Source organism: Micromys minutus (assembly GCF_963924665.1).
Source record: "Micromys minutus genome assembly, chromosome: 4".
NCBI classification, from domain to species: domain Eukaryota; kingdom Metazoa; phylum Chordata; class Mammalia; order Rodentia; family Muridae; genus Micromys; species Micromys minutus.
The window spans coordinates 32,016,363-32,080,485 of NC_137973.1; the positions used below are offsets into that span (position 1 = coordinate 32,016,363).

Genomic DNA, 64,123 nt, shown 5'->3' on the forward strand with positions numbered 1-64,123 from the left:
GCCTCCCCAAAAAGCCCAGGACTAGATGGGTTTAGTGTAGAATTCTATCAGATCTTCATAGAAGACTCAATACCAATACTCTGCAAACTATTCCACAAAATAGAAACAGAAGGAACACTACCCAATTCCTTCTGTGAAGCCAAAATTACACTTATACCTAAACCACATAAAGACCCAAGAAAGAAAGAGAACTTCAGACCAGTTTCCCTTATGAATATCGATGCAAAAATACTCAATAAAATTTGTACAAGCCAAATCCAAATCCAAGAACATATCAAAATGATCATCCATCATGATCAAGTAGGCTTCATCCCAGGGATGCAGGGATGGTTCAATATGGAAATCCATCAGTGTAATCCACTAGATAAACAAACTCAAAGGGAAAAAAAAACATGTTCATCTCATTACATGCTGAGAAAGCATTTGTCAAAATTCAGCATCGATTCATGATAAAAGTCTTGGAAAGATCAGAAATTCAAGGCCCATACCTAAACATAGTAAAAACAATATACAGCAAACCAGTAGCCAACATCAAACTAAATGGACAGAAACTTGAAGCAATCCCACTAAAATTAGAAACTAGATAAGGCTGCCCACTTTCCATACCTATTTTATATAATACTCAAAGTCCTAGCCAGAACAATTAGACAACAAAAAGAGGTCAAAGAGATAGATTTTGGAGAGGAAGAAGTAAAAAATAACACAATTTGCAGATGGTAGTATACTTAAATAACCCTCAAAATTCCACCAGAGAACTTCTACAGCTGAAAAAGAAGTTCAGCAAAGCAGCTGGATATAAATTAACTCAAATAAATCAGTGGCCTTCTACTATTCAAAGGATAAACAGACTGAGAAAGAAATTATGAAAACGAAATGACACCCTTTACAATAGTCCTAAATAATATAAAATATTTTGGTGTGACTCTAGCCAAGCAAGTGAAAGATCTGTTTGACAAGAACTTTAAATCTCTGAAGAAAGAAATTGAAGATCTCAGAAGATGGAAAGATCTCCCATGCTCATGGATTGGCAAGATTAATATAGTAAAAACGGCCATCTTGCCAAAAGCAATCTACAGATTCAGTGTAATCCCTATCAAAATTCCAATTCAGTTCTTCATAGAGATAGAAAGAGCAATTTGCAAATTCATTTAGAATAACAAAAAACCCAGGATATAGAAAACTTTTCTCAACAATAAAAGAACTTCTGGGAGAATCACCATCCCTGACCTCAAGCTGCATTGCATAGCAATAGTCATAAAATCTGTATGATATTGGTGCAGAGACAGGAAGGTAGATCAGTGGAATAGAACTGAATATCCAGAAATGAACCCACACACCTATGGTCGCTTGATCTTTGACAAAAGAGTTAAAACAATCCAATGAAAAAAAAAGATAATATTTTCAACAAACGGTGCTGGTCCAACTGACGGTCAGCATGTAGAAGAATGCAAAGTGACCCATTCTTATCTCCCTGTACAAACCTCAAGTCCAAGTGGATCAAGGACCTCCACATAAAACCAGATACCCTCAAACTAATAGAAGAGAAGGTGGGGAAGAGCCTTGAATACATGGGCACTGGGGAAAATTTCTTGAACAGAACACCAATGGCATATGCTCTAAGATCAAGAATTGACAAATGGAACCTCGTACAATTGAAAAGCTTCTGTAAGGCAAAGGACACTGTCAAAAGGACAAATTGGTAATGAACAGATTGCAAAAAGATTTTTGCCTATCCTACATTCGACAGAGGGCTAATATCCAATATATACAAAGAACTCAAGAAGTTAGACTCCAGAGAATCAAATAATCATATTAACAAATAGGGGACAGAGCTAAACAAAGAATTTTCAACCGAGGAATATCAAATGTCTGAGAAGCACCTATAGAAATGTTCAACATCCTTAGACATCAAGGAAATGCAAATCAAAACAACCCTGAGGTTTCACCGGACACCAGTCAGAATGGCTAAGATCAAAAAAATCAGGTGACAGCAGATGCTGGTGAGGATAGAAAGAGGAACATTCCTTCATTGTTGGTGGGGTTGTAAGCTGGTACAACCACTCTGAAAATCAATCAGTTCCTCATAAATTTAGACATAGTACTACCTGAGGACCCAGATATACCACTCTTGGGCATATACCCAAAAGATGCTCTGACATACAACAAGGACACATGAGTCTCTATGTTTATAGCAGTCTTATTTATAATAGCCAGAAGCTGGAAAGAACCCAGATGTCGTTCAACAGAGGAATGGATACAGAAAATGTGGTACATTTACACAATGGAATACTACTCAGCTATTAGAAACAATGACTTCATGAAATTCTTAGGCAAATGGATGGATCTAGAAAATCTCATCCTGAGTGAGGAAACCCAATCACAAAAAAAAAAAAAAAAAAAAAAAAAAAAAAAAAAAAAAAAAAAACCTCACCATTATGATTTTAGCCATTCTGACTGGTGTTGGGTGAAACCTCAGGGTTGTTTTGATTTGCATTTCCTTGATGTCTAAGGATGTTGAACATTTCTATAGGTGCTTCTCAGACATTTGATATTCCTCGGTTGAAATGGTATGCACTCACTAATAAGTTGATATTAGCCCAAAAGCTAGGAATACCCAAGATATAATTCATACATTAGAAGAAACTCAAGAAATAGGATGACCAAAGCGCAGACGCTTTAAGTCCTTCTTAGAAGGGGGAACAGAAATATTCGCAGGAGGAAATTTGGAGACAAAGTTTGGAGCAGAGACTGAAGGAAAAGCCATCCAGAGACTGCTCTACCTGGGGATCCAACCCATATACAGTCACCAAACCCAGACAATATTGCTCATGCCAAGAAGTGCATGCTGACAGGAGCCTGATATAGCTGTCTCCTGAGAAGCTTTTCTAGAGCCTGACAGATACAGATGTGGATGCTCGCAGTTAACCATAAAACTGAGAACGGAACTTCATGGAAGAGTTAGAGAAAGAACTGAAGGAGTTGAAGGGTTTGCAACCCCATAAGAACAACAATACCAACCAAACAGAGCTCCCAGAGATTAAACCACTATCTAAAGAGTACACATGTAGGGAACCCATGGCTCCAGCTGCACGTGTAGCAGAGGATGGCCTTGTTGGGCATCAATAGGAGGAGAAACCCATGGTCCTGCCTAGGCTAGATGTCCCAGTGTAGGAGAATGATGTCAGTGGGGAGGGTGGGTGGGTGAACACCCTCATAGAAGCAGGGGGAGGGGAGAGGGGATAGAGGATATGGAGGGGAATCCGAGAAAGGGGATAACATTTGAAATGTAAATAAAATATATCCAATAAAATCAGTAAAATAAATATTAAATTCTTCTATTTATCAGATCCTATACTAAATTAGATACTAAATATTAAATTTAGATATTAAATATTTCATAGGAATGAGATTTTTCGTGGCCCACAATAAACCTTATGCTCTGAGGCCCCCTTTTCCATCTCCCCCTCCCACAGGTACCCTCATCTAGCTAAACTACTGTTCACCAGGTTGTTTGGACCAACTTTGGGGTCAGCCTTCAGTCCTCTCTCACTCTCATAGCCTATGGTCACCACACTCATCGTCAGTGAGCCCTTCTGACCCGGTCTCCACTGTACTCAGAACTGACCCTCCATCGCTAGAGTTTTTCTTCTATGTGTTCACTACCTGGACTCCTGCATCGGCCTTCTAACTAGTCCTGCCTTCCTGCCCTTCTTCCCCAGAGTATTCCAACACATGTGCTGCTTTTAAATGAAGTCTGCTCCTGATTCTCTTTTGTCCCCAAACTCTCAGGTTCTCATCTCAAAGTAAGTGCCAGTCATTGTAATGGTCGTCAAAGAGGGCCTGGGAAGCCTTGTCTTTTTTCTCATTCTTCAACCACCCCCCATAGTAATTTTTGACTTTATTTGTAATTGATGAGTGATGGTTGTCTATGTTTATAAAGGAAAATATAATGTTTGATGTATATCTACAGTATGAAATGCTTAACTCAAGCTAATTGACATAACCGACCACTTGACCACTTTTGTGCGTAGAGAAAACGAAGATTTATACATTTAGGACAGAGCTGCCACTGTTTGGATGCATTCTCCTGTCTAAATGTTTCGTGGAACCCTAGTCCCTAGGGTGAGAGAACCGGGCAGGTGGCCTAATGGCAGGTGTTTGGGTCATTGCCGCTCTATTTCCCGGATCTGTGATGCCATGAAGAGAGGGACTTGCAGGAACAGTCTGTCTCCTGCTCTTCTACCATGTGGTAACTTGGTGTGTCACCATCTTAGAAGCAGAGAGAGAGGCTATGACCCACTTGGGTGTCTTGGTCTTGGATGTCCCGGCTTTTAGAACTAAGTGAGATGAAGCCTCTCTTAAAATTATCCCATTACCAAAGTCCCAAGCAGTCTAGCAACACGTTTTTAACCACGTTCACCACACTGTGCCGATCGTCATGACTTGTCCTCCCTAACTAAAATGTTGTGCCCTTTGACCTTCATCCTCCCCTAACCCTGATGCTCATCTTGACACCCATGTGCTTAGATCTCACTCTTCATTCAGAGTTTAGCTCGCTGTCCTCCCAGGAAGATTCCACACCTCCTCTGCAAATAACGTACCAGCTCCTTCACTGCTCTACTTTGAGGCTTTGTCACAGTCTATCATGGTGTACCATGGGCATCTAAGGTTCTCCAGATGTTTCTATGTTGAAATTTTTGGCCCTCTTTTTTTCAGACAAAATAAAGTAGTCATCAGGATCAATGAGGTAATGCGGCTGAGTCCTGACCCAATATGACTGCATCCCATAGAAAGAGGAAATCGGGGCACTGAACCAAGGGGATTCCATGGGACCACACCGTAAGGCTGCTCTCTGTGAGCTAAGTCATGCCCCTCACCTTAGACTTGCACCAGAGCTAAGGAAATGAATGAATTTCTGGTGCAGTCTATGGTCCTTTCATTACAGCAGCCCTCGAAATGACTGTCCCCACAGCGTTGATTAGAGCTTGCTACGACATGAATTTATTTGCTTATCCCACTGACTAGAATGTAAACTCCACCGAGGCTGACTTGGTCATCTTATTAGCACGCCTTCAGCAGTAGACAGGTATCCGACACATGCTCAGATACTTAAGTGTTGGAATGGCAGGTCCCATTCTCTATCACTGCTTTCCTGAACTCACACTCACCCTCTAAGTCACTAGGGTGGCCTCCTAATGATTCATCCCTTTGCTTGCCATTATCTTCTGAGGTCTGGCCTCTCTAGCCTTGATCCTCACACACCTTCCTGGCCAGGCAAGTAAAGATTATGTGTATGTAAATTATTATGTTTGTTTATTTTGCATGTGTGGGTAGGTGGGGCATGTGTGGGTAGGTGGGGCATGTGTGGGTAGGTGGGGCATGTGTGGGTAGGTGGGGCATGTGTGGGTAGGTGGAGCATGTGTGGGTAGGTGGGGCATGTGTGGGTAGGTGGGGCATGTGTGGGTAGGTGGGGCATGTGTGGGTAGGTGGGCATATAACACAGTCTGCATAGGGCAGGGGGTCCAAAGAACAACTCGCTGAGATGAGTTCTTTCCTTCCACCATGTGGGAATCGAACTCATGTCGATAGGCTTGGCAGCAGGTGCCTTCACGCCCACCCACAGCCATCCCCGCCTGCAAGCCATCCTTCTAGCCCTGAGAACTATATTTTTTAAAAAAGGAAATTCCACTTTTCCAGCCTCTTCTTGGCACACATTCCATCTCCTGACCCTGCATACATATTGCCTTAGCCTGTCCAGTCCTTGCTAATCTGGTTCTGTTGGTCACTTCTATGTAGGACATTGGTCACTCATTATGGGTCTTGTACGTTATTGTAGTCTACAACCAAGTGTGGGGCTTGGTAGGACACAGACTTCAGCAAAGATGTTCTGACCAGCAAGGAAAGTGAGAACTGTCCCCTTGTGTGCACGCTTCCGTTTACCACTAGAGAGAAGCCTAGAGCAAAGGAAAACACCCGGCTTCAAATTCTGTTCCCAAAGATTCTATTTTCCCTTCATTTAAATGGCAATAGTGATGCTTAGTTACTATTTATTTCTTATAGCCATGTCTCAATTGTGAGCCTCTACTGAGCAAATAGAAAGTCCCCAAATGTCCTTTCTCCATTTTTCCCTGCTTCCCACTACAGTTTTACCTGTTTCCTCTCCTGAGTGCCCCGCCCCCACCCCCAGACCAGATGTCAGCAAGCAGTGCCCTGCTGTGACTACAACCAGGCAAACCTGAGGGAACAATCACATCCTGACTCCCTCCCTTAGTGCTGGTGTGACCAAGGGAGGGTCACAGAACTTTTAGGAGCTTGTGCTTTCCTATCTATGAAGCAGGGGCATTGCTGTTTGCCAACCAGGCAGTTTGGCCTAATGGTGGAAGAAGGAAGAACTTCATGGCTCCTCCCCTGTCCCAGGGCCTAACTCCTTTCTTGGAGTCCAAGAATGCTGCTAAAGAAATCTTAGAGACTTGCTCAAGAGTGGAAAAGCATAGGACCTCCCTAGACTTTCTCTTCTCTAGCTCTCCCTGCCTCTGGCCATAGCAGGGCTCAAGCAAGGAGGCTGTAACCTGCAAAGAGCCACCATCTAGAACTTTCTGGGGCCTTGATCAAGGCTTGCCCTATAGGGACTCTAGTCTGCGAGTCAATGAAATGAGATGGCTGATATTAGGTAAATTCATTCTCTGCTTCCGCTATGTGCAGATTCTTCATGCGGTTTCCTCACCTGGAAAGTGAAACGAGAAGTCCTCCAAGGAAGACAGCAAGGGACCAGAACCCAAAGATGGGGAGCAGAGGTCTCATCTTAACCCCACGGTCCTCAAAGCAGCAGGACCAGACATACAGGCCTGGTGTAGTCTTTCTAAGAAACCCAAATTCCAGTCCTTTTAGGTGGTACCTGGCACCTTGCTAAGCTAGAAGCATTTGGGGACATTTCCTGAATACCTCAGAAGCCCCCAAAGAAGGCCTGTGGGAATAAGGGCTTACTATATTTGCTGCATTTCAGGGGTGCGGTGGGGTAGAGGTGCTGTGTCCTGGGGATGCCTGGCAAAAGCTTGAGTCCCATTTCGGTGAGGTCTCTGGGGAGCTGGCTTTGTGCTCAGTTCAGGCCCTGCCCTCTAGTGGCCGAGAGACTCTGCAAGCCTTAGCCGCCTGACTAACCTCTTCAGAGAACTGAAAAGCATTTGCCCAACAAAAAGCTGCTCTTCTCCTTTCTCCCTACCTTTTTCGATGTGGTGCTCACTGAAGAAATGGAAGGGGGCACAGTGGATATTTATGAAGCAAAGGCGACAACCAGTCTGAGAATGAAAGGGTACTAACCTTGGAGTCCCGTCAGGCTGGTGACAGTCCTTCCCTCTGCCTTTGTTGCTGATCTAATGTTGGACAAATCATCCTCGTGCTGGTGAACCGTATAGAATGAGGGTGTGGCTCACGCGTGGAGCATGTGCTTAGTATATACACATATACCTGGAGCCACAAATATAGATCATACAAACAAAACACTTTCTACATCTTCACTTGTAAAAGGGGATCTAGCCTGACTTCTTCCTTTTGGTGTTATCTAAGGGTCACATAGCTTAGGTAGGTGAAGTCCTTTCTAAGATAAAAAGTGTTATGTGACCAGAAACCCTTGCCCACATTGTTCCAGAGAAGTCTATGTGCCCCTCCCTGCTCCCAAGAATCTTCAGGTCACCACTGGTAAAGGCACAGCACCAATGGGTACAATTTCTGAGACTGGGGGTTAAAGCGTTCTAGGATTGCATGAACCACACACCTACCTTGCTTAGAGTTGCCAGCCAGGGACCTGGATTCTAGCTTCTCCTAGGCCCTGGGTAACTCGCAAAGCACTGCAGTTTGTGTTGTGTGTTGTGAGGGTGACCATGCTGTCTGCTGAGGACTGGGTGGGGTGGGAAGGTGTTAAGAAAGTTACAATGTAAGTATCTGGAGCGAGCTAGTTGCTCAAATACAGATTTGGAATCCATACCGTCTTACATTTGGGGTTGAAAGAACCCAGAACGTAACAGTTACTATATGCCCAAGGCAAGTACATAATTTGATATCAGAATATGGACTAATTATATCATCTCAGAAGGATGCTGAGGTTGGGTGGTGTTGGAAGAGTTGTTTTCTATATTTTGGTAGGCAAACAGAGCTTTCCCCCCAATCCCTCCTCCCCAGGCAGGCTTTTCAGGGAGACATCTGAATTTGGGAGAGATGAAAAGCCTCACAGGTAAGGGGAAGAAGTGGGGAAATGGCCCGCACTGAGTCTCAGCAAAGGACAGTGTTCCTCAGAGAATTAATTTGGAAGAAAATGAGGTGTGAAATAGCAGGCTAGGCTTTCAGCTTTGGCATTGCAGCCTCAGAAAGCCAGAGCTGCAGCAGCAGCCAAGGCTCAGCTGGGGGAGCCGCGTCTGGAAAACAGCTGGGGATGCTCAGAGACCACAAATGGTTGAGCCGGAGAGGAACTGATTGAGTGTGTAATTAAGAGAAGGGCTGTATAACACTCGGGTAAGTAGAACTTGATGGGGTCAAGCCAGTGGGGTTTCTGAGAGCTGAGAGAGCAGCCAAGGGCACTGTTAGGAACCGAAGCCAAATGCATCCAGGTGGACACAGCTCCCGTGGGCCGTGGGGGAGAAGGGCAAGGGAGGTGGGGGAGGGGAGAGAAGAAGCAACTGCCCCCTAGGTCAAAGTGTCCCCTCTTAGTACCTCAGTAGCTCAGCTCTAGAAATAAGGTGACATGCATCAGTGGTGAGCCCCATGGGAATGAAAAAGTGAGATAGGCTGTGACCAGGCCAAGGTCACACAACAGGATGGAGATTTCGAGGGTTCTGAACTGTGGCTGCATGACCGGTGTGGCATGCTCTATGTGAACGCCGGTAGTGAGAGCTGCAAGGCATTGCTTGAAGTTTGAGGGAATATTCCTGGATCTTGTAAGGGCATCAGGAAGTCCTTCTAGGTTCGAGCATTCCGTGTTTCTGTGAACAAGATGGGTGTAAAAGAGCACGGTGCTGGAGCAGTTCGGCAGGTTCTGAACTGGATGAGTTACTATAATGAAAACCCGCGGTGTATGAAGCCCCTGTCTCACCTCTTCCCACAGTTATCCTTTCCTAGACTGTGAAAAGCTGTCCCTCAGATCCCATCTTAGAGATTCTTCCTTCAGATCTTCCCCAGGGAGGAGCACACTGACTGGTCTAGTACCTAGTACTCAGTGCTGACCACATACATACAGGTAACATACACACTGTGCAGGTTATATGTAGGAATACATGTGCGCACACGTGAGCACACACACATAACAATCAAAAGGAGGCAAATGAATTTGGAAGAGAGTGGGGAGAGGGAAGGGAAGGAAGAGATGGGTGACTGCAGAATGACCTCAAACATTAAAAGCAAGAGAAAAAGATGTCTTTCTTGCACCTGATAGCACCTGCTTGTGTAAACTATGAGTAGCTTATGTGTCTCTTCACAGGCACAGCATCAGGACTGGTTACACACAGGCTCTGGAGCCAGACTACCTAATCCCACAACTGGATAGAGGTTTTAGTGAGAAGCCCCTTTAGTATGAATCGGACACATGATGTGGTCATCAGAATTCTAAACGCACAGTGGCTGCTCCTCTCCTTGGGACCTGGACAACCCAGAGAAAGTGACTTGCCCCCTCTGTGCTTCCATACCCTTTCTCTATGAACAGGGGTCACCAAGCCACTCACCACATGAAGTTCCATCAAGAATAAATGCCAGAAGCACTTAGAACAATGCAGTCACGTGGGAGACGCTCTGTAAACGTTCCGGTTTATTTTTAAAAAATCATCCCGTCTCATCTTGTGTGGTTTGCTATCATTGCGAGCCGTTGAACACATTGCCAACTGTATATAGATCATGGCCTGGAGCACAGCGGGGCTCAGTATGTAATCGGATTGAACCTAGTGCTTAAGCAGTTAACCCAGTAGTTTGTGTTCTTCGGAGATGCATTTCACATTATTTCATGGGTTTCTACCTCATTGTACATGTTTTCCATGATTTGCATAAATAGAACTTTGTAGAGCTTGGACTAATAATATTTACCAAAGAAAAAATGGGGGGGAGGAGGGATCTTCTGGGGTGATCGAGTGAGTTAACAAATACTATGCATGCCAGTAAGTCTGCGTGGACACCATTTTTGGATCCTGGGCCAATACTGAGTACAGGGCTCTCATCCTGGGTCCTCAAAATCAGTTCCTCACAGTTGACAGAGGTTTTTTTTTTTTTTTTTTTTTTTTTTTTTTGGGAGTATGATGTTCAGTACGACATGGTCCTCAGAATTCTAAACATACAGTGGTCTTCTGGTACCCGGAGAAGGGGGTATAGTGGTCCTACCCCAGCATGCCACATGGCCAGAGAAGTGTGCACACATCTGACAGCCAGGTCGAGAGCAGAACTAGACAAATTCACCAACCAGAGAACCACCATGAAGAGGAAAGAATCAAAGGGACCGAGCTGTCCCAAACATCAAATGTATGACTTATGTGGGCCTGGAAGACACACTCAGACAAGCACCTACAGGTTATAGGATAGAAAGGGTTGAGCTCGGTAGAAGGGAAGGCCTTTGAAAGAATCGGAGCTGTGCATGGATGAATTGGGCCACCTCAGAGGGCGGTGTCCCTGGAGGACTGTGAGCTTACACTGGCATCGAGCCAGGGTCACACCCTGGCCAGTGTCTGCTTACTCAGAGAGTCTGTGGTTCTGAGATTTCACGGCGTCCTTTATTCTCCTGGACAGTCTGAGTCAGAAAGCCTCATTTTGCTTTTCATGTGGTCGGGAACTAGGCTCGGTCCTCTAATCTGATGATTCTGAATATTAAAGAGGGCGCACAGAGGTGCTTGAGAATCTGGTGACCCTGGCCTGACCCCCAGGAACAGTGCCTCGGTTTCCCCTATTGGGGCCCCTCAGGCTTTGGGATGGCAGGAAGCAAACAGTAGCCTGGGGATACAGCTTCTAGTCAGGGCTTCACCCGCCTGTGCTGGAGCGTCTACACTGATACCTCCCTCTTTCTTGGCTTTGAAGTACTATCTCCGAGGCAGCAAGAGGCTTTTGAATCTCTCCTGGGAGAGAAGAGGCATAATTAGGCACCAGCTAGAACCCCAGGGCTGGAGCTGAACACAGAGCCAGGTGGCACTAAGGGTGACACGAGGAGCCAAGGACTTGTTTCTTCCTCACCCTGCCTTTATTTAAAAACCTTAAAAAATAGATGCATTTAAGTGCTTGGGAAGACTAACTTCTGTTCTATACACGGACATATTTCTCTAACCAGACAGCTAGTACGGTTATGTTCTTTGCTTAACAAATACGGTTCTCTGTAGCAGCAGTTTCCCACAGATTACATGAGTGATTGTTCCCTTCTCCAGCAGGCGCCTAAGACTGAAGCACCATGGGAAAGACCTTTACTAGGCATCATGTTCTTGCTCAGTTTACTGAGATAGTGACAGTTGTTTCCTTTTTCCTTTCTACCACTTCCTTATTAAACTCCGGAGATCTTAGGCTGGAGTCTTCTGCTCAGGTCGCTGACCTTCATTTGTCGTCCTTTGTCCTTCGAATGGCTCTGGCTCTTGAGAGCCCTTTCCAGGCCAACGTTGAGCAATCTGACCTGATGTTGCAGGTATTTCGGTTTCTCCTCCGTGCTGGAGTTGTCAGGGCTGCTTTGGCACCCTTGGGTCCCATCACGAAGTAGATAGATGTTCTCCCCAACAGAGAGCAGTGCTGAGAAAGCAAAAGTAGAATAGGGTGTGTGTATGTGTGTGTGTGTGTGTGTGTGTGTGTGTGTGTGGTGTCAGAAACAAGGGGCTGCATCTGTGAGCCTTTGAACTCACTGTTGAAGCCACGCTAGATCTTGTCTTTGCATTGTAAGCTTTTCGGTGACTCAGAAACACTGAGATAAACCCTGAGCACACACACCTGTGTTATCTGCCATCCATTTAACAAAACCATCTTTGCCATCAGCACCTGGAGGGAGGCGAAAACAGACCTGAGATTCCACCCGATCTTGGTTTTGCCAAGTCAGGTGGGGAGGAAAAGTAGAAGGGAGGAGCCACAGCAGTGGTGGGTACTACAACCCGAGCACTTGGGAAGCTAAGGCAGGATTGTAAATCCCGGGCCAGCTCAGGCTCCATCACAAAACCCTACCTCAAAACCCAAAGACCGGGCCAGGGGTATACTCACTTGACAGAGTGGTTGTTTTAGCATGGGGCTCAATTCCCAGTAAAGCCAGTTCATTCCCATCTAGTTTGATGTCTATTGATGTGATAAATGCCATGACCAAAACAAGCTGTGAAAGAAAGGGTTTATTTCATTTTCTAGCTTAATGTCTGTCATGAAGGGAAATCAGAGCAGGAACTCAAAGCAGGAACCTGGAGCTTTTCTGGAGGGCACATAGGGGGGCGGCTTACTGACTTATTCTTCAGAGTCACATTCAGCAACTTTCCTAAACCACCCAGGATCGCCAGTATGGGTGGAGCTACCCACAGCAGGCTGGGCTCTCCCACATCAATCATTCATCAACAAAGTTCCCACAGACTTGCCTACATGCCAATCTGATGGAGGCAGTTTCTCAGGCAGGCTACCCCCTGCCCAAGATGGCCCTACTTTGTGTCAAGTTGATGAAACATGAACCAGCACAGCTCCAAATCCTTTTCTTTCAATATAAATCTCCAACATGAAAGACTCTGTTCTTTGGGCTGAAATGGCCAAATGAGCATGGTTAAGAGGGTGGTAGTTTTGGGGAATCGAGGGAAGAGCACTAAGCTGCTTTTAATGAATTCGGATCTTCATATTTGATGAACAATAGCCTGAGACAGATAGAGAAATCACAAGAGTTGTGCCAGACAGCAACAGGTGAAAAACCAAGAGAGACGTATTTCTAGTCTCAGAGAACAAAAAAGCACAAAGGCAAAGATACAAAGTCCACTATGGACCATGGAATCTAAAACTGGCGATGCCTTTTCCCCACAAACAAAAGGCTGTGAATGCCAGGCATAAAAGCATAGTCATCCTTTGGAGGTGGAACTTAAATGATTTCCTTGTTCCTGTGGGCTAAGAGGCCAACAGATAGGTGGAAGATTCCTGGGAAATTTGCTAAAATTGTTCATGGTAGGTTACCAAGCTTAGATGATAGCAGCCTTCTCTTTTCTCGCATCATGCCTAGACTTGTAAACACTCTGACTTCTTTACTAGACTTTGAGTTTGCTGGGAGTAGTTTAGGACCACATCTGATCAGTTTACTGCTGGATGAATGCTTACTTAGCCTTGTAGGTACTGATTAAAAGAATTCTGGGGCTGGAGAGATAGTTCAATGGTTAAGAGATTGTTTTACTGCTCTTCCAGAGGACCTAAGTTAGGTTCCTAGCATCCATATAGGTCAGCTCACAACTGCCTATAATTCTACAGCCTATAACAATGCCCTTTTCTGGCCTCTGCAGGCACCCATGCACACATGGCACATGTGTAAACACACATATAAATTAGGAAGAAAGAAAGAAATTAAGAAAGAAAGAGAGAGGGAGAGGCATAGTAATGCATATCTATGATTCTAGCACTTGAAAACAATGAACGACACAGGAGGGTTGAGCGCTCCAGACTAGTTTGCCTACATAGCAAGACCTTGCCTGACAGAGAGAGAGAGAGAGAGAGAGAGAGAGAGAGAGAGAGAGAGAGAGAGAGAGAGAGAGAGAGAGAGAGAAGAGAGAGACAGACAGAGACAAAGAGACACAGATAGAGACACAGAAATAGAGACAGAGTCAGAATGATGGGTATATGGACAAGGTGAACTAGATAAGTAAACTTACAATGATTATACAGCTATATTTAACATTTGAATAAAGTGCTGGATTGATGTCAATGTAAAGATTAGCTCTAACAGTTTTGGGAAAAAGTATGAGCATTTCATCACTTATAAAAAATAAATTTTAGAAAGTAAACTATGAGTGGATAGACAAATATCTATCATATGATGGGCTGTCAATTAGCCTTTAAAACAATCCATAATTCTGACACATCTACAGCATGGATGAATATTAAAGACATGGTATGTGGAACAGGCCAGACACAAAATCACAAATATTATACGATTCTACTTATGGGGAATTCCTAAAAACAAAGTAGAAGGACAACTGCCAGAGTCCACGGCACAGGAATGGGCAGTTGTTTCATGTGGAGCTTCAGTTTTTATCTGGAGAATCTCTGGACGCAGACGGTGGTGATGAACACTACCTTAGTTATGGTTTCTACAGCTGCAACGGAACACCATGATCAAAATGCGAGTTGGGGAAGAGAGGTTTATTCAGCTTGAACTTCTACGTCTTTGTTCATCACTGTCAGCTATAGGAATCGCCTCACAAACCACACAAACACTGATCTCAGTCACACAGGGATAGTTTATTGAGTATAGACCTAGGACTGGTCAACCAGGCCAATGGTCCAGATTCGGGAACTGAACCATGGCACTGAGTTAAGATTCTACAGGGTTTTTAAGCCCCAAATCCACAAACATCTGTGCCAAGTTATTCCCCCAATCAGGATTTAGGGATATAGGGATTTCCTTGGGAAAATGTCTTTGTTGCACACTTCCTGCTCCCATTGGCTGAGGCAGTCAGCAGGATGGGCCTTATCTAACATTCATGTTTTAACTTCCCGACCAGGATGTCAGCTACCCACATAGCTGACATTTCTGCTAAGTAGGATGTCAGTCCCCAGAGAAGTCTTGGGAACTTAAACTTCACTTGACCACTACACAAAATGTCTTATTCCAAAATTCCAAAAAGTTTCTTATACAGGTGCAAGTGTCTCTTTTATACTGCGGTCCATCCCAGGAGTAGCCTAGACCATAAAAGCTTATATATAGGTACAGGAAATGCTGTTGGGAAGCTGGCTCAAATCCAGGCTTACTGTCGGTAACTATATAAAACAGTTTTTCTGACTTCTATCATGATTGGTTTCCAAGGGCACAGAACATAACAGAATATGCAATCAGTCTTGGCATGAGAACGTTTCTTAGTAACAACAGAAACAGTTTCTTTATGATGGGAGGCTAGCCAGGTAACTGTTACCTAGGCCTTAACATTTTACCCAACAATCACCAAAGGAAGTCAGGACAGGAACTTAAGCAGGCAGGAAGCTGGAGGTAGGAGTTCATGCAGAAGTCATGAAGGAGTGCTGCTTACTGGTTTCCTCAGCCTGTTTTCTTACAGAAGCCAGGACCACCAGCCTAGGGATGGTACCCATTGCTATGGGCTGGACCATTTCCTACTGATCACTAGTTGAAAAAAATGCCTTATATTTGGATCTCATGGAGGCATTTCCTCACTTGAGGCTCCGTCTCTGATGACGTTAGCTTGTTTCAAGTTGACACAAAGCAACTAGTTCTGATGCAGTGACTCGAATGTACTAAATGCATCACATCTTCATGTATACCTAAAATAGTTAAAGTGGTGGATTGTAGGCTGTGCTTTTTCTTTCTTTTTTTTTCATTACAAAACCAAATATTAGTTTTAAAAATGCCTCAAAAGTATCAGGATCCTTCTGGGTCTTTTCATCACTTGCAAGAAAATCAGAACGGCTTCCCTTCCAACACAGAATTACAGAGTCAGCACATGGAATTTTAGGATAAGATTCTAGGATTGACCATAATGAAAGGTGAAAAGAGATGAGGTAAGTGCTGCCTGGGCAAAGGGTCAGACTGGTGCTGAACACTTCCTGCTGTGTGTACAAACTGTGTGAGCAACTGTGAGGGGCCTGGGAAGATAAAGGCAGGCCCCCCTCATCTCAGCTCTTAACAAGGGAAGTTGATGGGACAGAGGTGAGAGGAACATCAGGGCCCTTTTTACTAGGAGGCTGGCATATGAGATGAACACAGTACTTATTCTGTGTCTATTTCTAAGAGTAAATTAGGATCTATTTTTAGTCAAGACAAAAAAAAAAAAGTCAAAAGAGGCTGTCTTGGTTAAGGGTTTCTATTGCTGTGAAAGACACCATGACCATGGCAAGCAAAAGCATTTAGTTTAGGGGTGGCTTACAGGTTCAGACATTTAGTCCATTATCGTCATGGTGGGAAGTGTGTCTGCACACAAGCAGACCTGGTATTGGAAGAGTCTAGATCCCTGTATCTGGATGGGTAGGCAGCAGGAAGAATGATGCTGGACCTGGCTTGAGCTTTGGAAACTTCAGAGCCCACCCCAAAGCCACACCTCCTCCAACAAGGCCACACCTCCTACTAGTGCCTCCATCCCTATGAGCTTGTGGGGGCTATTTTCATTCATTTCAAAGCACCACAGAAGCCCAATCCATCATGTGGCACAATTTTCTAAACATCCGTTGGGACTAGTGCTATCCACGAGTAGCTTGTGCTACTGAGCTGCTTCAGTGGAGACACACACGGCTTCGGAGTAGCAGTTGAATCCCCGCCATTATCTTTCAGTGGCTCAGTCTCAACGCCTCAGTCTCCTGCTGACTTTTCCTTTCTCCTGGTATCTAATGTTGTCTTGGTGTTCTTCCCTCAAAGCATGTTCACCCTTTTCTCTCCACGCCATTACCAGCAGCCTTGTCTCCAAACACAGAAGTACCACGTTTGCCGCTGTAAGCTCTTTTGGTCTTTGGCTTTGTTTGCCTTTACCCTGTTCACTTTGCATTCGCCTGCCCAACTTGCTTTATGAACTGTGCGCCAATAACTGCCTTGATAAAGAACAAAGAGTGCATCGCAGTTGATTCCCACATCAAGATGCAATCCTACCTCTTGGTCTCTAAGGCTGTTCTTCCTTCCATCTCTTCAGATCCATACTCTATTACTCAACTGGTGTGCTTTACTTAGGCTGTCCCTTTGGGGTCAGCCGGCTTCATCACCTTGACCCGTCCCTTCCCACTTCTTTTCCCTTAGCTGTGTTGTGCCTTTGTGCACCCCTTTCTGTGTCATTTCGGGCTCCGATCCACATATCACAATCCCCGTGAAATACTTCCTAGCTACCCATCGTCATGCTGATCCTTCTGCTCTCTGGCCCATTTAATAAATATATACTGATCTCTTGTCAAATACAGACACCAGATGCTAGGTGCTAGTGTCTCTGACTTCATAAAGTGGCTCACAGAAGTTATTACTAAGAGGGATGTAAGCGAGTTCTGTGATGCTGAATTGTGTGTGTGTGTGTGTGTGTGTGTGTGTGTGTGTGTCTGTGTGTGGTGTCTGTATGTTTGCGTGTTTCTGTGTATCTTTCTGTGTGTGCGTAATTTTACTCCCTGTAATATGGAAAGTAGCCTTCACAGAAAGGCAAGAGAAAGTAGAGGTGGAAACAGTAGCAAATGGACATCGAGATGGCTCAGCTGGCAAAGGCACTTGCTGTATAAGGTTGGTGACTTGAGCTTGATCCCTAGAACCCATAGAAAGGTAGGAGAGAACCAAGTTTACAGAGTTGTCATCTGATTTCTACATGTATGCCCTGACATACGTGCTCCCCAATTCTCCACATCATACACACATGCACATAGACAGTAATAACGTCCTTTAAAATGAAAAGCAACAGAAACTGGCACCATATGATAGTTGGTAATGTGAGCAAAAGTGATGGAGAGAACTGGGTGAGTTTAAGATATATTTTGGAAAAGGCAAAACGGATTAAAAATAACATTTAGGGCTGGAGAGATGGCTCAGTGGTTAAAAGCACTGACTGTTCTTCCAGAGGTCCTGAGTTCAAATCCCAGCAAGCACATGGTGGCTCATGAGCATCTGTAATGGGATCTGATGCCCCCTTCTGGTGTGTCTGAAAACATCTACAGTGTACTTATAGATAGTAAATAAATACATCTTTAAAAAATAACATTTAAAAAGCAAGCTGGTGCTTACCTGTAAGCTTCATCCTTACTGGCTAGCTTTCACAGTGCTAGAAGGTGCCATACACGTTGCTGAAGGAAAAAAGTCAGCCTCATTCTTGCCAAGTTATGAGCCCTATAAACTACAACAACTGACCTGACAAGATATGTCCGTCAGTTCAATATTGGCATGAATTGATGGGAATAAGCAACTACTCTCTGCGTGGGTCTAAGGCACACTCAGATATGGAACCCATATCTGGTACCATTAACGGAGACAAGAACCTGTGGCTAGGTAGGTCATAGGCCCTAGGGGAGAACCCCAACCTATAATTCTGCTAAATGGACATAGTATTAAAATTCCTAATACTACTATGCTTATAGAGCAGAGCATCTCTCAGACCTCATCAGAAAAGCTTCTCCTTATAGTAGATGGCAATGAAAACAGAGATCTTCCCAAACTGGTCAGAGTACAGAGAGTAAGAGACTGTAGAGGGGTCAGCCCTAAATTGGTCATACGTATCACACCCCTCCTTCCAAAGCACAGGGATCTCTGAGGAAGAGGGAATAGAAAGATTATAAGAGCCAGGCAGAGGTTGGTCAGCAGCATCAAGGAAACAGTTTTTTTTTTTCTTCAAGACAAAACAGGGCAGTTTCACACACTAACTTACAGTGATTGTGACAACATGCCTAAGACCCGCATAACCTCCAGCCAGAAAAAATCCCAGCATGCAGGTGGTGGTAGTGATGGCACAAGGTATCACTACCAACTGAGGAGCTACTGGCATTTGGTAGCTTCTGGGAAAGAGAGAGTCACTGTTTAATATGTGGCCACTGGCAGGTCAACAACACGCCAAGGCAGCCCTGTTCCCTAGTGGGCAATACAAACCGGGCTTGAAAGGAAGGGGGAGAAAAAGGAAGGAAGGAGGGAGGGAGGGAAGGAAGGAAGGAAAGAGTAAATGAAGGAAGGAAGGAAGGAAGGAAGGAAAGAAAGAAGGAAGAAAGGAAGGAAGGAAGGAAAGAAGGAAGAGGGAGAAAAAGGAAGGAGGGAAGGAAAGAAGGAGGGAAGGAAAGAAGGAAGAAAGGAAGGAAGGAGGGAAAGAAAGAAGGAAGGAAGGAGGGAAGGAAAGAAGGAAGGAAGGAAGGAAGGAGGGAAGGAAAAAAGGAAGGAAGGAGGGAAGGAAGGAAGGAAGAGGGAGAAAAGGAAGGAAGAAAGGAGGGAAGGAAGGAAGGAGGGAAGGAAAGAAGCAGGGAAGGAAGAAAGAAAGAAAGAAAGGAGGGAAGGAAGGAAGAGGGAAAAAAAGAAAGGAAGGAAAGAAGGAAGGAAGGAGGGAAGGAAGGAAGGAGGAAAGAAAGGAAGGAGGGAAGGAAAGAAGCAGGGAAGGAAGAAAAAAAGAAAGAAAGGAGGGAAGGAAGGAAGGAAGGAAAAAAATTTTAAATTGGGAGGATAAGAAAATAGTTATGGAAGGAGATGGGGGAGGTGAATATATTCCAAATACATTGTGTGATACTTTCAAAGAACTAATAAACCCTGTTTAAAAAACAAAAACAAACCAAAACAAAACAAAAAAAAACCTTGGGACTGAAGAGATGGCTCAGCGGTAAAGAGCACTGACTGCTCTTCCAGAGGTCCTGAGTTCAATTCCCAGCAACCACATGGTGGCTCACACCATCTGTAATAGGATCTGATGCCCTCTTCTGGTGTGTCTGAATACAGTGACAGTGTACTCACATACAATAGATAAATCTTAAAAAAAAAAAAAAAAAAAAAAAAAAAAAAAAGACTCCTGCATGAGACTTGGGGAAGACATGCTGTTTCCTGGAATGGGAAATGGGAAAGTGGCATCATGGGAAAACGGGAGAGTTAAGTTTAAAGTGTCAGGGTGACTTGTGTGGCCAGAGCTTATGCTACACAGAGAGCTTCCCTTTATGCTGTATCTTCTCAGCATACAGAAGGCATCTGCTAATGTGACTGGACGGAGTTGGAAGAGAACCTCGAAGGTTTGCCGATGGAATACCTAAGGAAGGGAAAGAGGGTCTGATCATGTCCTTATGACCATTCTGTCCTGACTGTCTATGTTTGGTAATGCTTTCAACAGCAGTGTGCACACACACATACCATGGTGTGCATGTGGAGGTCAGAGGACAACTGCCAAGCTCATTCTCTTCTTCCATGAAATACTTCATGTGATGTCTCAAAGAATTACAAAGCATAGTTATTTGCATAGTTATGTATATAAATGTGTATGCTTATCTAAAACTCTACAAAATATTTTTAATTATGAGGATGTGTTGGGGGGCACTATGTAGGTGCAGAGGAGTTATGGGTGGTGATGAGTCACCCTGACACGGGCACTGGGAATTGATCTCTGGTCCTCTGTGCTCTCAACTGCTGAGTTGAGTCCAGCCCAAAACCATAAAACCACTGACAACCATTATACACAACTTTGCCCAAACCTAGGAGATCTCCTGTGGCTGGAAAACAAATCAGTGACTCACGATCCCTTGTTTTGCCTGAACGAAAAAGGGGCTGACTTGGATTCCAGCAAGGGCCTGGGCCCAGGCTGAGAAGCACACACCCAACCGTGAGGACACATGGCTCTTCCTCTGTGTAATGAATGTAAGGTGGCCCCTAGGGCACAGTGGGAAAGCACATGCTTAGATCACAGATTGATCTGTGGGAGTCTCCAGGGGGAGTCACTCCCCAGGTAGCGGAGGCGTGTTTATATGGAAAGTGAGAAAAACTGAAGGCCCCTGGAAGTGTGGTGAAGAAGAGAAATAAACAGGGCTCCCCCGGAGATTTTCACAGAAAGAGCTTTCTACTGTGGTAGATAAATAAAATGAAACCTTGAAAACATAAATTCACACTAATTAATTGAATGCTGGACACCAAGAGAATTGTAAATTGTGTGCCCTCACCTGCAGCCCAGCTACTGGAGAGACAAGAAATCCAGGGGCTGCTTCCCAAACAACTGTTCTTAAAATCTTCTCAAAGCCACAGAGAACCCCGTGCTGCCCCTCCACCACTGAGCAGCACCCACAGCTGTACTGTCTTCTCCCAACAGGACTCTAACTTCTGCTTTAACACCATGGGACATCTCCTAATTGTTCGGGGCCCTGAAGAAGACAAGAGACACCTGTTCTTTTGTGCTTAGTGAAATAACCATGCTTTCCCGTGTTGAAATATGTGTGTGCCAGTAACTTCTCAGTTGACCAGGTCTTGTAGGTTCAGGGATGTGTTCACCTTCTTTATCGGTATGGCTTGCCAAGAACAATTAAGCACTGAGCCAGAAAGCTAAGAGCTGAAGTGTGGTCCCCCACAAAGAGGCAGAAAACATTCCTGTCTAACAGGAGCCCTGACAGACACTCCAGGCAGAGGAAAGTACCTTTTATTACGGTCCTTACAGTGTGGCTCCCTTTTACTATTATTTTCCTGTTTAGCTCCCTCCAATAACAAATGTTGTCTACAAACTAGATCCTGTGCATTATTAATGATCTCCTTTAAATGTTATTTTGAGTCTACCAAGAAATTAAGGTTCTAGTGATTTTCTTAAAGAGTTTATGACTTTGAAACAATTACAGAAAAGCTAGAAATGAGAGGCAGTACTGATGAAGAACTTGGGAGATCTGACTTTTTTAAAAGCAGAGATTAGCTTAGGGTTTCACAGGATGCATGGATGTTTACCATTTTCCTGTAGCTCTCCTCCCAGCCTGTCTCCCACATCCCGCTTTCCGTACTTCCGAAGCTGATCCAATCACCTGATTTCCCTGCTTAAAATGTTTTATTTATGGTACCGGGCATCAAACCCTGGCCTTGTGAGGTCAATTAACTTGAGAGTAATACCTGTAAGGCGTCCTTGCTTAAGATTTAAGTTCCAAGTCCTAGAGGGCCACACCAGGGTCTGTGTGATCCAGCTCCTCTCTCTGAGCATTTTCTATCTGCCTTCCTTCAAAGCTTCCGGTTCGCTTTCTTCCACCTCTGTCTTCCAAGAAGCCTCCTTTCTTCGACAGTTAGTTCAAAGATCACCCTTCCTTTGAAGAAACTCCCTTTCTGGGCTGCTTGTTCCTTTTCTGTTCCCACTTGCTCTACAGTAGCCACCAGGTTGTATTGTAACCGATTTAGTTTCTTTATCCTGGACTCAGCACAATCCCTGACACACAGTAGGTGCTCTGTCAGTGTTGGTTGAGCAAATAAGTCTTTGGGTTAAGGTAAACTCCCTTCTCTTTCCAGCACTTCAAAAGCACCCAGAAAGGGGGAAAAGAGGAAAGCACAAACACAGGCAACATTCAAATGCAGTACAGAAGCCATCCTCTCCAGGGTGCCCCAAGCTGTGGGTGAAGAAAATAATCAGGGAGCACAGCCCACACTGCTGGGGAGTACTGTGACTGTACTCAGCTACAACAGTCACAATCATCTAAATAACTTGTGGAGCCCAGGGAAACATGGAGACAAGTGGTAGCCCCCTTGCCAAACTATGCTGGGCCCCCATCTACCTGCACAGGTGATACATTCCGGAAGCCAACCTTGACAAATGCCATCGAACTGAATTTACAACATCACATGGCAATGAGAAAGGCTGGGAGAAAAGGATCAACTGTTTCAAAAGCAGCTTCAAACATTGGAATTGCTTTAAAATTAGCTTTAGCCTGGAGGTATAGAGCTTCAGCGTAGATCGCCCACATAGCATGTGAGGCCTTGGGTTCAATTTTGTTCAAACTTTAAACAAAATGTTTAAAGTTCTCATGCCACACCCTACATTAGAGAACTACAGTTACATACTTATATATTTTCACTTACAGCTATAGGCTCGTTTTATACCGCATTATTTTGAAGAAAATGCTGCACAGTCCTTACCAACCCTTAAAAACTGCTATGACCCACCCCACACCACTTAGTCCTGAAAATAACAAGGTATGATTCCATTTTCTCCATTCAGACCCGACTTTTTGGGTGGAGGGATCAGCTGAGCCTTCACTCTGTCACTTTACACGTTTGCCGCTCTTTATTAAAAACCGCACATTGCTTAAGTTTCCACGCACCCATATTCAATCTCTCAAAATGTGATTTTATAACAATCCCATTACTTTACAAGTTATATTAAACCTCACATCCACTTGGCTGAACAGAGGTCCTTGAGATGGACTGTGGCTGAGGGATGCTGAAGAAGAATTAGGAAGGTTTACAGGTCTTTAAAGAAAACACGAGAAATGGGAACGCTGACCTGCACTACTCCAAGTTCTCCAGCAGGGGGCTGCAAGAGAAGTGCCACGCCCATGGTCCCCCAGCAGGCTGTGGCTGTCTCACACCTCTTAGGGCCCATCACTCACTGCCCTTCCAAGTGAACACTGGCTTTAGATCAGCCCCCTCCTTACCTGGGCTAGTAGCCATGGGACCAAATTCTACTAGTGATGGCTATGCCAGTATCCACAGTAAGGCGTGGGGCTGCCCCAGCCTGACCAGCTGGCCTATTTCATGTTCCTCATACTTCTTACCTTGTTCTGTGCTATATAATTCAGGGCTAGCAACAGAGATCAGGGAAGCTAAATTCATGAATCGCAATCATTTTCCTGGCCTAATGTCTCTAAGACATAAAATGTATCATGCAGCATCAATACAGTAGATCAAAATAAGTTGCTTCTTAAACTCATGGGCTCAACTTCCCCCTCTATAAGTAAAGTGATGACTGTATATTTTACAGGTCCTCTTACAAACTAAAGGAAAGCACAAACCAAAAAGGACTGGCAGCATGGACTCCCAGTGTGCAAGTCTACCTTTTTGTTGTTTGGGGCTCCCGGGCAGACAGACACTACAGTGGAGGACGGAAGCAGCTCTCAGACGCGTGTCAGAGACAGCCACATTCACAGGTGTGAAGCACCAGCAGTCCCATCTGTACAGGTCTGACTCCGTACCTGCTGCTCCTGGCTCAGCCTCTCCCACCAAAGGGCAAACACGCACACAGACACCCGCTCGCTGAGCTCCGCGCTCTTACAACTCAGAAGGAATGTGCTCGCCAGAACAAGATCAACTGCACAGGACACAGCACCGAGCAGACGTTGATGTGCGGGACCTGCGTTATGTGGTGGGAAGCGGCTTGTGCACAGGTGGTGTATGGTTAGCAGAGGTGACCAGGGGCAGGTTGGAGTGGAGGGTGGGCAAAAGCAGTCTTTTATGGATAGTGTAGGTGTGGGAATATTTTATGTCAGGAAGATCCAGGGAGGTCTCCGAGCTTATTTAAATAACAGACCTATGCCTTGGCCTTCTTAACTGATTTACATCATTTTGCTGGCTCTTACCAAGGAACCTACTGAAGGCCAGCTCTTGCTCTAGAGCAGTGGTTCTCAACCTGTGGAATACAACCCTACCAAGGGTCAAACAACCCCTGTCACAAGGGGTCATCTAAGACTGTTGGAAAACAGATTCATAACAGCAGCAAAACTAAAGTTAGGAAGTAGCAACAACAAAGGTAGTTTTATGGTTTGAGACCTCAACACGAGGATCTGGGTTAAAGGGTCACAGCATTAGGAAGGTTGAGAACCGCTGCTCTAGAAAGATCAGCTCTGTGGAGGGGTTGCTCGTCTGCTATGACTGGATCCCAGAGAACAGAGCACCTCAAGGAAGAGTCGTTGACAGCAAGGCTTGTTCCCAGGAGGCCCCTCCTTCCCCATCTTTACAGCCAACTCCAGTATAGGACTCAGTCCTAGAGCAACCAATGGCCTAACTTAACACAAAGCAAATAGGAATCCAAGGCACAAAAAAGCAGTTCAGTTTTGTAAGAAACAATATATTTATTTTTCTGACACCACAGCTCTGGTGAGTGGTTTTGTACCAAATTTAATGAAGATTACACAGAACGTCTCACGCATGGGAAGAGGGAGGAAAGGGAAGGAACACAAAATTTAAAACAAAAACAAACTCCTGGATAGCTTTTAGCATTGTTTCCATTCCCACATTAATAAAATTCACTTGGGAATTCCTAAGAAAAGGAGAACAAGAAACAAGGCGGGCAAGGAAGAGTACACCAGGGCAGGGAAGGCTGGGAGGGCCGAGAGGCCAGACGGCATCCGAGGCAGGGGCAAGGCTTCCCGAGAGAACCCAGAGAACCCAGGTATTGCAGCTGCCAAGGGGAAGAGGAGAGGGGAAGCAGAGGGTCACCATCGGGGTCACAGGAAGGAAACACACTTAACCAAGGAACTGGAGGAGAGCGGAGAGAAACCGTGAGGGTGGGTTGTGTACAGGGGACAGACGTGCCAGAGAGCACATGAACTGAAGAACAAACGTCCCAAGCTTCAGTATTTTTAAAAAGAAAATTGTCCCCCCTCCCCCCACCCCTCGCTGAACTCAGTTCCTTTTTTTGTGCTTTTCGTTAATACTCTGCTCTGAGGTCGTAGTTTGGTTTTTCTATACACTGGAGTTGAAAGAAAATAGTCCAAGGTCTGAAGATGGATTCTCCATCTAAAGTAAACAGCCCAGCATTCCTGTTCTCCTCTTGCCCCAAAGACTAAGGTCTCTGCTAAAATCCCTTTTACAATATAGTACAGTACACACACACACACACACACACACACACACACACACACACACACACACACACACACACAAAATAAAGCCCAAATCAAAAGTCAAAAAAACCAGAAAAGAATCCTGGGAGAAGCCAGTCCAAAGGACGTAAACACAGAGAATGGTGCAAGACATGACCGGTGGCGATTCTCAAACACGGCTACAGATTCCGAAAAGCAGGTGCCGTCACGGGACCCCACGTCCACAAAAATAATTTTTAAAAAATAAATCTTAAAAAAAACACACCTGTTGATTAAATGACTAATTTGTTTTCCGGTAAATCCATACATTCTTGGTTCCCTCCTCCCTCAAAGCAGCCCCGGGTCCCTCTTCTCCTATGGCATGACCAATGGTAAGGACTCCTGGAACTCCATCAAAGCAGCTCACAGGACCTGGAATCTCATCTTGACAAGGATCGGCACATCCAATCGTAGCAGCTTAAAACATCATGTTTCCTGGGTTGCCAGGTCCTTGGCTAAATCCACCCATGCCCACATCAGCAGCCATGCCCCGGGGCCTCATCTGTGGGGGGATCATGAGGTTCTGTTGGGGTCCCATCATGCCCTGCATGGACATCATCATGCCTGGAGAACCCACAGGCCCTGGGTGGGTATAGAGCCCAGCAGGCCCCCGATCCTTGCCAGGAATCATGCCCACAGCAGCAGCTGGATTGGTCATCAGGGTGGCCGGGCCGGGTACTGTGGATTGTGCTGGTGACATCATCCGGTGGTGAGGTCCCATCATGCCTTGCTGGAGAAAGGCTGGTGGTCTCATTGGGTTGTGGCCTGGCATGGATGGAGATGTACCAAGAGGAATGTCTGGAGTTCCTACTGGCCCGGGACCTCCCATGCCAGGTAATGCTAATCCCATTCTAGGGGCTTGATCACTCATCATCCCCTGCATGTGTGAAAACCCAGGTCCAGGACCTTGTGGCTGTTTTCGGCCTGGAACTTCCCCTCTAGGGAAATACTGCAATGTCTGGCTGGGCTTCTCAGATGGGATAATTCGGGAGAGATCAAACTCAGGTATTCCGGTGGCTCCAGGTCGGATTACCTCCTGCAGATCTGGGTCTGTAAACACTGAAGGCATGCTGTTCCCCAGGACAGTGAAGGAGTCAGGAGCCCCTGGGCCTCCAGGCTTGCAAAGTGCTGGATCTGCTGAACTTTGGGGCAGGTTGCTGGGACGGAGGGGTCCTTCTCCTGGGAAACCTATCCCTCCTGGGAAGTTACCTTGTCCCCCGGTGGGGCCATTGTGAGGGAATGGAACCTGCTGAGGAGGAGACTGTACTGGAGGGAAGCCCTGGGGGAAGCCCATCCGTCCTTGAGGTACCATTGGAGGCTCCTGGGACCCATGTCCCATGATAGGATTGTGTGACATCAAGCCAGGCCCCATTGGGACCCCATGAGGAGGTATGCTGGGTCCCATGGCATTAGGAGAGGGCATCTGATTGGAGTGAGAAAGTGGCTGGGTCATTCCCATTGGGCTGAGGGTTGGCATTGGAACCACGGGGTTTGGACCTGAAATTCGAGGATTCTGTGTGTTAATGCCCATTCCTAGAAAAATAAAGACATCAAAGGAATCAACTTAACCAAAAGCAACTCACAAAAATGATAACGAATCACACAACAAAAAATTATTATGCATCAAATGTGCATTGTGCTGGGAAAATACATAATCCCTGTCACCAAGTTAGTAACATGCTTGGAGGCACACAGACCAGTAGCACCAGGAAGCAGATAAGATGTCACCAAGCCTTCAACTGTTTGGCTAAAGATAACACAGAATATATTCCTTCTGAAAAGGGCTTAGCTGAATTTCAAACGAGCATGGTCTTCGTCATTGGAGATAGTTCATACAGAAAGGATTTGTTTGGGTGGCTCAAGTGCAGCCTACTTTGGATAAAGGACTGATGGAGTCTCTTAAGTTCAAATAGCACAAATATCAAAAAGGAAACCAAATGGGCCTTTTTTTCCCCCTTTGAGTGGAATGTTGTATTGTTTCATAAAGAGGGTATCAAATCCCCAGGTTATAAAACTGTTAAAGAAACAGTAATTTCCAGTGAACGAGGACCAGCCACAGTCCTGCTGCAGACTCTGAGTCATGTTCCCTATGGAATTAAGTATGGCAGGACTGTTACTTGTGACAATCACAGAGCAATGTCCTAACCTGGCTAATTAACTGATAAATAAGTAGTATGCCTAACAATCAGAATGAAAGGGAACCAGATATGCATGTCTGAAAAGCCATGGCTTCCCTGAAGACCAGCGTCACCATTTCACGGCACTTCCTGTTGGGCTGGTAGGAGTGAGCGCAGGAGAGCACAGACTGAACAGGAGGCAAGAGTCTGGCCTCTGAAGCTGCTTCCCCAGGAAAGCAGCCCGGAAACTTAAAGTCAAAGTGCAGTCAGCATGTTAAAAGAGGCTCTGTAATAGTGCTGCAGAAGAACCAAAACCTAAAGAGCCCCCCCCACAAGATCACCACCACAAAACCGACCACACCCACCCTTCCGTCTTACAGATTCAGAACCACGCTAATTGAGCACTACCCCTCTGGTCCTGGTACTTCACGGAGAAATGAGGCCAGCACGTTTTCCAACTTGTTAAACTTCCATCTATGCAGCTACTGAATAACGAACACTTTGCAAAGTTCCTGTCTTGCCCTTGTACCATCTTCATGTCTTACCTGGCATGCTGTTCATTGATGGCAAGTTGGGCGAGCGAGCCGGAGGGGAGTCATCATCAGAGCTGGCCACAGTCTTGATGGCATCGTGGTATAATGGGGTGGAACTGGGCATCGCAAACTTGGACATTCGAGACATCATAATCGAGAGTGGGTTCTGGGAAAGGGTGGGCTCTGGAGGCATGGTGTAAGGTGTGCTAGAGGGAAGACTTCCGGGGATGTTCACCGAGGCAGGCTGGCTAGCTGTAGGAGGTGGGGGGCCACCTAAGTGAACAAAAGAAAATAAGGCAGGGAACTGGATGTTTCTTGAAGGGTGCTACACTATGTCACTATGAGGCCAAGAACAAGTCAGATAAACAGTGTTATTAGAGCTGGGGCAGGGATCAGTCTTCCAGCCAAGCTCTGTGCAGAGGGAGACCAGTGTGATGTAGCGGTCAGCAGGTACGAAGATGAGCAAGTCAGGAACGTGCTAGAAATACCGGTTCAATCTTGGGGAAAACAAGGCTCACAGATAACTGTTTCACTGAAGGGTGTTGAACAAGTAGATTTTTCTCCCTGGCCAACTGTAATTTAGAATTCGACTCAGGTATTTGCATGCCAACAAGACAGGAGCGCACTCTAACCTCAGGTACCAACCACACCACTCTGCACAAAGTCTTGGTTAATTTCCATGAACAGGTCTGAGGTGGCTGGCTCTTCCACTCAGCTGTGCTGGAGAACTGCCACCCCACAGAGAGATACTTCAGCTTGCTAGGGTAAATCACCCGCCTTATTCTGATTCTAGTGTTTCTCTAGTGGAGATGGCACCAACCCAGTAGTTAACACCCCAGGCTACTTCACTGACCACCTCTGGGCTCAATTCGGGAAAACTACCACCATCAGCCAGAGCCTCTCCTAGGAAGAAGGAAATACTGTAACAAACGGCAGCTGACATGTGACTAGAGCAGCTTACCAAGAAGCTTGCTTACGGTTTCACTGTTGAGACTTACAGAGCTGTCATGGGTCTTAGCGCAGGGGCCTCACTCTGGTTGGGTTTGTTATGTTCATTCTTTGAGTGGTTACTAAGCCCTGGAGTGGGTGGCTGCAGGACTTTAGGAAGCCACACTTAGCCGCTGTTAGCATTCCATTTCACCACCCCGTATCCACATGCGGATGTCAATTATTCAGGAAACTAAGTCCATCTCTGTAGGTCTGTTTTCAAGCCTCCCACTAGTCCGTCATACATAATCTTTGCCAGGAATGGATTTTTGTGAATAACTTTATGCAAGTACTGCCAATCATGTACCTGGTAACATTTTGACAAAAGCCACTAGCTTTGACTATTCAATTAAGACATTAAGTTTCCTTAAAATACAAACTCAGGCCACAGCAACCTCCAGCTACAAGATGTGAGGGTGTAACCATACTCACCTGATTCTACACTTCCCAGCATGGCTGGGGAGGCCATGGTGAGCGGTGCTTTGTGGTTTGGAGGAATCCCAGGACTCTGAAGGGGAGGTTTGGGAGAGGAGGTCCACCCAGGCGATGGGGCAGGAAGTGATGGAGACTTGAGGTGAACAGGCGAAGCAGCAGCAGACCCCAAGACAGGAGGGGACTTAATGGAAGCAGCAGCAGCTGGGCCTGCCAGCATGCCTGCCAGCTGCGATGGAGTCTGAGGGGACTTGAGGTTCCCCGAGGGTGAGCCCAGCATTGGAGACTGGACTTGGTGCATTGTAGGAGACTTCAGAGGGTTAATGCCTGGGGAATGCACCTGGCTGCCTGCCACAGATATATCCAAAGGCTTCCGCCCCAGGCCACGCTGAACTGGAGGAGCTGTGCTGAGGCTAGTGGGGTTACTGGAAGGGTTGAGAGGTAGTGGTGGCATGTGACTGAGCCGGCTGTTAGTCCTTTGGTCGGGCCCAATTGGTTCTCTGAGATTCCGCAAGCCACTGTTGCTGCCTGGACCCTGAGACATGGGAAGGAATGGCCTGGGGCCCACACCATACTCCTGCTGAGGGTGCTCACCAAATGGCAGGGGCACCATTTTCTGCTGGGCAGGCAGCATTTCTGAGCTACCAGGGCGTAATTTCATCATCTCCTCAGGGCCTGCCCCAGCCTCCCTCATCTTCTGAGGTATCATCTGAGAGCTGGATCCCATGTTAACATTTAGATTAACATCTCCCTTCATCCCACCAGGAACCATGCCAAACTCCAGTTCCCGACCAGGACCTATCTGTGGAGGCATTCCTTTTGGAAAGTCACCCCGGGAAGGGCTCAGAGGACCCTCGACTGGTATCCGAGGGAAAATGGGGTTACTTCCTGGCTCCATGTGGCGCTGGGAGCTTGGAATCATCCTGTTCATCTCCATGCCGGGCCGGATGCCCTCCATGCTCATCCCTGGGGGGAGAGCAAGCTGCTTCTCTGCCAGCTGCTGCTGAAACATCTCTTCAGACAAGCCTTGGGGGTTTGGAAACCGGTCCCCTCGGCCAGGACCACTGAAGACACCCTGGCCAGGAGGGAAATTTCGACCATCTGGGATTTTTGGCACATCATCTGGCCAACTGACTCCAGAGAGACCTGGTCTGGATGCCGGGTTGGGCACGTTTGGGCCCTCCATTTCTGAATTTATCATTCCTGCAAACCCAGGAAGGCGCATCTGGCTCCCTGGCATGTTGGGGTGGGGAGCCATGCCCCTTGGGGGCAAAGAATGTGAAATGTTGATGCCATCAGGAAACGGCTCTGCCCCAGGCGCCCAGCCTTCACCAGGAGCCATCTGGTATGGAGGGGGAGGCCCTCGGACCACTCCCCGGGGCCCATGCTGATGGACCATCATATCCTGGAGAGAGCACTGCTGGACGACCACCTGTTCCTGTTTCCTCCTCTTCTCTTCATAAAACTCCTGCTGCAGCTTCAGCCATGCTACTTGCTCCGGAGTCATATGGTCCAGGTGGTCGGGTCCTATGGGCCCAGACTGGGAGTTCATAGAAGGTGGAACCATTTCATCTGGAGAAAAGGGCACATCTCTATGTCCTTGAGGGCCAAACGGAGCTCCCACATCTGTCCGGGGCCCGGGACCCTTACCGAGGCTTTGGGATTGAGACATCATGGCCTGTATTGGCCCTTCTGGTTTTTTTTGAGGTCCATCTAAAACCCCAGTGTTCTGCTGGGGACCACCTGTTTGTCCTGCTGTGAATTCTTTCTCATCAGGGAAAAGCATACGCTGGATATCTCTCAGAGTTTGTAAGGAGCGTTCCCGGTGCTCCAGCTGCTCCTGAGACAGGCCATCAGGGTTCTCTCCCAGCGTGGGGGGCTCACCACTGGACACTGGTGGAGGTGGGGGGGCTTTGGGATCTGCTGAAGAGCTATTGCTCCCCTGGGAGACAGGGGTCACTGCTCTATTGTTGGGTGTTGAGTTTGGCCCAGTACCATCTGGGGGCAGTGGAGTGGAGCTCCCAGGACTGCCCACAGGAGGAATTAGCTTGTTCTCTACCCCAGGACTGTCCTGGTCCAGGGGACGCGGGGCTGCAGCAGGCTTGGGTGCTGGTGCCTGAATGGGAGGAGTCGGCTGCAGTCTGGCATTTTGGGAAGAGTTCTGGTCCTGGTTGGCGGGAACTGGAGGCTGTTGTGGAAGAGGTTTTGGATCATTCCGAAGGGTGGGTATCTGTGTGTTCTGAGACAAATAAGATGCTTTGTATCATAATGGTGAACTAAGCAGAAGGGCAATTAAAGAAACAAGATATACACATTGTATCCCAGGAGCATAAACCCATATCCTTATTTCCTTTCAAACTGCTCATAGATTTTTTAACCATTTTTTAAACCTTATGCCAAACCTCTTTATCCTTCCTGAAAATTAGGCTCAGCAAGTTCATAAATGGCAAGTGGCAAGTACTGCATTGAGAATCTACCCTGAGGAACAGGTTTGCGATCTCACGCCTACCACGTACTTTTGACTTAAGGAAAGCTAAGTTTCTTGGCATGTAGGAGGTTATACCCAAACCTTTTTCTGTTTCCTGACTACACAGACTTCCCATTATCAATCAAAAGGGCTGATGTCTCCAAATGAAGGAAACCAGAAGTCACTTGTGGCTTTGTGCTCAGCAGGTCACAGCAGCAGGGAAGGCTGCTCCATGCCACGCCTCCTCTGGCAGAGTGGTTACTTCCTCCTTGAGTTTCCATGGGCCTGGCGTCTCTGGTTTCTGTTTTCAGTTTCTGATCACTGATTCCGTATTTGATAAGAGTTTGTATATTGGCTGTAGTAAGCTAATCTGAAGGCAGGAAGTGTCTGTGGAGAAATCCAAGACTGTCTAGCTCACAGTGTCTCTGGATCTGTTTTTTCCAATCAACAAGGCTGTCCCTTTTAACAGAGGTGACTGCTTATCACTTATTAAGGACCACTGCTATACTGCATCCTAGATAAAAGCATGTCACCAACAATATGGACACTGTGTTTGGATGATGTCCATGAGCCGGAACGTGTGCATGTGGATAAATCTGTACACGAGTCTTTGTGGGCATCTCTGCATATGAACAGTTTGTTTCACTTGGAAGTGTCTACAGTGTATGTGTGCTTGTGATCTGACTCTCTGTGGTTCTGAACCATCAAAAGCATATTCCATGTCTGTGATTCCACAGTGGGGGATGCCTTTGCTTAGCTGCTATTTCCGCTTGGTTTTGCTGGCCAGTCTTGATGAGTTTGCTGCAGGTGGGTATTTACTTCATAAAGCGACTAGAGCAGAGGTAACCAATCAAATCAGTCTTTACCAATCTCCCCTGAACTCCTCCTCCACTGTCATGTGGTACCAGACAAGGCAGAGGTGACAGCTGCATCAGGAACTGCCGTAGCGTCAACCAAGCAGTGGACTACACTGCACAAACCCGGAGCAGCCAAGGGCACAGGAATGGGAAGCACCTTTTCTGAATCTAGTAAAGCCCAGGTCCTGATGTGCCCTGGGCCTCCCCGACATGCGCTTGACCAGAGCCATCTGATTTGTCTTGAATTATGGCTCATCGTTTACTGTCATTCAGCTTTTGTCATGTTTAAGACTCATCCCAGGACTGTACTTCATGTTCTTTGAAAGGAAAGACTGTGTCTCCAACTTTGAAATCTCTACGTACCCCCAGCATCTGGTACAGTGCCTCTTCACAACAAAACGTTTTGATTACATGTGGAAATCTATAAGATTAGAGAAATACTTTTTTTCTAGTGTAGCTTAAACTGGCCACTTAAAATCCAGGGAGGAAACAGACTTATGTGCTATACTTCTGAGAATATCAAGCAATTACAAAGTGCTCAATGGGCCTTGATGTGAACTGAGTAAGAACCACCTGGAGAGTCACCAGACTCAACTTCCAGTGTCATCAGGCTAAGCTTGGCTTTCTTCCATGTTCTCCAGCCTCTTCCGGTAGAAGCCGCTAGTCGGACAATATGCCAAAGACCTCACAGTGCCAGAACTGAGTGAAAGACCCAGACTACTGCTGGTGCTACCGAGACTCGTTCACTCTCAACTTAATTAACTACCACTCTTCAGACACTGTAGAAGCCCTAAGCCATCATTCCAAGTCTAAACAGCATACCAGGGGGGCTGTGCTTCTCTCTGTCTTGCTGTTAGAGATGTTCTGGATGTGGAAAGAGACAATCGTTTCAACCTGGCCCTTCAGTACAGCTTCTGCAGCCCTGCAAGACAGACGAGACGACGCACTAGCACTTGCTTCTGTTCCACAAGATGCAATTCTAGACATGCTAATAACCCCATGGGAGTAAAGAACCACTAGGAATGTTGAATGAGAGGAAATCAAAAGAAACACACTTCATTATTTATGCTTATCATTTACCATCAAATGTCTCGAGTTGGAAGATGGCTGTGAGTGAATGCCTACGTAGGCATTTAGCAACAATAAAACAAAACAAAACCAAAAACAGATCAATCCAGTTAGGTGAGTCATAGAAAATTCTCATTCGAACACCACCTAGGAAAGGCAGACATGGAATCCCAACACTTGGAGACAGAGCAAGACTGTGAGGATCCACATTTCACCTTGGGAGAAATTGAGGAGGTAAAGTGTATGAAGGTATTCTTGGTAAGTAAGCAAAACTCACTGCATCATCTAACAACTTGAAATATACATAGCAAAACATTCATAGTAGCTACTTCTGGTGAATTCTAGAGATTTTTCTTCCTATATTTTCTCATTATTCTGGTATAGAAATTTACTGTTTGTGGTATTTTCTTTCTTTAAAAAAGGACACACAGGTTGCAGAGAATTGTATACTGTGTGCATAACCTGACTCTCCCTCTCCCTACACAGGCACGGAAGCGCTGTCAGCAGAAGAAAGGCAGTAGAATAAGGACTCTGGTCTCCAAACACACATGGCAAACTCAGCACTAGGACACAGCCACCACTTACTTATTCGCCATCTCAGTAGAAAACACATACACCACTTTGGCTGGCGTCTTCTGAGCAGGTATGGGCTCTGGCGCAGGAGTTTGGCCATGGGAGGGAGTGGAAGACCTGGGGGCTGTCGCAGTTGTCGGGGTCATGGAGTGTGGCGTGTGTTGGGACTCCTGGGACTTGATGTGGTCTGCAGAATTACATTCTACAAGAATAAAAGGCTCGCTGTCAGGGGCGGACAGGCGGCTCCTCCCAGCCTTCCTGCCAACATTTAGAGCATCATCACAACACAAATCCAAAAGAGCAAGTTCCCTGCTAAGAGAGAATCTCTTCTACTCATCTGTTTCAGACACTCTTCCCTAAATGCCCCATACGCATCAGTCCTCTCCTGTCTGCAGAACACATCGGCATGAATGTCCCTCCTTTCTGGCACCCTCTGAAACCTTTAGACATGATAGGATGCCCTAGTAATCACACTCATAGCTCCCTTCTAGTAACTTAGCCTTGATCATATTGCATACTGATGCTCTGATGGCTGACTTTCTAGGTGCCCTTGAATTCTGAAGGATGAGAACTATGTGTTCTGCTGTCTGCAGCCCCAGTACCCAGGAGAGTGCTGGGGTTCATAACAGGATTCCCAAGAACACTTCAGAAAGGGAGGGGAAAAAGGAAGCGAGGGAGGCAGGGAGCAGTTACTCAGAGTTACACTTTCATTTTGGGCTGAGGAAATCTCACTTTCACTTCTTAACAATAACTTCACATTCTGGCTTGCCTTAAGTTTTTTTTTTTTTTTTTTTTAAGTTTTACTGTAGGAAGAAAAGACTTTAAAGCCCCACACCAATACTCTGCCCTGACTTGTTCCATTGTGGTTCCTGCCAAATTTCTACCACATCTGGTAGCCAGTCATTCCTGCCACACTGAAATCAGCTGTGACAGCTCTGGACTAGTGCCAGGGCCATTAAGGCTTCCCCTTATGTCTATCAGTCTGGCAAAGTGGCAACCAGAAAGCACAAAACCCCAGTCTTGGAGGAGCTCTCCAAGAGGCGGAAATGTCAGAGAAGCTGCTCCAGCGTGGGCCGCAGACAGCTGACTGCGGCTATGGCTTGACCAAAGGACCACAGCGCACAAGCCAGAAATATGCTTTCGAACATGGGCTAGGCCTATAACATATCTGATCAGGTCATACACCTTCAAGAGCAAGAACTCAACAAAGTGTTCTAGACTCTTGCTCAGTGAGGAGAAAATGAGAAGCAAAGGTCTTTCCCTAGCTGCCAGACTTCCGGGCTCTGCCACCTCCTCTCCCGTTTCACTGACAGCAGCCTCTGGCTTCTACTGACTGTCAGAAGTCTTCCCCAGGGAACACCTACTTCCCTCTGAGTCTCAAAGATCTTGTAGACATACCTTTAATGTCAGAGTCATCGTTTGGAGTCCCAGGATCTCTCTGATCAAAGGAGTCGGCCGAAATACTTCGCTCCCTTTTCCCCTTGCCCTTGGCACCATTTCCAGCCCCATTCTTCAGCCCCATGCTCCCACCTGGGCCAGGGAGTGCTTTAGGGGTATGGCCCCCACTCTTGGAGTCACAGGGGGATGGCTGGGATTGGCTGGCTGAGCCCCCCGGTTTACCCTGATTGGAGAATTTGGAATCCAGCTGGGGGTTTCCAGATGGGGACATCACTGTAGGGGGACGGACCATCACCTCCTGCTTTGACTTAGGGCTACTAAAAGAAACAAATAACAGAGACCAGATAGCAGATATGGTCAGTACAAATTCGTGATTCCGTAACAGGTTAAGAGTCCCAGTGCTAAACAACCAACCCACACTGCACCTGCCCCACTTGCTTGGTCCTGCCACCCTGGCTCCCATCTTAGAGCTATCAACAGAGAGGAGGATCAAACAGAATGGCCTCCAGGTCTCAGGAACACTAGAGTCACATGGGAACCTATCTCTAGGGCTTCTGTCAATAAAGGACAACCGTTTCTATGTACATAGAAAAGTGACTCTCACACTAAGACTAGCTCTGAGTAAACAAACAGACATCGTTAAGATCAAAATACTACCACCCCCAGGCTCAGGGCAAGGAACAGCTGTAATGAAAGCCTAGCTCCTCTTCGGGAACAAGCAAGCATGCCCAGGAGGGCAGAAGGAAAACCCACTGGAGCTGTCAGGTTAGGGAAATCCTCCAGTATCCAGATCCCTTCCAACAGCAACTCGGCACCAAAGCAGGGCAGGCAACCACTGCCCCTGGGGAAGACGCAAAAGATTCTTTTAAGTAACTGGGTACTGAGAAATGCAGCAAGGGCTCTGTGTGGAAGTTGGCGGTGGCCTTGTTCCAGAACCTCATTATCTATGCCTCAGATTCCTCAGATGGTGCTGGCTGGTCTTTAAGGTCCTTGTTTGTGCTTTGTAAAGGGTGGGGAAATGGCACAGGTGGGAGACAGGGAAATGGTGGCTGAGAGAGAACCCGGAAACGTTGGGCTTGTTACTATTTCAGATCGTCTCCTCTTTGCCATGTGAGCCCATTCTGCCTCTAACTGTGCACACCGATGCAGCAATGAGTGTGTGGTGCTCACGTCCCATCCCTGAGGTGTGAGAGCGAGGCCCTTGCCTCTTACCTCTGTGTGTTTCCTGATGGCGAGCTCCTCACTTTAGGGTTACTGGGATGCATTGATTGAAATCCTGAGCTTTCGGTCACTAACTGGGACAGGCTCACCGAGTTCCTCTCGGGCTACAGCACAAGTAGCTGCTGGGGGCAGAGGCAGTTGCCCGCTGCTTGCTTGGTGTGTCCCTTAGCGCTGGCTGCCTGTTCGCCTTTTTCCTCTTTGTTTTTCTCTGCTGTGGAAGTGGGTCCTTCCCCCTTGAAGTTCCAGCATTCTCTGAGTGTGTGCCTCCTGCTGCTGAAGGAAAATCTCGCATCTCCAGGGCACACTACAGGAGGACACACAAGGCAAGAGGTGAGAGCCAGAACGGACACAGAAAACACCTTTCTACGGGACGGACAGGACAAGAGACAGCGGGGCATGCCTCCGTTCCTGCTGGTTAAAGGAGGAAAGTCATGGTGCAGCCACTAGGTCTGGAACAACTGAAAGGGACTAAGAATTTCTGGTCAGCACCCAGACCTTCCATCCAAGTATACTGTGTTTGCAGGAGAGAAAGGGGATTCAATTTTTAGCCATTTAGTCTCGCTTGTGTTAATTTCTGAATATAAAAGTCTCCATGGATTTTCATTGTCTGCCCCCTGCTCCAAATGGTGCTTTGAACCCCTGGGCACTGACCTCTAATGTTGGGCTGTGGTGGCAAACAATGGCAGAGATGTATAAGAAACCCATCCCAATCTCAAATCATACAGCAAATTATCGCTGCTTTTACTCTTCAGGCTTGAGGGAGATGCGGCACTGGAGGAGACGCTTGTGAAACAATAGTAAGCTAGGACCAGCGCAATCAGCGATGCCCCGGATTTCCAGGACTCTCCTATTAAATTATGCAGATTTTGTAACTGTGTTCTCACCTTAATGACAGGGACATGGGCAAGCATGGCAATGAGCCACAGTTTTGAAAGTAAGGGAGTATCTTTGAAGGCTAAGATATTTTTTGAGCCAATTTGCAAGGCTAATTTGAAGTATAAAGGTCAATAAAATATTACCAAACCTGGCTATGGAACAAATGAAAGGCCTTTTATGTAGGGAAGCCTAGACATTGGGGGAGGGAGCCATGGTATCCTCTAGGTCACGAGTTCCTCCCAGGAGTGCCGTGACCATCATTTGTAAGCTGCTCTTCCCTCTCTACCTGCTGACCAAGGATGGGACTGAGGAATGTCAGTTGCAGTTGTGGCTAGAAGATTAAAAGGAGCTAGAAAGAGCTCGAGTGCTACAGCTTGTACATATTTTGAGAGTCTCAATCAGGAGGATCCCTAGTTATTAGTGGTGGCTGTATGAGAATTGTCAAGTAGGCACTCCCAGTGGTCCCAGCTATTTTACTTGCGCTAGTGAAGGGGATTTATAGAGTTTTAAGTATACACAACTACATCTTTTCCTTTTAAAATAAAGGAGGCAGGAAGGAGAACCAGAGGAAGATATTCTAAAGCAGTCTACGTTGGCCTCAGGGGGCATCGTTCTAAAGAACATGTTGATTTTAATTATATTTAAGGTCATGTTTCTACATCTTTTGCACCTTCTGGTTTTGTTTTTTCCTTTTGAGCTATTTATAGGACGGACTATCATTGTCAAATGTAAAAAGTTAAGATCATAAACCCTTTTCTTACCTTCTTACTAAAAAATGGAAATCTTACTAAAGAACAGTAAAAGAAGCAGAAGAGCTTCTTCTTTCCTGAGTGGACCCGGCCAGGCTTCCCTCAGGCGGAGGAAAGCGGCTATCACCTAGCAGGCCGCTGTTAACTTTGGTACTTGCTGCACCTACTGCTCCGCTACCGGCACTGAGCAATCCTTTGTGTGTATTTTCCTCCCTGTGAAGACTGTGCTTTTTGAAGACAAGAACCTTATTTTAAGTTCTCTGGTTTCTCTACACTTCTCAGCATGAGGATGCGGCTGGTACTACAGAGGGGAGTGACTTATCGGCTTCCCAGAGCACAGAAACACCTGCCATTTGCGCTGTACTCTTCTTCCCAGGCAATGCAAAATACATCACAGGTATCAAACTGCCTCATTAATCTGCCAGGCACTTATGATGAGCTGGTAGCAAAGAGTATTTCTAATAATGATACCATGAACATAAAACATGTGGGTTTTCAAAGTACTTCCTCATGCCATTTCTTCTTATTCTCACAATGTGCCTGACCGTGATCCACAGGTATTTCCCACCGCAATGACCAGAGCACACAGGCACACACAAATGGCCTCTCTAGCCAATCAGTGTTCTCAGACCCCCAGCCCTTTCTGGTACTTTCTGGATGGACAGACACGAGGCCTCATGCAAGGACTGAGGCTAAAATCCAGGCTTCTGATTCCTAACCTGAGAGAGGTGTTCCAAGGACTGAGGCCTAACTTTAGATTGCCACTCTGAGGAAACAACTGAGCAAAAACTATCAAATGTCTTTTGACAGCTACAGAGAGGATTATGCTCAACAGGTGAAACCGGAGGGTCACCACAGCGAGCGAGGGATTCTCTCGCAGACCGATGCTCCTTCTGCCTCAGATCTTCCCATGCTTCTCTTCTCCAGGGCACCTGACACCTTCACTGACAACTGGCATCGTTCTAAGCACTGCATACACATCGTTCTAAGCACTGCAACCCCACGAGACAGCTGTGTCCCTCATCTTATCAATGGTGAAATTACTGCTTACTCTACTGTTGGTAGAGCTGGTGTCTAGCCCGAGCCCCAAGCCTGAAGTGTACTCTTCACATTGAAATGCCACGACTGGCAAGAGGAACTAGTCAGCCCTTCAGCAGGGCTTCGCTGACTCACTGCGAGAGCCGGTGGAGAGAGCACCACTCTGGAGCATGCTCACTGGCTCCCGCGGCCAGTCACCACTGTGCGTCTCCTCCATGGGCTCCTATGTACCCGCCATCTTCCTTTCATCTAACCTCAGTCTGTGGGCTACTGGCACTTTGTTTGTTTTGTCTTCATGCAGTGTCTCATTCTATAGCTTTAGATGGCTTGGAACTTGCTATGCAGACAGTGTTGACAAAGAACTTGCAGATCCTCCTGCTTCTACGTCCTGAGAACTATGATTGCTGTCTGTGGTTCTGGCTATTACTTAAGAGGAAGCAGACATGTTACCAAGTGAGATGTCCCCACACTAAACCTGCAAATCTTTTCCCCAGAGTACCCATCCACGTTTGCTTCATTACATTTAAAACAAACAACAAAACCCAATCGTTTTTCTTCAAATCTCAGTCCACCAATAGGCAGTTTGGCTCATGCCTAGGGTTGCTCTGCCTGCTGAGGGCTCTTATTCTGTTCTCTGGGCCTCCCTTCTATCTCCTGTGTCCATCAGACCTTTCCAATTGGCATTCAGAACCACTGTAGTGTCTTTTCAGCACTGAAAAAAATAAACAGGGCTCAGGTAGCTGCCACCAACCTGACAACCTGAGTTTGATCCCTGGGACCTACACGCTAAAAGGAAAGAACCAAGTCCTGGGGGCTGTCTTCTGACCCCACAGTTGTGCCATGGCACACACGCACCCATACACAGCCACACACAGAGTGAATAGATAAATGAAAAGAAATAATCTAGGCAAACCAAAACCAGTTTAGCCTTCTACTCCCCTCAGAGCCAAGCTTCTCTATGACTTGTGACATGAGGTGCAGAGGTCTCTTCCCATAGGAATTAGCCTCCATTCCCAGATCACAGTACCAGTTTCTGTGAGGTCACCCCAGCCTCTGGTCTAATCTCTCACTCCATCATCCATCAGGTGTGTGCACAGTAGCTATAAATGTATTGGTAGCCCGATATAAAAATAAAAACCTACTTAAAACATTATATGACTTTTTTTGTTTAATTAAAAAACTCTCAGTTATGTGGTTCCCAAGCATGAGCTCAATGTGGTCACTTAACAGCAGAAGGCTGGACACTGAGGCCAGTTTTGAAAGCCATTCCTTCCTTCTCAGTCTGCCCTTTCCTCTGACCTTTCCAGCTACTCCTCATGTGTACACATCCCGAGTCCCCTCTCTAACACCTGAGTCCCACGAGACTCCACACCGGGCTCTCTTCTCCTGTGGTGATGCCCTGCTATGCCAACAGCTCCCAGATTCACACATCTGGGTTGGCTTGCACTCTGCAAGCCTGTAAACATATCGGCTATTTGACTCCTCCCTGGATGGCTCAAAACTGACAGCACTAGACATGAATTATTCACCTTCCAAAACTATTCCACGTGCGGTTAAATGCCTCTTCCACTTGACTAACATGAAGTCATAGGTCAAGTATTTCTTCTTCAGAGAAGGATCCCTTAAAACCATCCACTTACATGAAATCCTTCATCACAGTCTTCAGAGCACCCTGGGTTTCTGCACGAAATTTTCCTCAGGTTTTCTAACTGTGTACACTATTATGCGATCACCTGTACAACATTCATCTTAAGACTATAAGCTCTATGGAGTAGGGACCACAACTAACTTATTTTCCTTCTTTCCATTCCTATCACTTACTAAGGAACCTAGAACATTAGGTATTTGTTCAAAAACTGTTCCTCAAGAAAAGGAAATGCGTATGTCCAAGAGGTATCTTCATAGGCTTTTTCTCCCTTTGAGTAAGGATTATTACTGTGCGCCCTGGCTGCTCTGGAACTCTCCATATAGACCAGTCTATCCTTGGACATCCAGAGACATCCACCTGCCTCTGCCTCCCCAATGCTGGATTAAACACCTGAGCCACTATATCTGCTCCTCATCGTACAATTCTTTTCTTCCCTGAGACAGTATTTTCTGTGTAGCCCAGGCTGTCCTGGACCTCACTCTGTAGACCAGGCTGGCCTCAAACTCAGAGATCTGCCTGCCTTTGCCTCCCTGTGCTGAAAGTAAAGGTGTGGACCACCAGTGCCCGGCTACTACACACTTCTTAACAGCAGCTAAGAAACAGAACATATCCAAGTATCTATCCATTTAAGAACTGAGTAGATTTAAGAACTACAGCAAGTCCACTGCGACTACTTGGCCTTAAAAAAACCAAAAAACAAAAACAAAAAAAAACCCCACCGTAATCCTGTCATTTGTAATAGCACAGTTGAATCTGAGGACAGTAAATAAACCAGGCACAGAAAGGCAAATATCACATGATCTCCTTCACCTTTAATAAGTTGAACTCAGAAGCAAGTAAGAGGATGGCAGTTGCTTGAGGCTAGGGTGGGGAGCCAGAACCGAGGGATTGAAAGAAAAACATCAACTGTTGAGAAAAAGCTACAGGTTTTCGCAGAACTGCCACTAAGCCAGGTACATGTTCCCGTGGTCCCATCCAACCCTACTCACCGAAACCCCAAGGGTCACGACACTGCAGAGTTCATCCTGGGGGTGAGGAGTCGGAGCGCCTTCCTCAAAGGTGACCCTCACCTAGAAGAGAATAAAGTGGGTGGGCATTCTAAAGTAGATCTGAGAATATCAACAAAATCAATGTAACAACCGCTGAGCATCTTAGGAGAAAAACCGGTTTCCTATTTCCTCTGGGGTTTTAAATAGGAGACTAGCATCTTACATGTGAACAATCAACTGTTAAAGGATGTATACACTACATGTAGCTATTTCAAAGCCCTTGGGGTGAGACAGTAAGTTCAAATACAATCAACTTTTCTACTTTTGAAATTTCTTGGCATTTAATGGAAAAAGAGAAAGCCCATATTTTTGCTTCTATGTGTCTTCCTAAAACAGAGACTGGATGTTGACTCCAAGGGTGCAAAAAAAAAAAAAAAAAAAAAAAAAAAAGCCAAGAGTACATCTAAATTTACCTCCTAGGGTCACTCACCGATACTCCCTCTGCACAGCTGCAACTCTATGTGGCAACAGCCGGCACGAAAAAAATGTGTCTCCATACTTTCGATGGAGCTGAAGACTGAACAACCCTGCTCCTATTAAGTGCCTACTATGTGCAGAGTGAAGAGCTGAACTGAGAAATCCTGGCAGCCTGTAAGGTTTCCAACATCAGCCCCTGTAGGCCAGAATTATAATACTCGGCCAAAACAAATTATACTTTTTATTTATTTAATCTACGTGTGCATGCATGCACATGAACCATGGTGCATGTGTGGAGATCCGAGAAAGATTTGTGGGACTTGGTTCTCTACTTCCACCATAAGTGTTTGGTCCTTAGAGTTCCACTCAAATCATCAGACTTGGCACAGGCACCTCTAAAGGCTGAGCAATGTCACTGCAGAAGCTTGTTTTGTGATTTCAAAGGAAAACAAAATTCTAGAAGGTTGAGAGCCAAATTATTCAGGGAATCTTTAGAAGGACACTCTATAGGATTAGCAAAGTTTCAAATAAAGTCACAAACTAATTTGACTGAGCTCAGAACCAAAATTCCAGCTTCAACTCTTCCCATGATGTATTCATGCTTTTCTGCTCTAAGGAGGCTCAGTTTATTAGAACTATGTCATGTTTAACAAATTTCATTTCTGCGCTATGACCACTACTCCATAAAAGGCACAGCATCACAGAATGTGGAACTAAAAGGTCTTAAGATTCCATTCCTAGCTCATTCTTAACTTTTGGCGTGCCAACAACGAAAACGGCTTCTTCGAGCATACAAAAGGAAGAGCTGACCTCTCTCCAGAATATAGAGGAAAATACATGATTCAGTGGGCACACGCAGGAAACCTCAGTTCGCACGGAACACTACTGCCTGTTTTAGTATTCATGGGGCAAAATGCTATCTCTTGTTCTTCAGTGGCTACTATAACTTTAAGGAAACAAAATTCATATTAAGCTAAAGTATTCTGACAAAATTCAAATGCTCAAAGTAAATCCTAAGTACCATCCTTAAGAATAATGGCTACCAGAGAGCTATCGTACACATCAATTGTCTCTCCGTAAAGTCTTCCTAGAGTGCCAGCTACTCCCCCGTACATCACTGGTGCCCCAGCACCATCCGTACTATCTAACATCTTGAAAACAGTGCCACTGCTATAGTTAGACAGGGAACTCCCTGAAGATGTGTCAATCATCATCCTAGCACCTGGTACCCGGCAAAGCCCAACAAACCCAGCTGATGGATGTGTTAAGAGTGAGCTTGCTCCTCTTAGCTCACGTTCACACAAACCCAAGGGGACATGATAAATACCAGCTTCACTTCTCACTGTCTGCCTTTCTCCTCAGCCTTCGGCAGCAAGTCAAACACAAGGCCCAGGTCACACAAAACCCAGGGTAATGCCAGTTTTAGTCGTGACTTGCATCTGCTTTGATGGCTTGCGCTTTGGGAAACCTCTAGAGTCAAGAGCAGCCCAGTTTTACCTTACAAGAAACCCCAAAGAGACAAAAATCTGACATCCTCAAGCTTAAGTCACAAAAGTTGCCGCTTAAGGTTTTTACCTTTCAAGAAGTCCACTCGGCTTTGTCTTCTACATTGGGGCGGGAGAAGCTTACAGAGAAGGAGAAATGTCACCTCACCACACAGGAATGCTTAGGTCAGAGCGAAGTGACACCAGTTAGTCCCACATCCAAGTCCTAAGATGACAAGAAGAAAGGAAAAGTTCATATCCAAATTCACACTGACTCCAAGAAAAACTACCCCATGCCCCACTGTGCTGTGGCCAAAACGACATTCGGGAGAAGAAAGCAATTAGTCAAAAATGGGAAAAGAAGGCAAACCCCTGAAAACTTTAAATCCAAGTCAGAGAAAGGTAGGAAATCTAGGTAAGTGCATGTGGGAATGGTGACTAGGGAATTTGGAAAAAACAGAACAACCTTTTATACAACTAAGAATGGTCATCACAGGTTGCAAAATGGTTTTTGGTCTTTCATGTGGTCTCCTCTTAGCATAACGAAGATACTTAAAAACATCACAAAGGCCAAAGTGTAAGCAGACTTAAGTTAACTTTCAAAAATCACAGTATTTAAAAAAAAAAAATCAGGATCAGTTGGTTTAAGGTAGTTCTTAACTCCGTAATTCAGAGCTCCCAAGGAATCTGTGTACAGGTGAGAAGTGGCCTGAAGCCTTCCGGGAATAACATAGATCATTGTTTTGACTAATCTCTAAGTAACCAAGTTAGCGCAGCCTTCAACAGTGGGTGTAGCATTAGCAAGACCGTGACTGTGCCTCCAACAGCACGTCACACCAGTTGAAGCTTTGCTGTTAAATGACACATGCTTGTCTCTCATCACTGCTTCACAATCAGTGTCCTTAGACATCATTCACTGTGTGACGAAGAGGCACACGTTACCGCTGTGAACATATCGATGGCTCATTTGTACTTCAGTGTCTTACATCTCATGCATTTGGGAAACATTCTCAGATAGGACGATGTATGGCTTCATTGCCAGAATACTGGGACAGAAAAGCAATAAAAGCCCCAGAGTTCGAACAAGAAAAGCTTCCAGAGACTTTGCCATCGCATTCGTGAAAGCAGAGAGAATAGAACTGCTTTACCCACACCATCTCATGGCCGAAGAGGACCAGGCAGAAATACCAAGAAAGACGCCTTAGGCCACAACACAGGGTGCATGCAGTCTAGGTCAGCATCTACCTTCTCACACTCAGTGCTGACTTTTGCTCAATTACAATAAAAATCACTGTCTCCTCACTAAACATTAATCTTTCAAAATCAATCTAAAATCCTAAATTTGGACAACAGACCCAAACAAGTGTACAAAGCATCTTTTGTGTTCTTTAATTAACCATATTACTATGATTGTAAGAAAGTTGAATTTGGTTTGTTATTGAGACAGCCAACGTGGGACTTTAAGAAAGTTATACTATATAATCACTCATCCTCAGAGATGTTCAAAGAACTTTCTGGACAGGCATTAACTGGCTAGACCGGAAGGCAGTAACCAGTGACTAGAGTGGAGAGTTGTCACTTTGTAAGCAGCAACAGAAAAAACACCAGAGGTTTGTTCAAAGTAAGTCATCCAGAGAGCTAACATCTTGATTTCAAGTTCAAGGCTTTTCACCGCTGTGCCAGGTCACCATGATCCAATATTCAGCTGGTTACAATGCTTGTGAAACCCTTGGGTCTCTTTCCCCCTAGCTTTCTTTCCTTTTCTTCTTCTTCTTCTTCTTCTTCTTCTTTTTTTTTTTTTTTTTTTTGGTTTACAGAAGCAGGTATTTCTGAATTTCTGAAGGCTACAAGGAAATAACCGATAGAAGAAATTCCAATGTATGTAAGTTTTCTTGGTTTTGTTTTGGCTTGTGCTTGCTGGTTTACTAGAATCAAGAACAAAACATTCCTTCTGCCCAAGAACCAATTCCATAGTACTTGTTCTATAAATAGAAAACTATACAGAAATTGTGCTTTAATCTTTAAGCCAATGACTTTCTCTATCCAACTATCATCTATGTTGAAACTATTATATTCAGCACACTGATTACAAAGACTTTCAAGGCTCAATATCCAACTTCTAGGTCATAAAGCTATCAAATGTCACACACACACACACACACACACACACACACACACACACACACACACATCCCTCCATATTTCTTCAACTGATCCAAAGCACCAGACAGTTAATAGAGCCCTCATTTCTCAAAACATGTTTGCAACACCAAAACTTATTAATAGACCATCTTCTTAACCCATCCCTACCAATAGTATAGGTCTTTTTCAAGAGGAGAAGACTTTGTTACTGGTCCTCAAGACTATGAGATTTGCACACAAACATTTCTTCATGACAAACTCCCCAATGACTAGAGTCCAGTCAAAAACTTTCAAACCAACGAACCAGTCATACTGAAAAACGCCCAAGTCACAGGTTCCATCTAAACAGTCTTACCCTCCAATGGTTCAACTATTTTACTTGCTGCTCTTCTTACCTGCTAAACCTAAAAATCACTGTGTTCCCTACACAGGAGCCCAAATCTCTGTCACCAAAACAACCATTTAATTTCACAATATATCAAATGCTAACAAATGTGCCATCAAACTGATTTCTTACATGGCCACTGGAGCCACTGTCTGAGGTTGACTTGTGTTTGCTTTAACTAAAGTCTAACTTTGCAAAAATCGCATCCTTCCTGCCTTGCATCCACAGAGGCATACCTGCATCCATTTCGATACCCTATCTAATGATTCTGACTCCAATCTTAGCCTCTGAACATTTTAAAAAAGCTCTTCCTTACCTCCAGCAGACCAAGGCTCCTGGAGGACAGATTTCAAGCATTCTTTCTCATCCTTGGCAGCTTTAACATAAGGTTCCCAGCAATATTACTACAGGCCTTGGTCCTTCCCTCTGGACTAACCACCAACTCTGCGACTTGTTTTCCTTAGGATATCTCTCCATTTCACCAAGCTCACCCAACGCTTACAAGTGACATCTTAATAGTCTTTGCAACTTTCAAAGGCCAGCCAGCCTCTAGGGCTCCAATTTGAAAACCACTAGTGTGTTCTACGACCCCCACAATGACTCAGTGACCTAACCGTCGCCAACTCACCTGCTGGAACCCTTTACAACTCAGACATTCCTCTAGGCTTTCTTCACCTCCCCCAACCCTTCAACAAGTCATTGGCCTGCGGAGTCCCCTTTCTCCCCTCTACGCATCTCCGGGGTCTTACAAACCCCAGCAAACTCAACCAGAAATTCCTAATTTCGCGCGCTCTTCCCTCTCCATCGTCCCTCCATCCCAGGACCCCGAGACGGTCATCTTCCCTCAGGTAACCTCTCCAAGCACAGCTTTGGGACACAACCTCTAAAACCCCGAGAGATGCCCCGGTCTCTCCTACAGCTCCCGAGGCTCCCCCGCCTCCCCCAACAGGTTCCTCTAGACTCAACTCGCCAAGCCAGCGCCCCGACCCCCGAAGGCCCCCGGCCACACGCGCACGCGGACCCGGCCCCCGCCGCGCCGGCCCGCCCCTCCCCCTCCCCGGGGCCACTTACCCCGGGCCGGAGCGGGGGAGGGGCGAGCGCGGGCGGGGGCTGCGGTCCCGGGCTGCTCTCAGCCCCGGGGGGCCGGGGCCCGGACCAGCGGCAGCAGCAGCGCAGCGTCTCCCCCCGGCGGCAGCAGCGGCGGCGGCGGCGCCGTCCCACTCCCGCAGGCACACATAGGCTCCATTGTCCGCCGGCGCCTCCCCCTTTCCGGCTCCCCCTCCCAGGCCCGCCCCTTCCCCCTCCCCTCGACCCTCCCCCAGCCGCACCGTGCCACGAAAGGTACCGCGGGCCCCGCCTCGGACGCGAGCGGAGGCGCGCCCCTCCCCCGGCCCGCCCGGCGGGGAATGGGGCCCTAGCCCCGCCGCCGCCAGGGCCCGCCCCCTCCGGGGGAATGGCACCCGTCCCCCTTCCCGAACGCGATCGATGGTACCAGCCCGTCGCGGCCTCCGCCCCCTCCCGCGCCTGGCCCTAGAGAAGCCGCCCGCGACCCGCCCACCCGTGGCCCCGCCCCCGCGCTACACGAAGCCCCGCCCCGACGGCACCGCCTCCTGCTTTGCATGACCCCTCCCATCCAACCCTGCCTTGGCTAGTCACCGGGTCCCCCCGCGGTGACGCCCACTCCCCGGTTTAAAGCCACAGAACCCTCTTTTTCAACTAAAAGATCCTCCTGCAGGACCCGCGGGGCGGGTGGTGCAGCGGGGAGGTTCTCTTCCTTCCTCACCCTCCTCGCGGCGCTCACTCACCCAGATTCCCCACGGCCTCCAGCAGTACTGGGAGCCACCAAAGGGGATTAGAAAAGGCGCGGGAGGGGGAAGGGCAGAGTGGAATTTGGCCATCTTTGACAGAAACTAACTGGGAGCTGCAGAAGGAACCGGTCTCTCTTTACTCTCCCGCCGCTCAGGGCCGGGCCTAGTCCCCAACCTTCATGCCACCTCCTCACACCTCTACACTGCGATTCCGCCTTGCCTCTATCAGCCCACCCATCCGCCCCTCGGTGTCCACTCTACCTTTGCCAGTGCGGGCACTCTTCTCTTTGGAAAGCAGGACACCTCGGCTTGCACTCTTCTCCTTCTTCCCAGAGCAGACTCTCTGGGGTCCTGATGGCGCGGTGGCTAGTGCAAGATCTCCTTCACCTCGGGCCCTGCCCCGCCCCGCCCAGCCTGGCCAGCACTACCTATGGTTTCCAGAGAGCACCTCTGCACGGGGGCCCCAGGTCTTCTCCCAAACGCAGTATCACTCCCTTAATTTTTTGGAAGAGCTTTGTTGTTGAGAATTCGCGTTCAGCACTACCCCTGTGAAGTGACATGTAGCTCATTAGATTGCACTCCTCCACATCCTGGTCAGTGCACGTTGCTCAGATTCCTGTTATCCTTATTTTGTGAAGCCCGTGTTACTACCCTGACCAACCATCATTACTGCCTGCCCTCCCCGCAAAACCCTACTAATCCCCGAGTTTGTACTTTGCGGAGTTGATCTTTGTGCACTGGCCCAAAGCTTTTCTAACATGGTTAAGTGAGTTCTGTGTACTCGAGAATGTATATAGTCTCCCCGAAGGTGAGCAACATAGCCAAAAGACATATATGGATTTAACCAGGACAGCCACTACTGCCTCCGGTTTTCTCTCTATAAAATAGGGAACCTTCCTTGTACCCTTTTAAGGAACAGTGCTGTTGCAAAGGATGGTATAGAATCCTAAATAATAAAGTTTACTCACTACTTTCCAAACTACTCAAAACTCACAACTAGCCATGTGGGTTTTCAGACAGTTTCTACCTGGCTTAAAATCTGAACTGTGGAAGGTTATTATTTTCTTTGAGACTGAGTTTATAAATTTAAAGAGAGTCATGCAGGCCTAAATGACATAAACCTGAGAGCAAATGGAATCCAAATAAGAAATAAAATTGGAGGGTTTGGGGGGAGGGAGCTATCAACTTTTGGCATTAAAATTTAGATTCCACAGAGCTAAGAACCTCTCTCAGTAAAAGAGGCACAAGGTAAGATCACATGTGAATATGAGATTTAGGATTGCTAATGTAAGGTAAAGGGTCTCCGCTCGGAGACTGCATTCTGAAAAGAAAACCCCTGCCCAAAGACTTCTGTCCTCCTTAGGGTTTCTATTGCTGAGATGAAACGCCATGACCAAAAGCAAGTTGGGGAGGAAAGGGTTTATTTGGCTCACACTTCCACATGGTAATCTATCACTGAAGGAAGTCAGGGCAGGAATTCAAACAGGGCAGGAACTTGGAAGCAAGAGCTGATATAGTAACCTCCAGGGATGCTGCTCACTGCTTCTCCTCCCATGGCTTGCTCAGCCTGCTTTCTTATAGACCTAGGACCACCAGCGTGGGGATGGCACCGCCCACAGTGGGTTGGGCTCTCTCCCACCAACTGTTAATTAAGAAATGTCTTATAGCCAAGTCTTATGGAGGCATTTTTCTCAATTGAGTTATTCCTTTAAGATGGCTCTAGCTTGTGTCACCTTGACATGACATTAGCTAGCATGACTCGGGTATTCCATTCAGGTCACTGCTGGCCAACAAGCTAAAGGGCAGACTGTGACAGTAATGTACTTAACACAGCAACAACAACAACAACAACAAAACCTTAACTGCTCTTTGCTAGGCATTAAGCTCTCATGCAGCCGTGTGTTAAAGTTCAAAACTTATTTACTGAATTGGAAGGGAAATGAAGACGAGGATCTCATGCTAGGCTATATGCAATAACAACAAGACCTTCAGCATGCTAAAAAAATCAGGAAATGTAAAGGTTAGCAGCTTCGCGGTGGTGTTAGTTTAGCTGTATTACACACAGGACAGAAGTGTGTTTTTAAAATATCATATATTCTGCTCAATAGTTTCTTTCACTGGAGTATTTGCTCTCTGAATTTTCTAACCTCTGCACATCTGCTTGCACCAGACAAAGCCTCGCCTTTGGTGCCGAAGGACCCTACAGACTGTGCATGTATAAACACTAGTGGATAACGGGGAGATCCTTCTAAAAGCATCTTGTAAACAGAAGCCCCGTGATGTTTTTGCTACTCCAGCAACTCTGTGAAATCCTCCTTCTTCCAAATGGCAAAACTGCTAAAAATAGAGGCTTTTCAGGACTCCTAGCACTGAATCTTGCTTCTTGTAAGGACCATAAACACTCAGTGGCCTCGAGGCTGGGATGCTGCAGGTCTGACTTCTCAGCTCTTCAACAGACCATCTCATTTTGTCCTGTTATTTAAGTCTGCCTCCGGGTGTTTTATCAGGACACCTGTTTCTATTGGTTTTTCCGAGACTTTTCTCTGCGTAGCCCTGTATGTAGTCCTGGCTGAGCTGGAACTTGCTCTGTAGACCAGGCTGGCCTGGAACTCAAGAGATCTGGCTGCTTCTCCCTCCCAAGTGCTAAGATTAAAGGTGTGCAACAGTACCTCCTGCCCATGGACACCTATTTCCAAATTAAAGTTCCCAATGAACACTCCCAGATATTATAATTGAGAAGAATCCATTTTGTTTCTTAGATGATAGACTTTTAAATTTTCTAAAAATTTATATATATGGGTGTTTTACCTGCATGTATGTTTGTGTGCAGTGCCTACAGAGGACAGAATAGGGTTCTATCAGACACCCTGGAACTAGAGTTATAAATGGCTGTGGGCCACCATATAAATGTTTTGAATTGAGCCCAGGTCCTCTGGAAGAGCGCAACAGTGCACTTAACCACTGAGCCATCTCTCCATGCTCTTAGAGGTCAGCTTCGATGTGGAGATTTAATGATTTGCCAAGATTGTTCTTGCTGCGAGGGACTAGGATTTGAGCCCAACACACCACAGAACCGTCCTAACTCCTAGGAACTGTTCATTCCCGACTGTATTAGTGGCTGTCAGAAAGAACGGGCAGCTGGTTACTTTAAAAACCACGGAATTAAAAGTAAGCAGGTTTGAGCCTCTCCGCCAGCCGATGTTAGGGTTACGGTAGTTCCTAACAAACTCGGCAAGCACATAGGTTCGTTTTGTTGTGTTCATTCATTAGCTCATCCTCCTCACTGTTCAAAATCGGTGAATTTCAATGCTGAAGGAATGCCACCGAGGGTCACACTGACTGAAAAAATGCAGGCTTGGAAGGCGATGGCTTCTTGTCACTTGCCCACTGCTATGGTGAGGTATCCTGGAATACCTCCTTCTTAGGCTTCCGTGAAGGAGAAACAGCTCTCCATGAAAACTCATGGAAGAATCTCAGGGTTTCATCTTTGCCTGACAAAGAGGAGGGCTGTCTTAGTCCTGAAGCTGAAGTCAGATCCCTAGCGCACCTTCTCCTGGAGCTATCGATGATGTGCAGAGAGAGTGGGTGTCAAAACCATCCTGTTTATGAAGTTCTGACGGACCGGTGGGGTGATGGGCTCATCCCATGAAGGTAACACCCTGCTTTATCTCTGATGTTCTCCTCCTACTTTTCCTATCTGACTGTGGTCCACACAGCTTAACAAGACACAACCTGGGGATGGGGATTTAGCTTAGTGGTAGAGCGCTTGTGCAAGTGCAAAGCCCTGGGTTTAGTCCTCAACTCCGAGGTGGGGGTGGGGGTGGGGGTTGGGGTGGGGGGACACAATCTAAGTGTTCCATGTGTTTCACCCACTTCTCCCCATTTTCAGATAGCAAACCAAACAAACAAACAACAACAATAACTGTGTGAATGGATATTTTAGCCTGCCGGAATGACCACAGACCATGTGTGCTTGGTGCCTTCAGAGGCCAGAAGAGGGAGCTGGAGCCCCTGGAACTGAAGTTAAATATGATCTTAAGCCTCCATGTGGGTGCTGGGAATCGAACCCAGGTCCTCTGGAAGAGCAGCAGTGCTCTCAGCTGCTGAGCCATCCCTCCAGTGCTGAGCATTAAAGGTAGGAACTAAATGCCTGCCCGGCAGGGGCTTTCCCACTGGGCTATGACCTCTGTTTTCATACAGCTTCCTCATACCTAACCTTAGAGTCCCACTTTCCTCTCCCTTGCCAAGTTCCACTAATGTGTGATTTCACTTTTTGGTGTTAACTGCTTCCCCAAGCAATGTTTCTAGATGCTTCTACTACTCATTTGATTACCTTCCAGACATTCCTTGGGAATCCAGTCCTATATCTATCTATATATGCTTCGTTTGTGTTCCTGGGCATTTCCCTTTCACACAAACAACCTCTTCCGCTTCTCTGGAAGTTGTTACCCAACCAAACTTCAGCATTACAGTTTGCACACAGGTCGTAGTTTTTATCCAGGCAGCCTCTCTTGACCACACACCCAGCAGTGGAAGTCCCTGTTGCTTGTGTGTAACTGGCCTTTGCTTCTACATCTGGGCCACCAGACAGGACTAGAACCATCCTCATATGGAAAATGGATCCCAAGCGGAACTCAATGAGGCGTCAACTTCTTTGCTTATTACCCATGATCCTTGTGTATGCCCGCATCGCTGTCTGTGTCATTTCCCGTACATAGTCACTATTCCAAGTGTGATCCCTGCTGCTCCTACATTGCAAGGTCTTGTTTCATTCCACCTTGGAAGAACCGTGCAAAGTTGTTTTTGCCTTCTGTTTGGCTTTTATCTCTTTCTTTAGTAAAATCTTAAAGTGATACCCTCTTCCCCTTTCTTTTAATCCAAATCCATCCAATAAACAACCCACATAGAGATTTCTTTGTTTGTAAATACCCAAGCCAGGCCACCGATACACCCTCCCGATACAGCCTAAGCCAGCTGCCAGATCCATCAATAATTATCTTCCTACCTCAGCCTTTGCCTCCAGCCTTTTCAGTTCCCACGGGGATGCTATTCTAGGTTTGTCTTCTTTATTGACTGAAGCTCTTCTGCTTGTCCCTCGAGGCAGACGCTTCGAAGGTCTTTGACTCTTTCCTCTCTCTCCTGCTCTTCCTTTTTCTTTCTCACTCAGTTAAGTTCTTTACACCATAACTTGAAAACACACCCAAAAATACAGCCTCGATTACCATCTACCTCTTGCTGAACATCCAGTTTCCCACCTGAGAACAGACACTTATGCCTGTTTGTTTTTGAATCATATATCATTGCTATTTTTTATCAAGGATCTACTAAATGATGAACATATTAAAGGATCAAAAAATTAGATGTGCGATTCTGTGTGAGGTTGCTCAGACTTGGACAGTTCGTTCACTGAAAAACTAAAATGTTGAGTAAGTGTCCACCATGTGCCTCCTGCAAAATAGTAAAAATCAAAATAGAAAAGGAAACATAAGGTATATTTTTCCCCTGATGGTGTGATCTGGAGTCTAGTTAGAAATACTGATAATTAAACACTTATACTCAACTATAATAACTGATACGGGTAAGTACTGGGTGCTGGATGCATGCAAAAGAAATATATCTAGGTAGACAGGAGACTTAATGCAAAGAGACCCGAGCAGAATTCTAAGGAATTCGTAGGAGTCAGCCAAGCAGAGGACTCAGCAACGGGCAAGAGCTCAGCTGTGTGGCAATGTATATAAATAGCCGCAAAGCAAGAAGAGGGGCGATAAGTAAGTAGCAGCGCAGAGGCAAGAAAGCAAAGTCAGAGGAGATCCATTATGTGAGGGGCTGGGCTAAGGACGCCCTGCTTCATTGGGGCAGAGGCATAAGAGGTTCCCACAGGCGGCTCAGAGGACGCCTCCCTCCACGAAGAGTCCCACACAGCAGAGGGGTGGTACCTTGTTTGCTATGATGACATCTAGGTTTTCCTCAGAGAGGGTGCTCCTCTGCTTTCCCAGAATGCACTTCTGGTGAAAGCTACTTCTGGGCGGAGGAGCTTGTGGTCCATAAGCTGTGACCTTAGGAAAAGAAGTTGACTGGGCCCGACCTCGTGGTATGGAGTAAGGATGATGGTTTTCTTCCTCAAGCATTGTGGGAATAAGTGACTATAAGTAGCTACGAACACATAGTACAAACGCTACCCAAGGCAGACAAACTAACTCCCCAACCCATGTCAATTAGTGTTATGTTTGGTTAGAGAGAGATTATCCAAAGGGGGATGGATTGCAGAAAGATTTTAGAGGCACCTAGAAATCCCACACAGTGCTCTTTAATACTCCTGGCCTGTTCCTTTAAATTCTTTTTTTTTCCCTCTGTTGTTGTTCCTTTAAAATTTTGCCATTAGAAATACCTTTGAATTTACGTTATCACTTCCCCCAAGCGCTAGGGGCAAAGATAATAAAGGGTTAACTCTGCTTCATTCTAAGAAGTTATCTGACCATAGTCATCCCCTCCGAGGCTGCAGGAATACTGTGGGAAGAAAGAAAAAGCTGAGTTTGAAACCTGGAGGTCTTCCTTCAGAAATTGAAGCCAGCCAGAGAAATGCTCAGGGGCTCCCCTTCTGCGATTGGAGGGAGGGTCTGGAATTGCCCAGAGGTGCCAAGGAGTCAGAGGAAAATAAAAACAAGCTCTTTAGTGCCCAGAAAGGCAAGCTTTGGCAACCCAAGTGGCTCTGACCTTGATCTGGGTGCTTCCTCTTCCTCACCCACCCCTTGCTCTGCTCTGTGTTCAAGAATAAGTCATTTTGGCCAGGATTGGTCTTGACTCATAGGAACGGCGGGCACAGATGAACCTCTGTGCTACACTTTTTATTGCTTTACATGTTTAATCTTTTACCATTGATCATTTGTATTACATTACCTAGGAATGAGGGAGAATGCAATAGAAGCTGAAGAAACCATACAGTTCAATCGAGAGAACAAGTATAAAAAAAAATGTTTAATAACAGTTAAGACCTTCACTGAATCACAGACAGGCTTAAAAATTCACAGGCTTTCAGAGAAGAGGAAAACAAACCATGGGTAGAGAGTGTGGGGCAAGCACTGACAATTGCTTTAAGGGTCCAAGGTTAAAATGGCCTTGTAAGAATATGACCTGGTAGATGCAGGAAGAAAAGATGACCAGGAGGGACAGACAAGGTGCCATGTCACACACTGGGAAAGAACGCAGCAGGTGTGTAGGAATAGTAAGGCTCATTAGAAATGCACAGAATGACAGCTGTCACTTACAGAGCAGTTAGCACAGGCCAACCACTCAACCCAAACAATTTCTATTATCTTCTTTAATACACAGGGAAACCCCTTGAGGTAAGAACTGCTTTATGGGAGAAGTGCCTTGTCCTAAAGCTAACAGCCGGTCGCCACGGCAGCCTGTTTGTACACATGGTAGGGTCAGTGGGGAACACAGTGGGGAAACACAGGGCATTGCAGAGGTGGCTCAGCACCTTTGAGCACTTGCTGTAGAGGGCATACATTTGATCCTCAGTTGGCTCACAACCACCCGCCCTTCTGGCCTCCAAGGGCACCTGCACACAGGGCATACATCCTCACATAAATTTAAAAAATGTTTTCTTTTGGTTTTTATGAGACAGATTTTTTTTATGTAGCTCTGGCTGTCCTGGAACTTGTGCTGTAGACCTGGCTGGCCTTGAACTCAGAGATCTGCCTGCCTTTGTCTCCCAAGTGCTGGGATTAAGGGAATGAGCCACACCACTGCCCAGCTAAAGACTTTTTTTTTCCTAATTCGATGAGAATTAATTAAAAGAAAGAATCTAGGGAAAGCATTAAAAAAGATACATTGTTAATTAAAAAGAAGGCGAAAGGAAAAGTACATCTACTTGATTCAACACTGCGTGTGTCACAGCCTCCTCCTTACTTCATCCCTCTGGCTGTGACTTACAACTGCACACCCATTCGACAGATGAACAAACCAATCTGGAGAGGGTAAATAGCTTTCTCGGGCCTCACAGCTGTTAAATAACACGAAAGGTCCAGACTTAAATGTGAGGCTAGTGGCAAAACCCGTGTTAAAGCTTCTGTCCCACAGCACCTAATCCTTGAGCGAGGGAAAGTCTGCGGCTGACATTTGCGTAGTGTTCTTCAAAGCATGTCCACACTCACAGCCACGTGTGATCCTTATGCAAATCCTGTGACTGGACCAGGAGATAGCCGGCTCCCAAGAAGCAATAATGATATGGCCATTAACACTCTAAGCCAGCACTGTTTTGAGTGCTTTCCCTATGCCTGGCGTCATGCTAAGGGCTTTCTAAGCTAATTCTATTAGAGAACAACTCTATACCTCCGCTTCTATTATTAGCTCACTTTGCTCATGAGTAAACGGGGGTGGCGGAGGAGGTTCAGGAAGGTTAGTGAAAGAACTGGGCTTTGCGAAGTCACAGGACTAGCTCACGGACACATGAAAATGAAGGGCCGCTGCAGAGAATGCCAAGACTTCCCTGGTGTCACACCCACGCCTGCCCTTTGCGTGTTGCTCTTCTGCTAACCTGCAGCTTCGGGAAGGGAGGATTGCAGAGAGAGCAAGCGGCAAGGGAAGCAGCTAAAAGACATGTCTAGGGCCAGATGCCCTCGTATGAGATGACACAGACCCAGCCAGGATAAAGAGACTGTTTTTTGGAGCTGGCCCAGCACACAACACTAGCATACACCAAATTTTCTAGCTTAGGAACTAGTGGAAAGAAAGGTGGTGCTGTGGTCAGAAAGGGAAGGTTTGAGAAATTCCCTGTCTGCCGTGAGATGCCACCACAGTGAAAGGAAGCAGACAATACCAAGTGTTGATGAGGACAGACACCATCTCTTCACCCACTCTTCCGTCCCCTCCCTGCTCTATGTAAATAACATGATGCACCCTCCTTGAATATAGTTTACTTGCTTCTTAAAAAGTTAAACCTGGCCGGGCGGTGGTGGCGCAGTCTAATCCCAACATTCCGGAGGCAGAGGCAGGCTGATCTCTGAGTTTTAGGCCAGCCTAGTCTACAGATGGAGCTCTAGGACAGCCAGGGCTATACCAAAATACCCTTGCTGGGAGGTGTGTGTGGGGGATGGGGGGGAGTATTAAGCCTGAGTTTTCCATGCAACTGGGTAACTCAACCTCTAGGTTTCTTCCTAGAAGTGAAACGAAACACTATACAGAGGCTTGACTGTGAGCGCTCATAGCAGGGTTGTTCTGAAACAACCTAAATGCTCACTCGATGTGTGTGTAAACCAAATGAGGTGTATCTGTGCATCAGAGTATAAATGTATCAATGTATCTTTACAATTACTGTGCTAAATGAAAGAGGCAAGGTATAGAAACCCCCCCCCCCAAAAAAAAAAAAAAAAAACCAAAAACTGAAGTCCTGCCTGCTACTTGATTTCACTTACGTGGAATGCCCACAAAAGAGAAATTCATATAGAAAATGATTGTTGTGGGTAGGAAATAGATGAACCACAACAGTAATGTTTTTATTTTTATCTGTTTATTCAGCGTGAGGATAAAACCCTGGGCCTTGTGTACTGGTCATGTAACCATCTACTGAACTATGTCTGTTACCCACAGACATGCAGAGGTCATATAAAGCCACATAATGAGAGTTTTGGCTAATTTGCAGTAAGTATATGCATTTTGGGGTATGTGGATGATAGGACAAGGAACTGGCCATTTTAGGAAAGCGAAGATGATTTAAATTCTAAACTTATGAGTAAAACATTGGACATAAAAGAAGGGACCCCAAGGAGGTGACAGAGAAAGCTGGAAACAGTGGTGACAGCCTGGATGAGCTCCCCAGGAGAAAAGGTATGCAAGAGAAAAAGACCCCGTAGACAACCCCCTTTATGTCACTATCTTTAAGACGATGCTTTAAGGGCTAAGGAGGTAGCTCAGTAGTCAAGAGCACTTTCTAAACAAGCATAAGGACCAGAGTCCAGATCCTGTCACCCGCATAACATGCCAACACCCTGGTTGTCCCATGCTGCCTATGGCCAATAACCCCAACTCTGAAGTGGGTGGAGACAGAAGCATGCCTGGGGTGTACTGTTGCCCAGCATAGCTGAGAAAACACAAGCTCCAGGTTCAGTGAGAGACCCTGCCTCAAAGGAATAGCTGGAGTGATGGGGAATGATCCTTAATGGTCTGTTCTAGTCTCTGCACACACAGGCACATGCAACTGTACGCACATGCACACATATCAAACAGAGACACATAGTCACATACACGATAATAAACAATTAAATACATACATACATACATACACAATCGTTAGCAAGAGTTTTAAGGAGAGGATGCAAACATCCAGGGTAACGACACACCCAGCTCCTATTAAACTTTACATATATATATCCTTTAAGCCCTGACTGCTTAAAGTGTGGGCTGTGGCCTAGTACAGCCTAGCTGGAAGGGGGTGGGGTGTCACAAAAACACTAGCAATAGTGAAGTGTTCCTAAATGCACAGCCACAACTAAATCCAAAATCAAATGCATAATGAGCCCAAGTTGAACACAGAGCACGCTCAATCCGCCCTGCCCACATCACATGATACCAACAAAAGGTACAACCGCAGTGGTTTTTCCTGCACACACACGATTTCCGATCTTTGGTTTAAGGAAGGGAAAAGCTTTTCCTATTTTTCTACTGTCATTCTTCAACCTGTGAACACCCAGTCAGTGTAACTTTGAGTAAGACTATAATGGTTTGCTTGGTTTAAGAAATTCCTATTGGTGCCCTTAACTTCATAAGTATTTAGTAGAATACTGTCGTTTCTTTCTTTTCTTACCTGGGAGGTAGAAATATACAGATTATCCATTGCTTTTAGTTGGGAACACTTAGGGGGAAAAAATCATTTCCGTATAAAACAAAAGCACGTGGATGTTCGCGCAGCTGTTCGATTCACTGGAACCTGTTATACGCTCAAGCTTTTAGTTTGAGGAATGTTTTGCTGTTGGCATATTGCTGTTGTTTTCTCGAGACAGGGTTTCTCTGTGTCGCCCTGACTGTCCTAGACTCACTCTGTAGACCAGGCTAACCTGAAACTCAGAGATCCACCTGCCTCTGCCTCCCACGGAGGGCTTGGACTAGAGGCGGGCACCACCACTGCCCAGCTAATTTAAGTAACTTGATCTATTAGACTCTGAAAACCGAATTTTGCTGTTTGCTTGGTAAATAATTTGAAAAAAAAATCTGGCTCTAGTCACCATTACCTCGTGGTAACAGCTTAGTAACTGCTGTGGTTTCTTCCTAAATAGCATATAGTACTTGCTGTTCGAGGGAACCTGGTAAAACTGGAAAACAGCCATTGCTGTATTTATTGCCTGTGCCCTGAGCTCAAACAAAAACTGTGTCACCCTCTAAAACCCTCCTGTCTGAGTGGCTCAAGTGTCATAAAAAGCCACTAAATGAATTTTGGTTCCAAAATGGCCTTAACCATACTCCTGCCATTATATACCGAATATTTAAGTGACTCGGAGTTCTCAGCATTGACAATCACAAAAATCAAAAATATCAATCAACACTGAAAAACTCTGGAGAGGGCCTGCATCCTGCAGCGTCACATATTCAGCCAGGATTTAATTCTTTGTATTAAAAATAAGCAGGCACATCCATCGTATGCCAATCTGCTTTCATCTTTAGTAAATGGTAAAATTATATGCATATTGAAGAACTGTTTTCAGATAAATTTTTTATGATAAATTACCAGTAAATGTTTAAGCTGTATGACTGTCTTATAGACCCACATATCCAGGGTAGTGTTCGAATCTATCCGATGAAAAGAACCACAAATAGAAAAGGTTTTAGAAGCTGTAAGTCCTCATTCACTGGGCAGAGGTATGTGCACACCCTCTCCCTACCTCCCCCCCAAATCTTGGAGTAAATCTTTCTGTCTGTGGAGGATCACCTCTAAGTGTATAAGCATACAGAATAAACATGCAGGGTAACTGGGAATGGATCGAAAATGTCTCTGTTTTGCTGTTAAAACGAGAATTGCAAAAGCACGTGCATCCAAACTACTAATCACACCAGTATTCGGGAATCTTCCCCCAGCAATGAAATGATAGACCCTCTCAGTTTGCAATCACCAAGATGGCCGCCCTGCTGGATTGTGGTCCCAGTACTGGGCTCTGAGAGCAGAAGCAACTCACACAGTCTTTGAGGTGAACTGCTTTCCCTCAGCCGTTGATATACAATGGAGCTGGGGCCAGAGCTTAGTGGCAGATGATTTGCTATGAGAATAAGACTGGGGGGTAGATTCTCGGGAGCCCCATGCCCTATCCCAGATGAATAACAGACCAAGGTAGTATGAACAGTCTAGGATTTTATTTTAATTTTTTGGCCAATAAAAATCACAGATAATCCAAATCCCATAACTAGTCAGTACTATGACAATTTTACAGTAGTTATTGGACCTGCACAGACTTTACTAAGCCTTAATAAGAAGCATAAATATTATTATATTGCAAATTTTGTTTATTTAGACTATTGTATTTCACTATAACTAGTTTTTAATAGCATGTATTTAATTTTATGTACTTAAAAATCTTTCTGTTCATATGTGTTACAAGACTGGGGTCCCATTGCACAAAAGCCCTCAATGACCCTCGGGTAGAGGAACCTTTCCTAGTCCCCATCTTGAACAAAAAAAAAAAAAAAAGAAGAAGGCCTTTCCCAACGCCTGAGATCCTACCATTAGAGAACATTCCCTTTGGGTTTTTAAGATTCCCATTAAAATGCAAATGCCCCCGAAGGAGAAGAACTTCTCTGAGTGTTATTAGTTAACCCCTTAAATGGGGTTGTTTAGCAGCTAGCTGAGCACAGCATCCTACAATTCAATTAAACAAGCGTTTATTGACCTGCGGCCATGGGGAAGGATCCAGGCTTGGGGATAGGGAGCCCATCGATCCTCTCTGTTCCTCCCCTCAAGGATGTTTGCAGTCTAGCAGGGGAAATAAAACAGGTTCAAAAGAGACCCGAGCAGAAGAACCCGCTTGCCCAGACTTACAAAGAACAAAGTCAACTCAGCCTGGAGAGATGGCTGAGGAGACAAGGCAAGTATTTCCCTGTGTTCTAGAAGGGCTGAGTGGATTCAGCTGGGCCTGTACTAAGTCCTGTGCCTTCTACGTACGGTATGCTGAGGGTTGAGGATAAACAGATAAATGCAAATTAGTTGCTGTTGCTGGTTTCTCTATTGGGACATAACAATCCAGGAAGCTCACAAAGGTCTGAGCTCTTGAGACAAAGGTGAAGAATCTAGTGTGGTAATAAATTTATATCTGAGAAGTGAGCTGAGTTCTGAGTTCCTGAAGGCACCCTAAAAGGGGCCTATACTGTAGATTCTGGAAGTTTTAGAGTTAAGAGGGGCAACCAGATAAGAGATGGGACTAGATGCAGGACCACAGTGCACATTGGAGGGACATAATGCCAATGTCAAGTGCCTCGTATTGGACCCTTTCTCACAACCAGAGGCTCGGATATATTTAGTTTGTCCTTAAATTTAGCATGAGAGGGCTGGAGAGATGGCCCAGTGGTTAAGAGCACTGACTGTTCTCCCAAAGGTCCTGAGTTCAATTCCCGGCAACGACATGGTGGCTCACAACCATCTGTAATGGGATCCGATACACTCTTCTGGTGTCTGAAGCTATAGTGTAAAAATAAATAAGTCTTTTTAAAAAATTAGCATGAGAGATTTTTCAACAAGTGGGGACAGGGTTGGGAAAAAGTGTGTCCTGGGTTGGTAAGATAGGTATAAACTGAACCAGAGAGTGCTATGGGGTTCCAAAAGCACAGAGTCAGTTGATTCACCTGAAAGCTTTGTAACTGTCAAGGCTCAGGGCCCCAGAATAGATCTGTTGAGTTAGACCCTCTCTGAACAAAGTGGGTTTGCCTAAGTCTGCTGGTGTTCCTGTTGCTCTGTGCCTAGAAAAGGGCCAACAAGAAAGGTGGGTTGGGGCAGGATGGGGAGGGGAAGGGGTAGGAACTGAGTCAGAAAGATCATGGCCATGACAGGACTTGGGGGGCTGTACAATTTAGGATACAGCGTGCAGAGATTCAGTTCACTATTCCACGGGCCCCCCGATAAGGGCAGGGGGGGCTGGACTGTGGAAATGGCAGAGGAAGGGAAGGGAAATGAGAAATGAGTGAATGCAGTGGGAGGACCGGCTGAGTCACAGATACCGCCGGAGTAGAAATGGGCGTTGGGAGTACCCAGGAGCTTCTATGGGAAAAGCAGGAGCTGAGATGCTCAGGAAGGAAGACGATGTTCGTTAAGCAGGAACTATTCAGCACAGAGAGCCCAGTAAGTCATAATTTTGATTTGGGGGGAGAGCACCCTACAATAATTATAGGATGTGGGCTTGGGCACAGGTGGTACAATGACAGGGGACACAGGCTGAACCTATTACCGCTTTGTTAAAGGTCCCCTAACAGGAGGGCAGGCAGGAACTGTGGGCTGTAAACTCAGGCGAATTCCCCCTTTTCTTCTCAGGAGCTCCCGGGTCTGTTTTCTTGTTGAAAACCCAGGCAATAGTAAAACTTATCACCCACTCGTCTCTTGGGAGTCCTGCAAAGAGCGACCGATACACAGGCATAAAGAAGCTTCACGCTCTCAGCAAGAGCGAAGTGTGCTAGAAATGCTAAGCAATAATAAATTCAGCCACCTTCACCAAGTCAGTAAACAAGGTGTCTTTTTAAAGAGCAAATGTAGTTAACCAGGCACTAACTTTGAGTTATATAGCCTCTAACAACAAGTAATTAAATCTAAACTCCTGATTTGAGTTCTTTCATTAGAGGGTCTCAGAGTGACCCTAATACGTTCATCAAACTGAGGCCCAGTCTATATAGGAATTAATTAACGTGAACATTACTTTGTCATCCTTCCCTTGCTCAGTGTCCTGCTATGCCACTAATGACAACAGATCCACCACAGGCGATCTCCATCCCTGAGCTTCACTCTTTGTCACACCCCTGAGGTCCAGCTCTTGGCAGAATGGTGCCATATAAAATATTCAGACCCTAGGTAGGACGTATGCAGTCTACAAGGGGAGATGCTGTCAGACAGAAACACTGCGGGGAGAAAGAAAAAAGATCCACTGCTAAAATGACCAAGACATCAAATTCAGTTTTAAAGGAAGGAGCACACCTCTAATTCTATGTCCCACACGTAAGCAAAGCTCTCCTACTAAACCCCATCACAGGCTCAGCTCCCCTGAAGAGCAGACATGGTAGGTAATAACTCCCCTTCTCCGTGGTAAAATCCAATTTTCACACCTGGTAAATGAAATAACTCCACTGTGAACCACGGGCAGGTTGGGGTGAGCCGCTAACAGAAGGTTAGGGGCTCCGTATCATGTAACAGCTCTTCTGGGAGCCCCTTCCTGGGATTTGCTCTTTTTATGCTGGTTGATGCTATTTGGCCAGAAAAACCTCTAACCTGTGAGGGAAGGAATCGTAAG

General features: G+C 46.1%; 2 protein-coding genes across 2 annotated transcripts; both read right to left on the minus strand.

The window, feature by feature from the left end:
* Window positions 1-25,776: 25,776 nt before the first annotated feature.
* BCL9 (BCL9 transcription coactivator) lies at window positions 25,777-37,157 on the minus strand. The gene is made up of 7 exons (XM_080915365.1): window positions 37,046-37,157; window positions 35,834-36,150; window positions 34,448-34,637; window positions 33,617-33,716; window positions 29,471-31,709; window positions 28,064-28,324; window positions 25,777-26,934 (listed from the first exon to the last, which is right to left on the minus strand). The coding sequence occupies exons 1-7, from the start codon at window positions 37,096-37,098 to the stop codon at window positions 25,820-25,822; spliced, it is 4,275 nt and encodes a 1,424-aa protein (XP_080771491.1). The 5' UTR covers window positions 37,099-37,157; the 3' UTR covers window positions 25,777-25,819.
* On the minus strand, window positions 37,140-44,495 carry LOC308419635 (uncharacterized protein; the record flags this gene model as incomplete). Its single annotated transcript, XM_080915366.1, has 3 exons — window positions 44,407-44,495; window positions 42,355-42,435; window positions 37,140-37,358 (listed from the first exon to the last, which is right to left on the minus strand). The coding sequence occupies exon 3, from the start codon at window positions 37,344-37,346 to the stop codon at window positions 37,140-37,142; it is 207 nt and encodes a 68-aa protein (XP_080771492.1). The 5' UTR covers window positions 37,347-37,358; window positions 42,355-42,435; window positions 44,407-44,495.
* Between the last annotated feature and the right edge of the window lie 19,628 nt (window positions 44,496-64,123).

Excerpts from the sequence above, each read along its gene's own strand:
- BCL9 (XM_080915365.1), bottom strand. The coding sequence starts at position 37,098 with ATGCATCCCAGTAACCCTAAAGTGAGGAGCTCGCCATCAGGAAACACA. Across the intron at positions 36,151-37,045 it reads CCATCAGGAAACACACAGAG|TAGCCCTAAGTCAAAGCAGG; the intron begins GTAAGAGGCAAG and ends TGTTTCTTTTAG. Across the intron at positions 28,325-29,470 it reads GCTGGGAAGTGTAGAATCAG|GTGGCCCCCCACCTCCTACA; the intron begins GTGAGTATGGTT and ends TTGTTCACTTAG.